The 72089-nt window shown below is 38.3% G+C and overlaps 1 long non-coding RNA gene across 1 annotated transcript; it reads left to right on the forward strand.

Annotated features, from left to right (window-relative positions):
• Positions 1-26775: 26775 nt before the first annotated feature.
• LOC125963453 (uncharacterized) lies at positions 26776-41360 on the forward strand. Its single transcript, XR_007475452.1, has 3 exons — positions 26776-26879; positions 30732-30813; positions 41283-41360. It is a non-coding gene; the product is annotated as an uncharacterized LOC125963453 (long non-coding RNA).
• Positions 41361-72089: the final 30729 nt, after the last annotated feature.

Consider the following 72089-nt stretch of genomic DNA (forward strand, 5'->3'; position numbering starts at 1 on the left):
TTCGCCGTTGTTGGTGCTGTGAATTCTCCCTTTGATGTAATCTGTGTCCTCGAGTATCTCGGGTTGGAGGTGGTCTAAACAAATACTGCTAATAACTTCAGAAACAAACTAGGAATCCAAAATATTCTGATTCAATGTTTTACTCAGAGCGGAATGTTTTGTATTGGAAAGTCGCCGCGATGTTCCTCTATTAGGGAGATAATTAAAATGTGGCATTTTTCTTTCAGGAGAATATTCAGTTAGGTGTTAGTACTGGTGCTTTGGCCAAACACTTCACAACGGATCTATATTCATGAAACCCAGTCTGTGAGCAATGATGATTTTAGGGTAACCATATTTAGCAAATAAAGATATGAGATGCCCATTTGAATTTGAGTTTAAGATAAAGAACAAATATATATTTTATTACAGGTGTGTCCCACAAAATATAAGGGGCATACTTATACTAAATTAATTATTGTATTTATCTGAAATTCAAATTTAAACAAGTGTCTTAAATTTAATCTGACAACCTTCAGTGGTTTTCAGCAGAAACATGAACCCTTTGAGCCTACTCTCAGTGGTGGCTTGGATTGCAATACGGAGAGAAACTCTGTTCCTAGGATACCTTTCACATTGTCTTATTTTACAAAAGAGCAGGAGGCCGACAAGTCCCCATAGGTTTGCAATTAAAGTACCAAGTGTGTGACCATGTGTGAACACGACCTCTGATCCAAAGTCATCGTTTTAAATAATTATTTCCAAACAAGGGGATGGTGTTTGTAAATTATAGAAAAGTTGCATAATTCTCATACTGTCACCTTTAAATTTGGGTTTAAATGAGTAGTATTGAATGACTTACTGATGCTTTGTTAACCACTGGAATTGTGGAATTGTATATTTTTTCCATCTCTGTTTTTTTCACTCTGTCCATCTTCAGGAGACACTGTGCATTGTTTCCCTGCGTGACGTGCTCCCTGCTCCAAGACTGCTTCGGTCATGGTCACAGCGAGGACTGCTCCCAGAGCCCCGAGGACCCAGTGTCGAATCCTGAAGGCAGCCATGTGCTCATGACTTGAACAACTTCGTTCTGAGTTTGCACCATCGGTAGAGCCTCTTAATAGATTAAATTGACTCATTACATTTCATTTCAGCAGCTCAAATCTTCCACCTTCTAAGCAAAATCTATGAATAAGGGAAAAATACTCAACTGGGAAATTAAAAAAGCATAAATCTTTCCTAAAGAGTCTTCCCCAGTCTCCCTGTTAGTCTCAGTAGATACCTTCCCTTTCAGTGGCAGAGAGAAGCGCCTTCAGGTGGGAATCACTCTCCACCTTACTCCCCGCCCACCTCCTCTGGCGCTTAGACAAATATAGAGTAAGTTTTTCTATATGAAGATTTACTTCGTTATAAACTTTTACATTTGGCTTCTCTGTAATACTTTTTGGTCTAAATTCATAAATGGTCAGTCCAATGTGGTAGAGATGACTCAGTGACAGACCTGATCATATACTTTATCAAACATCCAGTTAGCCATCATAGAAACAATTATTTATTGACTGTTTACTAGGTGTGAAGTGCTCTGTTAAACAGTTTACTTAAATTATCACATTTACTGAGTTACTCAGTAAATCTGAGTTACTCAGAGAGTAACTCTCTGAGGTAGGTAATATTATTTTTCAGGTTTTATAGATGAGGAAATGGGATTTAGCAAGTTTAAGGAACTTGCCCAAGGTCCACAGAGTATAAGCAGCAGAGGCAAAATCCAAACGTGCTTCAGTTATACCAGGATCTGAGCTGTCAGAGGAACTATTTTGTTATTATCACTAAGAGAACCTGCACTTCCTGAGGCCACATCAACATAATATTTTTAAGCAGCATTGGATTATTTCCTCAAGTAATTTCTCACATTTTCATTTCTGTTCAACACCTTTTTTTGGCCATCTGCGGTCTATAGGGCCCTATACATGCAACTGTAAGCAGGAGTTACTTGCTCAGAGAAGTGAAATTGGGTGGCCATTCCTGGCCCTTCGTAGCTTATTGCTAGAAGCTAGAGTGGGGAGGGGTTTGTGGTGGGTTGTCCTTCTTAGAGTCAGTTATCTTAATAACACGAGAAAATCATCTAAACCAACATTGTTCTTTAGACTCTACATGCATGTAACCCATAGACACCTTGGCTAAATGCTATTTGATGTTATTACAGAAAGAAGAGCAGAATGAAGTTAGTAGCCAGATCTAAATGCAATAGTAAAGTATTTCAAAGAGAAGTTCTCCAACTGCTTCACAAATTAACCATAATGGGTAGTTATTTTTCTGGAAGGCTTGGTCCATCAGTATATATTTTTTCTTTGGGCACTAGGAAAATTTCAGTTAAATTTACTTTTCAGTTGTCATAAGAATCTCAACCTTATGTTCCTAGACAGTTTATTTTTCCAAAATGGTTTCCAAACTCCATTTTTAATTAATTAAAATCTGCCTTGTTTTCCATATCCTTTCATGTTGAACAATGTTACAAACTAATTTTTAGTCACGCACAATTTCTAAATAAACAGACAAGCATGAACATCATCAGTAGACAATATTTACTTCTCTCTAAGGTGTTCCGTTTTCATCTTTTAAAAATTCCACTTTTTTAAAAAAATACCACATACACACACATCTAATCTGCAGTCACATAGTGTCTTTCTCTTTAACGTGTCTTAGTTGAGACCATGGCCCCTGCACTTGAATCACTTCAATCTCCTTCCACATGGTCCTCTCCCTCCCGCAGTCCTGTACTGTCAAGTCACTTCCTTGCTAAAAATACTTCCAGAATTTTCCAGATATTCTGAGTCTGATTTGATTCACAAAGCCCTGCCAGATCTGGTCTTCTCACCCCCAAATACCTCTTTCTATCCTAACACTTCATATTTGGGCTGTGTTACAACTTTTCATTTGTGGTGCTATATACACAAAGTATTTGGAAGATTGTGCTGATTCTTAGTAAGAGCTCTCTAAGGGTTATTCTTGGTGGTGTTATATATAGAAGTGGTTTTTAAATTATTATCCAGTATGTATCCATGATAATTCTTCTCCTCGATTGAAATATGTAGTTACTTTCTTTTATAATCAGTCACCAGAAATTCTTTCTGGATCAAAGTAAGAGATTCATTCCTTTAGACAAATGTTTAAATGTACATAACACTCTTAAAAGAGATGGGTAAAACACTTGATAAAGACCAAAAATAAGATCATTTTCTTATTTCTTTTTTTGTGCTTTTTGTCTTTCAAATTTGAGATTGGGAAAGAAGCTTAGAGAAAGTTGAAAGCAAGGAAGGAGAAGAGGCTCCAGCAGGGTTAGTTTGATTGATCTCTTAGTTTGAAGCAATTGTACACATTGTACATTTTATATGTGTGCTTAGTGCTTATGTACTCCAGTCAGTATATTCATACTGGTAAGAAAGTTCCTTACCTTCTACAGAGTCTCACATGATAGGAATACAAGCTTATTTTCAAATTAGAAAATAATCTTTCAGTGCATCCACCAGTATGTGCTGCCACGTAAGTGCTCAAAACTAGCAACAACAAAAAATGCAGGAAGGAATTAAGAAGTGTTTTCAGTTATACAACAGATTGTATATGTACTTGTGTCAAACTGCTTTCACTACTGAACAGTATTTTAACTTACAGGACATATATGTCATTGGTTAAATGTCCTGCAATAAGTCATCTCTGTGAAATCAAACTAGGTTTGCACTTAAAGCAAAATTTTCAAGTTTGTTAGATGCTGGTAATTGTATGTGTGTCAAAGATTTGTGTTGCTCTGGTGATAGGAACTCAATGTTAAACTAGATTTTAAAAAATCATTGTAAATTAATTACTTATTTTTAAGTGATAATAATCTCAAAAACTAAGTTTTTAAAAATGGAACTCCATGAACAGGAAAATATGTCTGCAGGTACTTGTCTCAGGATCCCAAGTCCTGGTTCGCCTTTCCTTTAGTTGAAAGGTTATTTACCTGTGGTTCATGGACCTTGTGAAGTGGTTTTCTTTTTCTTTTTGAGGTGAGGAGTGGAGAGAGGGAAAAAACATTTACATTGAGGCTCTTCCTTCTAATTGTCAGTTGATAAACATAATTTCTCCGTATTTTTGCTTCACTGATCGGAAAGGCTAGTAGTTAATGGCCTTTTATTACAAACTTCCTTTAGCACGCAGCCCAGCAGTTAGGCTTGAGCATGCTCCGTGACCCCTCACTGCCTCGCCACCCGCTTTGATCAGAATTTTGCTCAGTGACACACATCTAATAACCAGGAGTGGCATGAACTGAACCACCAAGACCCTGATTTATTCCTCAGCCCACATCCTCAGCCAAATAGGGGTGTAATTAGCTATTATGCCAACTGCCAATATAATCTGACCTTGTGTTCAGGCTGGGGCAAAAACAAAACAAAACGAAAAAAACGAGAAAGGCATGCCTCTGTACCGACAAAAGCATGAAGATAGCGCAGCAGGAATTCAGCCTCTGGGACTAGCCAGCACAGTAGCCCGGAAGCAAACAAATTTTGCAATCAGTTTTGTTGCTTTGTTTTGCATAACTTTTTTATCTAGTACAATAGCACGAAGAAAAAGAAAAGACGTGTTTGGAATGAAGACTTCAGATGACAAGCAAGATTCTTCTCTAACATTCCAAGCTGTATAATCCAAACTTATGAGCCTGTGATTGGGAAGAGCTCTTAATGTAGAAAAGAGTTGAGAAATGATCGCCAACACTTGTTTTTAACTCTTCACTAATGGACACAGAAAAACGAAATGGCTCTGATTTATACTACCTGCTCCAACTATGCAACCCCAAGGGCAACATAAAACAGGCCAACTAAAAGTCCTATAACTGAAAGTTCTGCATCAGTGGTCTAGGACTGTAATACTGTAATGTTTCACAAATCACCTAGGGATCTTGTTAAAATGCAGATTCTAATTTGGTAGGTCTAAGGCAGGACCGGAGTTCCAGCAGTTCTAACAGGCCCACAGGTGAAGCCAGTGATGCTGGTCCCTGAACCACACTTTGACTAGACTCTCAGAGAGTAACCATTTTGGGCCTGGTTAATCCTCAGCATGGTCTCAGTTTGTCACTTCATTTTGCATTTAAAATATTCTGGAATTCCCAGTCGCCTCCTGCCCACTGGATTAGAAGTATCATAAGCCATTTGAAATGAGCTCTTAGGAAGATAATTAAGTACGCTTCCATAGAGAATTTAAGAATAGGACTTTGTGAGATAATTTATAAAGATTTGTTTTTCTAATTATTGTGGAAAATTTGGAAGATATAAAACAGTAATCAAGATAACAAAAATCACCCATAATCTCATCTTTCAGAGATGGACTCAACATATTTTTGTATATTTCTCATTAGAATCCAAGATACTTACATATTTTGGACCTAATTCTTTTCGCTTAACGTTTTATTATATACATTTGCTGTTTCATCTGAAAATGAGATTTAGTATTCTGGTCTATGGAGGCACTATAACTTATTGAATGGTTTTCTTTCATTCAACATTTACGTTGCCTCCAAAATTTCCTTGTTTAAAATATTCAGAAATACAGTAATAGAATTTTAAAAATAGAGTCACTGTTACAACTTACTTTCTATAAGTCTTTTAATGGGGAGGATTTCTCTTCACCCATGAGGATGTTCTCTTATGCATTTTCTTTTCCACTCTCTAAAAGAATGTTCTCCAGAAGCCAAACCTACTGCTTTACTGTCTCTGTACTTCAAGTCAGAGAAAAAAAAAAAAAAGAAGTCACAACCGTTTTCCCACCTGTAGTAACCTAGGTGCATCTTAACTGAAAACCACTGATAATTCTTCCATTTCTTCTCAGTTTTAGTGATTACATTCTTTTTCTTCTGGAGGATATCTTTTAGCTGTTATTTTTCTCTAATTTATGTTTCAAAAATATCCCATTCTCAATTTATACACGTGGTGCTACATTATTAAGCCATTCTTTTAGGATAAAAATGATCATAATGAAAGAGTATGTTTTATCACGTATTCTTCCTGAGACTCAGAGTACTATCACATAATCGAATTTACTTTCTCTCCCATCTCCTCCTCCCCAGGCACACATAGCCTTCCCCTCCCAGCTCCTAGGAGAAGGGGGTTGGTAGTTTTGCCAAAAATACCACCTTAATGACCTGGTTATTCTATATGAACTACATCAAAATAGTTGGTATTAGATGGGATTCTGTTGGCCTCAAATGATAAAAAGCAACTCAAACTAGCTTTAAAAGGAGTGGTAGTGGAATTTATTGACTTGTGTAACTGGGATAATCAAAACGAGAATTAGCTTCAGCAACTGATGGATTTCGTGATTCGACTAATGTCATCAGGGCGTATAGCCACCAGAAAGTCAAGGTTTTATACTCAAAAGGGAGGGTTCCTTTCCTGGAAGTCCCAGCCAACCATTTCCCCAGGGGGAGGGATGATTGAAGCCCTGGCCTTTGTCACATTCCTACTTCTGAACCAGTAGTTCAGAACCAGTGGTGAAGGGATTCAGTAGTCTGGCCATCTCCTGTATCGTGTATCTGTCCCTGATGCCATTAAATAGGGTTGACACCACCTAATCCACATGGATTTAGAGTGAAAGAGTATGGTTCCCTGAAGAAAAAATTAAGACACTGCTATTAAAAGAAAAGGAAAAGGATAGCAGGGAAGCAAACTAACAGATGTCCACTGTAAGTATGGTGACCATATTTCTCAGTTTGTCCAGGACAGCCCTGGGTCACACCTGTTTGCATTTGTATTGGATATTTTCATTTTGAATGTGTTAGTATTGATAGTTGAAATAAAATAAGTCAGAATAGATTAGATAGACCTCTACTCTGTACAGATCTTCCTTGACTCAGGATGGGGTTATGTCCTAATAAACTTACAGTTAAGCTGAAAATATCACAAGTTGAAAATGCATATAATGCACCTAAGCTACCAATCATTATAGCTAAGCCTCACCTACCATAAACATGCTGAGAACACTTACATTAGTGTACAGCTGGGCAAAATCATCTAACACAAAGCTTAGTCTATAATAAAGTGTTCAATATCTCAAGTAATCTATTGAATACTGTACTGAAAGTGAAAAACAGAATGGTCGTCTGGGTACGGAATGGTTGTAAGTGTATCCGCTGTTTACCCTGGTGATTGCGTGGCTGCCTGGGAGCTGAGGCTCGCTGCTGCCCAGCATCACGAGAGAGCATCAAACCACAGATCACTAGCCCAGGGATCCGAAACCTGAAATACGGCTGCTACTGAATGCACAAGGCTTTTGCACCATCATAAAGTCGGAAAATCGTAAGCTGAACCGTGGTAAGTCGGAAACTGTCTATACTTCCAACTTATGCCATAACCTCATATAACAGTGTGTAAATCTACTACAAGTTATTCACTTTATTGTTGGTTCTATTTGTATATTTCATAACAAACCCTTTGGGTAACAGTGAAAAATAAGGGGCATACTTAATGTAAATTGAATGATTGCACTTCTGTTCCTCAAAAAAGTTGATGATGAATGTGTAAATGGCACAAAATGTTTCAATACATTTATGTTCCTCTGTGGAGGCTATTGTGATATCACTCTGGAAAAATAAATTCCATTGTCCCACAGGAAAAATGGAAGACATCACTCTGTGAAGGAAGAGTGAACAGGTCCTTCAAAATTTGGGAGTTATGTGAGAAAGACTGTGGATGAAGAGAGAAGCTTAACATTGCTCTTGCAAAAAGTATGTGTGTATATCCCTCTGAGAAACATGACTTTTCATTTAGATCAAATGACTACTTTTCTAAATTAATTTTGCTCATTTTGAATTCCAAGTTTTCTTGTACACATGCCAAAGTGATAACTATTAATATTTGGGCTGTTTGCAAAAAACTAAAAAGAAATTTGAAAAAAATTAAATGATGAAAGTTTTATATCGATGTCAGGTGTTCAAAATAAATTACTTAAAAAGTTGTCTCAATTTTTATGTCACTTATAGATGGAAGCTTATTTTATTTATTATAAACTTAGATATTATTATAAATGGTATCCTAAAGTCAGTTGAAAACTTCAGTCCTGAAGATCAAGTTTTTGTTTTTTTTTTTTTTAAGGTGATAATACAAATACAAATTTGGGAGAAGTACAGAATTATGCAAGAAGTAATGCCCTTACTAAATTAAGAGCTCTATAAAGTAGTGATATTCTACCAAATTAAGTATAAGCCGTGTTTCTTAAAATCTACAAATACTGGGCTTCCCTGGTGGCGCAGTGGTTGGGGGTCTGCCTGCCGATGCAGGGGACGCGGGTTCGTGTCCCGGTCTGGGAGGATCCCACGTGCCGCGGAGCGGCTGGCCCCGTGAGCCATGGCCGCCGTGCCTGTGCGTCTGGAGCCTGTGCTCCGCGGCGGGAGAGGCCACAGCAGTGACAGGCCCGCGTACCGCAAAAAAAAAAAAAGAAAACTACAAATACTTTTATCCTATAATATGCTTTTTTCTGATGAAGCTGATGTTGAATACACATACACAATTTAGGATGGCTATAAATGTCATCATCAAGGATTCTCAAAATGTTTGGGTGTTTGAAAAACCACTTTATAAATTAACATAGGTGTTCCACAATTATATTGAACTTTTTGAATGAGTCATCTAAATTTTACTTGCATTTTTTCAAAATCAGTTGGAAATCTAAACAATGGAACAATAAAATAATTCACCTCCTGAATGTTTTAGCACACGGCAATTATCCATAACAATATTCGTAAACAGGAGGAGATGATTGAGTATTGAGAACTAAACTGTGTGCACTACTTACACTTGAAGTTTTACAATTGTGCTCTGTATTGCCTCAGCTTAAAGGCTATATCTTTGGATGATTTCCCTTCTATGTACTGAATAAATATATATTCTATAACAGGATAGAATGAGATTGAGAAGTGCTAGATTTCCATAGCATCTAATTTATGTGAAATGTTCAAAAGAATCATTAATATGGTAAGTTTTGACTAATAAAAATATGATCCTTTTTATGTGTGTGGTGTTTGTGTGTGTTAGAAACATGAAAAGAGAGAGAGAAAAAGAGACCTTTATTTCTTCAAAGAAACACAAACTGTGTTGACCATGGCAGCCTCCAGATAGTGAGACGGAGGAGTCTGAAAGGTAAAGAACATAGTTTTTATTTTACATCTTACTATTTAAAAAAGTTATCTTGAGTATACATTGATTTTATAAGAATAAAATTATGTGTATGTATAACAGATTCACTTTGCTGTACACCTGAAACTAACACAACATTGTAAATCAACTATACCCCAATAACAATTTTTTTTAAATCTTGCAGAAAAAAAATAAAATTATTTCTGAATCTAAAGACATAGAGAAATAAAATATTTTGAAAATATTGTTCTACCGTCCTTCATGGGTATTAGAGAGAAATTTAGAAATCTTTAAAAATCCAAGTTAATCATTTTAATGGTAAGAATTTTGCAAACTGTTCCTAGCCTGAGAACGACATGCCTAGACATTGGTCCAGGTTTTAAGTATTGTCAAGGTGACCATTCATGTTAACAAACACGTCTTGCTCACAGGGCTGCGATTTTTGTTGGTAATTTATTTTGTTTCCATATCAGCCACACACAGTCACAAAATTCAGGTTCTTTTCCATGGAAAAGGAAAAATAATATGTTAATCTTGGAAGTAGGTAATTGACTATTTTAAGGCTGGAGAATTAATAGATATTACCTTCATATATTTCACTACCAGTGTAATCTCAAAGGAAAGAATGAGCAGAGTAGCTACATTTGTTGAACTTACCTTGGCAGCAAAGAGCACTTTTTCTGGCAGTGATCATGTACTTAGCTGATAAAGGAAAAAATACGTTTGGGAGACCACACGTGAGCATTAGAAGCCATTACTTTCCTTGAAATCTTCTTGGTCCCAAAGAAACTGCTAGTTGCCCTCCAAACTGCAACCCAGGTGATGCTTTGTCTATAAGAACTTTTATATCTATAACTAGATAAAGACATAGATGTAGATATAGATAAAGGTACCTTGCAATATTTAGGCATTTGATGCTAAGTAGATAAAATACTCAACAGACAATTGACTGATTTTTTTTTCCACACCAGATGGCTTTGCATCATGACACAACCATAATTTCTTTGAGGAGACAAACAGTTTTGTATCTGCAAGGGTATAACTCTAGATAAAGTGTTAGGTCTCAGAAGAAATTTAAAGTTAACCTCATCTATCCATACACTCAATTCTAAGAGAATGTTTTGTTTTCCCAGCTTTAAGAGGTATCAGTTCTCCCTGTGACACCATCCCAAACCATTTTAGTCAGAAACAGGTGAAGCAAAGAATGTTATAAAATAACCATACTGGATGAATTTCATGAGCCATTGACAGCCATGACACAATCCAAAACCATTTTACAAAACATTTACATTTCTCAAGAATTAGTTTCATGAGTTCAGAAGGTTTCTACTGGGAGACTTGCTGAGATTCGGTCATGAACTTTGAATAATGTCAAGAGCTTGACCTCTGAATGTGGTGACTAGGTTGACATTCTGCTGGTGCTCCCATGTGCTTAGTCACTGTGCAACTGAAAATGAGCAAATAAAGGTAAAATGTCATGACAGCTTAGCTCAAGGCAATCGTCCATGTGAAATAAAACGAGAGCCTATGCAAAATTATTTTATCCTGTGGTGTGCCTGGACTCAAGGAAGCTACAGTTTCTTCTTCCCTTTTGAATCTTGGTCAGGCATTTAGCTAAACATGGTCTCTTCTCTGTTCTCAGAACAAGTGTCTCCAAGTGCACTCCAAGTGTAGTGAAACACCTTCTCTCTTTTTCTCACATATCCCCTCTAGAATAGGGGATAGCCATGACCAAGAAAAGAATCAGCTCACAACTGAGCCTCCAAGAAGGAGTTTTCTTATACAACTGCTTCTACTGAGCCGTGGGTGGGGTGGATGTTGAGGAGAGGAACGTAAAGGACAGAATTAAAATGCCACCAGAAAGCACAGGACTTGGGGGCAGGAGGGTGGGGGGGGCGGATGGGGGAGTAAGCAGAATTCTAAGAGGGCCTTCAAGATTTCTGCTGCTGATAAACGAACACTGTATAATCTCCTCCCCTGAAGTATGGGCAAAAGTTACAGCAAGAATAATTTGAGAGTATTTTACACTTTAAAAAATCCTAAATTTTCTTTTAGTATCAAAGCTAAAGTTTATGCCATAAATGATAGATGTGGGAAATATATTTGGTGATAGAAGAGTCCATTTTTCTGCCCCAGACATGATCATTATCCCATGATCTGATACAGTCAGCAAGGAGCGTGCTGGTGAAGTCCTTGAGAAAGTTCCTTGACCTGCCCCCTCCCCCAGCAGGGGCTCAAGGCCAGAGAAGCAGATAACTAGCTTCCCAAGAGGCTTGAGAACAAGCTGAAATCCAGCTGTGCTTCAATTCCTACGAAGCTCTTTGCGGGGAGGGGTTGTGGAGGAGAAGACGTCACACAGAGACTCCTCATATATGTAGCATGGCAGAAGTGAACGGAAGCAAGTGTGGAGCTCCAGGAGGGTGCTGGAGAACTTCCAGAATTCCTCATGCACAGAGAAAGACAGGGAATGATTGCATTCAGAAGACCTACTGACCCCGTGTCACCAGGTGATCGCCCTGCCTCTTCCAAGTCTGATATTCCAGGACTCCATAACAGGTACCCTCAGCAAGGTTGAGGAGGGAAACTAAAGTTGAAGTCAAGTGACTGGAGCAAAGATTAGCTCATCCTCTTCAATTATATGGTATGTCTCACCCTGCTGTTGCTCTTAGCTGTTCATTCCCTGCCCTGAACACACGGTGGAAATTTGAGACAGCATAGATTTCTTTCTCCAAATGCCCTGTATTTTATTTTCCTTTGCCCTGTCATCCAATATATTACCACACTCCTTAATTGGTAGTTTGGGGCCTTCGCTTCTTTCTTTCCACACCTAGATTCTTCTAGGAAATCCACTGGTTCCCCATCCCTTTGGCAGTGCGGTGAGCCACAGAAAGACGACTTACAGGCACGTGGTACCTTCCCATTTTGATACAAATTACTAAAGTGCATATTTTTTCAGTGGTGTAGTGGGATTAGCACTCTGTGGCAGGGCTCTAGAAATGCAGATCAACTCAAACTTGTTAAAACAGTGGCCCAAATCCCAAAAGAGACAATTGGCCTTTTGTGAAGCAATTTGCAAGTATCAAGTTCCACCTTTAAAACTTACTATGCCCTGTTATTATGTGATTAGTAGAGTCAACAACAGCAGCCATGTTTTCACCTAGTTCGCATACTTTACAACATCACAAACCAGGCTTTGCATGTGGTTCTGAAATACAACAGTTCCTCAAGATCTATCAGTTAGTAACCGGCCCACTGTGGCAGTACCAGTGTGCTCTGACACAGAGCATAACCATGGGTGGTACAGACAACAGTCACCAGCACCCTAGATATGGTTTACACAACACGTGTTGATATTATGAATGATAAATATTAACTATATCTTACAGTAAACGCAGATTATAAAAATGTGCAAAGTTAGATTATTTCCCCGGCTATTATTTTCTTTTCAAATGCAGAATAGAATTCTCTGCAGTTTGGGAGTACACTCAGGTGGTTAGTGAATAAAAAGCTTGAGCAAAACTTTAGAGAGACGCTTTCCCAGATTTATGCAATGCAGTGAGGATGGAGGAAAGAAGGTATGTACATTGGTTATATCCTCTGTGCCCTTCAGTATTCTGTTAAGAATATCTTCAGTGTGTACATTATCAAACATTTATTTCCATATATACCAATCACCACCCTCAACTGGATGGTACCTCTTTTTTCTAAACCTCTTTAGCTCCTTTGTATACATATTTTATGGCCCTTAGAAATTCTGTTTAGTAGTAGAGATATTTCCTCTATGTGATTTGAAGCAAATTGTGGGCAGTGACATTGAACAGAACATAATTTATTGAATGTACTACTATTCGGTGTCTAGCAAAATTCATTGCATGTATTTCTTGCTCAATAAATATTTTTGAATGAGTGAGTGAGAGAGTGAATGAGTGAACGGGTGAATGAATTTAAATGTAAACCAAAATGACACAGTGAGCTCTACTCTGGCTGTCACTAGTCTTCACTCAGTGTGTCTTCGACCGGCTCCCATACACTGATAGCAAATACACTAAGGAAGCTGAAGACAAAAGTTCCCAGATGACTATCCAGTAGGTTGGATGCATGTTAGGTCCACCTCTGCCTTGTTCTGCATTTTATACCCATGACCCCTTTCAGCATGGAAGAATTACTACATTGCAAGGTCAGTGTGCTAGTAAAACAAACTTGGTGTGTGGTTAATGTCTTAGCAGAAGTAAGTAGATATCAATAAACTTAATTCAAAAGCAGAAGGTGAGTGGTAATTTCTGACAGCAAGCAACAACCTTGCACCTGCTACTGATGCCTTCCCAGCGAACTCTTGCAAAACTGCTCATTTCACACAATAAACCATGAATGGGAGATCAAGTCCCATTCATTCTCTTCAGACTTGAGGTTGCTTCTTCCTGTTTTTTCTCTTCAATATTTGGTTTACGCTCCCGTGTCTACAGAGAAAGTTGTGATCACAGGATGGTTTTTGTTTCTTGTTTTATATGTATATGTTATTGCACTTGGTCAAGAAGCTCTTTTTCAATGCCTTTCTGTGTGACACACATAAGTTAGGTGCTGAGGAACAGTAAACAGAGACAGAAAGCCCTCTCACAGTTCTGTGTAGAGGCACACAGGTTCAAGTAGACTACCAGTCTCCAGGATTCTTGAAACTAGCACTCCATTTTTCTTTAAAAACTGAAATTCTCATTTCAGACCCAAAAGATGAATGACAACATCTTCATTCCAACAGAGGATTTAAAACTTTTGAGCAAATCTGGAAATAAAAAGGACTCCATTCTTCGGTGCCACTGTTTGATGCCGATAGTGGAAATATTGCTTGCGAATGTGGTTTTACCTCTCAAAATTAATTAGAGTACATTCGTAGCAAAAAAAACTCAGGAGCAGTGAGATCCTCAGATAGTGTGTAAGAATTGAGGGTGTTTTGTTTTTTCTTCTGAATGTACGGTCACATTAGGACGTAAAATGAGTAGTGTCTTTAAAGGTGGCTATTGAAAAATGCTCTTATCTATCTTTTCATCTATCAACCAACAGGAAGCATTTCTCAAGCTGTGACTCAGGAACAAAGTTCACAAGAGCTTTCCGTACAGAATATTTTTGAATGAGTTATGTTTTTCTTGATAGACCTTTTAGGAAATTGTTGTTGTGTTTCTTCCCCTTGTTGTTATTCTATTTTTTCTTTTGTCTCCAGTCTGAAATCATTAGCGATCCTTTCTATAGCTCTGCAAGAGAATCACCAGATCTTATCCCAAAGGATGACACATGGGAAAAGTGCATGGATCTCATCTAGAAGAAGCACAGACCCTTTCCTCTAACATATGACTGTCTAGAACTTAGTCACATGACCTCACCTGAAGCAAAGGAGCCTGGGAAAACATATTCTAGCTTGCAGGACACTTCTATTTCACATGGAAAGAGGTAAGATGGATTTTAATAGATAACTGTAGTCCCCACCACAGCTTCATGTTTACAGTATCTTATGATACTTATGGCATCTTCCTTTGAGGAGCAGATAGGAAGATGAAAACAGACAGAAAATATTGTTTCAAATGATGCACAATAAAATAGATTTCACATGACAAATCTATTTCATTAACCTACTGGAAATTGTAATCTTATATGGAATTAGGATGAGAGACAGACCCAAAAGCAAATTATGTAAGAATTAACATAATCCATTTTCCTTTATTCCCTTAGACCTGGGTTGTGAAAAACCCTGAATGTTTATTTGAAACCAATAGCTATGTGATTTAAAATGTAGAAGAAAAAAATGTAAACTTCTAAAGTCAATGTTTTCTATTCTTCAATGCAGATTTTTACTTTCCACAAGTAATATTATGTCACTGAGCTCAATAGTCCTGAGAAAGGAACCAACTTCTTTTATGGTTGTACCTTCCTCCTTTAGACCACCTTCATCAAATATACAAAATGTTATGTGCACAGAAGAAGGATTGCTGTCATTTTCATGGCACAGTACATCAATTTTGTTTTCTAGGTAAACGCTATATGAACTTAACAGAAAAGAGCAGTTTTTTCAATGAAAATGCATGACAGAAGCCAAAAGGTTTTAAAGCAAACACACAAATGTGTCATCTAATAGTCCATCAACCAGCCCTTGTCACACTGATAAACCTTTTATCTCCCGTTCCCAGATTTTAATCAGTAGCTTGGTTTGCATGTTTCTTGTGTCACTGCAGCAACCAACCTAATGGGGATTCTTTATGCCTTGAGAAATCAACTCATTTGGGCCTAAATGAAACATTTCACTGCCTTGTTTTATCTCCTTCTCTATTCACATTAACATAATAGCTTTTAATTGGATTGTATTTGTGATTAGAGTCAGCAAAGGTGGCATTCTCTCAAAGGAAATTGACTGCAAGGCAAACTGCTGAGACTCCATCTGGGAACATGCTTTCAGCTCTTGCCACAAGGAGACATGGCCTCAGGAAATACAGCCTTGGGAGTCACCTGATAACTCATTTCTCCTAACAGTGGAGTCCACTACATTTATGATCAAAGCTTACACACCCCCATACCTGAAACATTTTGTTAACATTCAAATACATGCCCTCAAAAATAGAGCACTTACAAAAGGACATGAAAAAAAATGGGTGAATTCTTATATAATTTTAGAGGTAGAGGAGGCCTTCCTAGGTCTGATTTCCAAAGCAGAATCTAAAGAACAAATGACGGCCACGTATAATTACACAGACACATAATATATCTACATATCAAAAGACTATAAAATTACAGCAAACTGAGGAAATATATGTAATTGATATGAACACCAAAGGGTTATTGTTCTTAATATATAAATTCTTACAAACTATATAAAAAGTACAAATGGTATATGTGAATAAATGGTAGAAAAAGAAATTTGCTAAGGAAGTACAAATATCCAATAAACACATGACAAAAAATATTACTCTTCAGGTCTGGAAGATGTTTAAATTAAGATGACATTTCTTACCTGTTGAATAAATAAGTAAATAGCAAGGAGTTCAGTGTATCCAGAAAACAAAGTATGAATACCTTTGAATATTCAACATACTTTTAAAAATTATTGCTAGCAATTAGATAAGAAAATAAAATTAAGGGAATGTAGATTGGAAAGATAGAAGTAAAACTGTCTATTCACAAGTCTATGTATATATTTACATAGAGAGAAAATTCTGAGGATTCTACCAACAACTTTTTCTTTTTTTGACCACACTGTGTGGCATGCAGGATCTTAGTTCCCTGACCAGGGATTGAACCCATGTCCCCAGCAGTGGAAGTGCAGATTCTCAACCACTGGACCACCAGGGAAGTCCCTACCAACAACTATTAAAGCTCATAAATGAATTCAGCAAAATCTCAGAATGCCAGATCAATATACAAAGTCACCTGTAGGGCTTCCCTGGTGGCGCAGTGGTTGGGAGTCCACCTGCCGATGCAGGGGACACAGGTTCGTGCCCCGTTCCGGGAGGATCCCACATGCCGCGGAGCGGCTGGGCCCGTGAGCCATGGCCGCTGGGCCTGCGCGTCCGGAGCCTGTGCTCCGCAGCGAGAGGCCACAACAGTGAGAGACCCGTGTACCACACACACACACACACAAAAATCACCTGTATTTCTATACTCTGGCAAAGAACAATCTGAAAATGAAACGAAGACAATTCAATTTATAATAGTGTCACAAAAAATAAAATACTTAGAAAAATTTTAACAAAAGAAGTGCAAGATTCGTATATTGAAGGCTATAAAATCATGATGAAAAAAATTAAAGGAAACCAAAATAAGTAGACAGGTGTCCTGTGTTCATGGATTTAAAGACATAATATTGTTGAGATGGCAGTGCTGCCCCAAATCGATCTATTGGGTCAATGGAATCGGTGTCAAAATTCTAGCTGCCTCTTTTGTAGAAATTGGTGAGCGGATTCTAAAATTCATATGGAAATTCAAAGAACCCAGGAGGCAAAATAATAAAAATAATAATACTAATTTATAAAGAACATATTGAGGAACTCACACTTCCCTATTTCCAATTTACAGCAAAGCTACAATTATCAAGACAGTGGTCCTGGCATGAAGATAGGCCTATAGATGAATGGAGTAGAATTGAAAGTCCAGAAATAAACTCTTACATTGATGCTCCATTAGTATTTGACCAGGGAATGAACGCACAAGGGACCAGGTAGTATCAAAGCCCATTTAAAAAGTATTATTTCTATGTTCTCCCTAAATCCCAATGCAAGAAATTCTCCTCCCTTTTATCCAAATAACAACAACAGAAGTCCATCACGGAAATCAACTCAGGCATATAGATGTCTATCAGCCCCACCTCCCCCAACATTGCATCAGACACACAGGATAACCCATGTAGAGAATTGTCAGAAAAGGAAAACTTAGGAATATCTTAATCAATGCCTATCCCATTGAAAGATGAAAAGCCAGAATACAACAAAATTTAGATGTTGAATAGTTTCCAACAGTAATTACAACAATTGAATTAGATTTTTTTTTCTATTTTTTGAATGTATTCACTTATTTAAGCCAAATGCATTTTCTGGACCTACTATGTATCGCATGCTAGGCTAAACACTAGGAATATAAAGAGGATGCTATTCAGGCTCCATCTCTAAAATGCTCACAGTTTAGTCACGGCCAGAGAATTCATTCACTGAGCATGTGCTGATTTTGACCTAGATCAAGAACCAGACATTGTGCTTGTTTCTAAGGATATGAAAACATTTAGGACACAGTCACTGCCTTTAAAAAATAGTTGGTCCTCTGTAAGAGTGGATGAACAGATAGGTAGGTATATAGATGATAGGTGGTTAGATAGATAGGTAGATAACGAGATACAGATTGGTAGGTAGGTAGGTAAATAGAAATAGAGATGTTCAAATAAGTATAATAAAATTGCATAGATGTAGTATAAACATCTTTGCAGAGTTTGGTGTGGTAACAAAGGTGGTAATGGTCAATCCTATGGAGCAGAGAGAAGGTTCAAAGGACTTTGAACCTAATCCCATAGTCGATGGTAAGTCTCCAAACCAGAAAGGACACATTTTTGCTCTGGCCTGTGGTCCAGAGGAATTAAACACCACTGACCTGATGTCACTACAAGTGCAAGCGACGTTATTTCTACCCTGTAAAAAATAATAGCAGCCCTTAGAAAGATTTTTCCTAAGTTTCATTAGCGGTTGTAAACTAAACAGATACTTATAAAAAATGGCCACTTAAAATGTTAATTTTATGAATGTTTATAATAATCAAAGTAAAAAAGGGTTAACAAGCCTAAAAAGGACAGTGATAAAGGATGGTAAATTTATTCAGTGTCTTACAAAGTATGAACGAGTCATAAGTATTTACAAAATAATAATACTTTGTGTTTATTACATTTTACAAGAGAAATTCAAAAGTTAGGAAGTTTATTACTAAAAAAAGTGAGAGTCAGACTGTTTATTATTCAATATCTTTACTGGGGCCAATGCCAGCTGGAAGGTACTTGTGTCTCCTGGGCTGACGGTCCTCTCTGTTTCTCACCAAAGGCTGTGCAGTTTTCCCTTTTGACAACTGCATGAGACAATACCACTGATATTTCAAAAGAATGCCATTTCAAGTTTACTTTTAGCACAGTCTAACCTTTCTATGTGTTACTCGCAAATTGGCATACTCCCCAATAAGTATAATTTGTGATTTCTGATCAAGCATGCTGAATTTACAGACATCCTTTGGCTAAATACTGTGCGAGCAGGTTCAACAGCCATAGAAGTAACTTTGGTATTATCATACACGATCCGTCCATTCCGTAAGAGTGTCATGACAAGCTAATAACACAAAGTTATAGTCTCACCTTCTATGTGAGCGAATTCTTCATGTTCAAAATATTAAAAAATGGTGGCAGATTCTGTCATGATAGGATTTTCTTAATATTCTAAAAAAGACATCTCATTTTTCTTAAAACTTAATGGTATAATTAACGGAACAAGATTATGTTTTCTGAGACCCACAATCCAAGGACCATTTATATTAAGGAAAGGCTGCTGTCAAGGACATGGTGATAATTGCCACCATCTTTTTGAATGTCCATTGTATGCTTGGCACTAAGGCAAGCGCTTTCTATAAGCTCAAGTACATTTCATATGACCCTTAAAACAACTCTATAAGTATTACTTATAGAGTAAGTTATTATACTTATAGAGTAAGGTATTACTACCTTCATTTGACAGAAAAGAGAGCAGGCTTGGAGCTTGGAACAGTGTGACGTACCAAAAGTTGCACAAACAAGTGGCAGAGAAGAGATTCAAACCTAGACCCACCAAACTCCAAAGCAGGTTTTCAGAGAGTTCACATTAATTCCACATCACTGATGAGTTGGGTTTTGGTGTCAGTCATTTGTCTCTCTTGGCCTGAGTTGTATCATCTGGTAAATAGGTGAAGGGTGAGGAGACTCACTACACTCACTGATGCTCTTTTAAGTAGCAAGGAAGGAGCTGCAGGAGTCACCATATAATTGCTAAGTGGTGGCAAACACCGTAGCGCGGTAATTGTCACTTCCTCTTTTAACATTCAAACATCAAGAATTTTAAGCTCTGTCATAAACTGAAAGATAGAAGCTGTGTCTATGCATGCAAGGTTTAATAAGACCATATAATAGGTTCTATCCAATTTTTTCTGCATGTTTGTGAGATGACATAACTACAGAGTGAAGGATAGTGACACAATGCCTAGTTGCATCACCATTTTAAGTAGGCTCTTGACCAAGTCCACAAATATAAAAAGGTCTCTGATCAATGCAAATACGTGTCTTTCCAAGTTTTTCTCCCCACTGGTCCTAGTTCTACCTTCAAACGCAATTCCCTCTTCCATCTGACAGTGTAGCAAAACTTTCAAGACTGGTTTAAAGGTCACATCGGTTTGATGTTTTCTTTTCCTATAATGATTCCTCCTTCAGGAAAACAGCCTTTTGTCATCAATAATCAGTATCTATTAAAAAAAAAAATAGCAAGCTTAAAGTTTCCCTGCCGTTCTGCATTCCCTTCTCTTAGGTAAAAGCTGTCCCTAACACAGTGTCTGTTCTATTTCTAACAAACTTGTGTTTGCCTTTTTGACCCTACTTTTCATAGACAGATAAAGAAAAAAAAAAATGGGATGGGGAAAGTAAGAGTACTGCTAGAGGCATGAAATCGCTCTCAATACTGCATCTCAAAGATCCGTTTGGGTTTTTCTCCAAGGAATGCTTAGCATCTCCCTAAACCTCTCAATCTCTAGGTCTTGGAGGTTTTAGCAGTTGGTCCATCAGATGAAAATTGGACACATACGTACTCCTGTTCATTCATGAATTTTCCGCTGGAGAATAATTCCTTGAATAGGAAAAATAAAGCCAGTTGGAACCTTTTTCTAGTGCAAGCTTCTTGTGCGGTAAAGCAAAACGGAAAAACGGAAAATCCAAGTTTTGACCTCTAAATCTTTATTATCATGTGGACCCTAATTTTAAAAACTTACCTTTAGATATTCTTCTCATTTTTCTACCCCTTGTTTCTATCATTTTTGATAGCCAAAGCTTTTTGTAGCCTTTTCTGAAAATTCTTTTTTGTGTGATTAAAATACAATCTTGAACTTCCAAACTACCACTTGTTCTATCTTGTCAAAAATCCCTTCCACCTCCCCAAATCTCTGATAAATCAATAGGACCAGAAGCACTGTGGCTCTTTTCCTGTAAGGCTAGGAGGCTTTCCAGGTCACATTTAGGGCTTCTGTAGCTGCGGTGGGAATACCAACCTGAGAGGTATCCGTGCTAAGTGAGCTTTTAAAGTGGACCTGGATCTTGAATGGTACTTTGACAGCAGATGCAAAGAGTGGAAAACAGGATTTTCATGCCTAATAAATCTTTCCAGAACGTTTCATCAAAAGGGATCTTGGGGGCCTTCCCTGGTGGCGCAGCGGTTGAGAGTCCGCCTGCCGATGCAGGGGACACGGGTTCGTGCCCCGGTCCGGGAAGATCCCACGTGCTGTGGAGCGGCTGGGCCCGTGAGCCATGGCCGCTGAGCCTGCGCGTCCGGAGCCTGTGCTCCGCAACGGCAGAGGCCACAACAGTGAGAGGCCCGCATACCGCAAAAAAAAAAAAAAAAGGGGGATCTTCGTAAACAGGTTTAAGCCATAAATATCACCAGATTACAAAGTGAGTAAATACAGTATTACCAATGGTTGAAAAAAGGATGCCAGGAGAAATGCCAACAAGATGTTTTCCCCCAGTGAAAGACTGATCTCAAGTCTGCATCCAGCTTTGTTCCCAGGCAGGTGCTTTGATTGGAGGTGTGCATTCAGAGATGCTTTGATGCTTTTTGATTGAAAGTATGACCTATCTCCCCATTTTTCTGACTACAGATTACTACCGAGACCCTTAAAAGAATCATAGATTAGCGGGTCCAGGGTAGTAGTGCCCATTCTAAGGGTAAGAATGTAAATCCCAGGAAACACTATATCATCCTGTGCCCTTCATTTGTTCCTGACAGGACAGTAGTAACTGCTGATCCCACGGATCATATTTCCAGCTCACTGAGTAGACTAATCATCTCCAAAATGATGCTACATAATTCCAGACAAGCACAAGATTAAAACAGAACCAAAATTTATTGAGCACTTAATATCTGCAGGGCTCTGTGTTAAGCACTTTACATACAGTTTCTCATTTTATCCTTAGAATACTCAAGAGAGGGACGTATCACTAATCCCAGTGACAGATGAAAAGACAGAGTTAGGTCACTTGTGTTGAGCCATTAAGAATTAGAGCCATATCCCTTGTGTTCTCAATCACTACAATGTTCTGTCTTCAGTGGGTCTGCAATCTAGTTAAAGAAATAAGACATTGTCATGTGAAATGCTGGCCAACCACACACATACGCGTGCACGCACACACACATACAAAAACAAAACACACGCACACACATACACACACAGGAGAAAATAGCATAACTAAATAATTTATTGAGGGGAAAGTATAGAGTTACCGTTATTAAGAATTTTGCGGTACACCAGAAACTAACACAACATTGTAAGTCAACCATACTCCAATTAAAAATAAAGAAATAAAAATAAAAAGTTCATCTTTTCCCCACCAGAAAAAAAAAAGAATTCTGAGGAATTCAAGAGGAGAAAATTTTTAAACATCACTGACATACATCTTAAAAAGAGAGATGAAATTGAGTTGGTGTTTGTGTGGCAGGTAGAATTAGAAGATCAGAAGGGTTTCCAGTGTTGTACAGAGGATCTTGAGGCCGTGTTTATATTATAAACTGTCAATACTTCCACTTAATCAGCAGCTTCAGTAAGAATAAGTCACCCTTTCCATGGGTGCTAATACAAGTGGGAAATGCAGTTCCCTATACAGAGACTTATTAAACTTCTTTGACTTTGACCCTGTAATTCCATTTCTAGAAATCTTTCCCAGGGAGATAGGAAGAGATTCAGAGAAATATATTAATTAATGCAAAACGTTTTTATTGAGCATTAGTCCTGTGCTGGCTGGTGCACGTGACCCTGTGATATAGCTGTGAACCGGGCCAGGAAGTTCCCCTCAGAGTTTCCAAGCGTGTTCATTGAAGCATGACTTAAAACAACAACAAACTGTTTTCGAATTAAATGTCCAACAATGAGGGGATGCTTAAAAAAACTGTATTATGTCCATAGGACTAAACACTAAGCAGCCATGGAAAATCATGTTTTCAAGTATATTTAAGAGCACTGGGATCTCCCAGAATAATGCATAGGAAAAAAAAAAAAATCCCTCTAGGATTATGTGGCTTTCCAGGTCAAGATCTGAGCTTCTCTAATTGCAATGGGAATAAAAATCTGAGAGAGACTCAAAGAAAGTAAATTTTAAGTGGTCCTGCTTACATTACGATCCCAATTTTCAAAATATATGTGATAGTATTCCAATTTTAAACACATATTTGTAGATATGCCCAAATGAGTGTGATTATTTCCTGATGGCAGCATTATGCTCAATTTTTATTTTCTTTTTTATATGTCTTCATGTTTTCTAAAATGGGCATGTTTTACTTTTAACACCAGAAAAAAAAAATTGAAATAACATAAAAACGAAATATTTGGCTCCCCTTCTTTTAAGTGGTGTGAGAATAAATAATTGTTATATTTCTTTACATTGGAGGTCTATCCCAAGCATCTTCAGATTTTTTAGTTCCTGTTTGTGGAAATAAAGCCCATACTACAGAAACGCAGCAGAATGATTTTGGATGATGAGATGCAGTTAATTCCATTTCTCCTTCAATTGGTCCCACATCCAGGAACTGGAAACACCGGTTCTACCTCCAATATCACCTGCAAAGAATCAGGCCATCCTGCCTTTATGATTCCGTGTCCATCATGTTGGGGCAGTTCCAGCTCGAGAGACAAACAGCCCTGCAGCAAATTTACAAGGTGAATTGTGAGAACCTCACAAAGTTCAGGAAACCACAAGTCACATAAGACATGGGACTGAGAAAATAGTGCAGGATTTCTAAACCCTCTTCTTCAAAACAAAGTGACTAATAGCTAAGGTATCTCTATAAACACGCTTGACACACAGTAGGCATTAATAAACATTGCTTTCTATTCTCCTTCCTTATTTATTTTAATCAGACCTTAAAACAACATGTATCCATAAACTTTTACAGCTGAGTCAAATTGTCAGAAAAGTGGAAGGAATACGTGCATTGCCGCTGTGATAATATTGTTGGGGAAAGTTAAGGCTATGAAAGGTTGGAATTATTTCATTTTTAATAACCTAATAGTCAACACAGTAGTAATACATTACACGGAGAAAGGTGATCACTGGTAAGACTCAATATTTACAGTTAACGAGTGAATTTTTTTTTTCCAATAAAGTAAGAAAATCTAAGCTGACGATACATTTGTGGGGAGGAAGGGGTCGTATGATTAAATTAGGCTACTTCTTTAAAATTAAGGCTTGCTTCAAAAGGAATTTCATTATGCCTTGCTCGCCTTTTCATATTCAAACATTGGAGCCAGGATTGAAATCCTGCATTTTTCGGGCGCCTGCATTTTAAAAGATTTTGTTTATGTTAAGGCTTAGGTCACTTTAATAGGTATGTTTTAAGGAAAACATTACCTTTGGGTGACCTCTGGGATTTGAAGGTGAAAATTCAGTCACTGGGAAAAAAAAAGGCATCTGAGTTGTCATGGGTGAAATATCTAACCTTAAAGACAATTGTGTGTCATCCTGTGTCTTGCTCCAGCAATAAAAAACAGTTGAACCACAGCTGGCACAAAGTAGGTCCTGATGGATCATGATTCTTCACTAGAAAAACACTGGCGGTTAAAAATAAACATGTTAATGGAAAATAAACTAGCGGAATTTTATAGGAGCAGCAAAACATTTTCAGTGATCTTTCAGGAAGCAGGTTCCAAACCATTCCCCCCAATTCTTAAATTGTTATTATAAGCGAAGCATTTTACCTCTGGAGAGAAGAATAAAATCGTGCTGGTTATCATATATCAGAATTACACAGGACATCATCTGTTAATGATCATTTATTCCTAGCTACTTGAAGAATAATTCCCAGCAATTATAACAAATGTAAGTCAGAGTAATAGCATCCTTTACATAGTAGAGTAATTATAAGTTATGTCCATGCACCTGGGACAATGGTCTTTTATGCTCGGTATTAAATCTGTGCTGCAATTTATTCACAATGCCATCACTAGGACTGAAGAAAGGAAGCTTGCCTGTAGAAAGGAAACTTGTCCTCCTTTCACACTTGCAATAAGTCATTTGAAGAAAACTGCTCTTTGCATGCCTTGCTAAACCCAATTACCACCAAGACATCATAAACAAATACTCATTGCATTTACAGCTGGTTCTTTATTGCACAATGCAAAATGTATTGTTAAAATTTAAACCATTTAAAGGGAGTCAGCATCCAGATTTCTGCATCTATTTAACATTTAATTGAAAAAAACCTCAAGCATGTGTTGCAATATTTTCTTATTTAGAGACTGCTGCTAAACGAACAATCATATAACACTTTCAAGTCTAGCAAAAGCCAGACAAGAATGTAGGCAGGCGTCTCTGGCTTTGATATTTGTTAACACTGGAATCTACCAGTTTGCTTAAGTGCAAAGACACTAAATACAGGTTTTGTAAAATTTTAGGATGAAATGGAACCATTAAAAAGAACGTTATGGACCCCCTCTGAGTAGAATCAGTCACTGTCAATCTTCTGGAAGCTCAGTGCAGGCTTAGAAGGAAGTATTGAATGCCACTGATGGTGTCCTAACTCTCTGAGTTAATGGGTCCATTAATCATGCATGTGCATCATTCTCGTCTATAAGAGAAAAAATTAGACTAATAACTCAAGGGGAAATAACTCTCATTGAAAGAAAAGAAAAACAATTCTTCAAGGCTCTTCAGAATTTGGCCCTGCCAATCTCTGAGGCCTAACGACACTCTTAGGGGTAGCTCCAGCCATACTGAAAGAGTCTCCTTCCAGGCTTTCTGTCCTGCAAGCAAATCACTCTTTTGTAACAGATACCTCTCCTCTGGTTCTTCACCTGGTACACAGAAACCCATCAGTCAGGTTTTAGCTTAAATATCTCCTCCTCCAGAAAGCCTTCCATGCTCCCTCCCCAACTGTGTAAAGTTACTCGCCATTGATGTACTCTTATGAATAGGCTTTGCTTTTCCCTGCAGCTGCTTATTTATTTCTCTACTACTCTCTTCTCATCGTGGGCAGGCAGGAGACTGTGCTGGCTCAACATTAAGTGTCTAGTACCTACCACCATGGCTGGCACAGAGCAAGAGCCCAACAGATATGTATTTGTTAGTGGATGCCCCTAGACCTGGCTTGTCATAGTGCTGTCCAGAGGACAGCTTTGGGGATGGGGTGGGAGAGAAAGTCTGCAAGAAGGGGCTGAAGAATATCAGGAGATATGCTGGGAAAAAGTCTACCTTGGTGCAATGAAGTTTGATCATTTAATCTTAAAGCAGATTTCTTTCTTTTACCTTGTTTCCTTTATCCTTCCCTCATTTAATTTTGTATATTAGAGCTTCTCAGAGCATTTTAACATATGCTAATGTTTATTATTAAATTCTGTGAAGGACATTTTCCAAGTTTACTTGCTCATGGGACTTTTTGTTTGCAAGCAGCCACGAAGATATGAGACATGTGGTCTCAGGGAACACAATTGGAGAAGATCTGTCCTGGCTAAATCTTTCTGTAATGCTATATAATTTTTATCACTGTATCTATAAAACAGGAATAAAAATTATCTGCAGTAATCTGATAGGAACAATAAGTATGTTATGAATCAAAGCATCTATTGATCTCATAGATCTATTGCATAATAAAGATTTGTGGATGTCACACAGAGGGGAGGTATTCCTTGAATGAAGAAGGGAAAAGAATCCACATAGAAATGTCTGTGTATATTCATGAATTTCAATTCTACAAATTTCCAGACTCCCATTTGCTTATTATCAAATAGTATTGATTAAGCATGTGGTTCATATGTCTTTGTTTAAGTAAACAATCTTCAAATGAGTAGATAAATGAATACGTGATGACGATCTTCAACAATTTGTCTTTCTCTTTAAGACCAAACCTCACAATAGAAAGCATAACCCAGTGAAGAATGCATTTGGGAAGCAATCCATGCTTTCTACCCCTCCCCAGTCTTGCGGCCACCACGCCAGATATGCTCTATGCAATACAGGTAAGGATGAGATTTTGTTTGTTTCTTTGTTTTCCACTACATTTGTCCTTCTAGAATAATATGGATACTAGGACAGCTAAACCATTGCAAGTGGCCAGCTTCTTGCATTCTGAGCAGAAGAGAGAGAAGAAAGGGCCAGATGAGCAGATGCTATTATGTCCAGGAATAAAAAGCAGGAAATTAACTACAAGCCTGTAGTGTTATTAAGTAATTTTGGAGAATCACACTAAATTCTCACTGTTTATGCTGATATTTTGAATTTGAGTTTCACAATATTTTTATTATCCACTGTCTACGAGGGGACTGGGAAAGGTATTTAGGGGATTAGAATTATTGCTATTTACTCAATGGTGAGAATGCAAGCATTTTGAAATTGGGGTAAATTGTGTTCAAACTGAAATTTTAGAAAACTGGAGGAAAGATTCTGGGAAAAGAGAGAGAAAGGGCTACAGGACTCTCCATGAGTCTTATCCATGTCAATTACCAAAATTAATGAAATGAAGTGATGTTAAGTCAAAAGGGTACAGCCAATGCTTTGAATATGTTTACTTTTACATTTAGCCTATACACAACATCAAAACATCAGTTTCAAATGGAAAACATAAAGTTAGACTTTTAAACATTATAGTCAAATATACAGATACCTTGAAACAGCTAGCAGTTTTGGCTATATGACGCCATGATCAGACTTTTCAAAAATACAAAAGAGTAACAAATTCCCATAAACTTAGCAGCATAAAATAACATACAGTTACTATCTTACAGTCCCTGTGGTCAGAAGTCCAGGCACGGCTTACCTGGCTCCTCTGCTTAGGGTTTCATAGAATTGCAACAAAGCTATCGTCCAGGGCTTCGCTATCATTAGAGGCTCGACTAGGGCGGGGCCTGTTCCCACACTCCCCCTGGTTGTTGGTGGAATCCATTTCCTTGTGGTAGCAGGACTCATGGAACCTTGCTTTGAAACGTCAGCCCACAGTGGAGTCTCTATAATCAATGCGATCACAAGAGTGACATCCAACGCCTTTGCCCTACTCAGTGTGTTGGAAGCAAGCCCCAGGTGCTGCTCACTCTCAGAGGGAGGGGATTACACAAGCACATCTGCACCAGGACCAGGGATGTGGGGTCACCTTAAGTCCATCCACCACAGCCACCAACAGCCCGTGAGCTGTACACCTTTCAACTTCTACTCCTGGAAAAACATGGATTCTTTTCATTGGTATCAGTTTGAAAAATACTAGGGACGTATTCTAAGTGGCCTAGCTAAAGTCAGGGATCCGTCACTGGACCAGTCAACTGCAGCCAAGGATGTGTAGCCCCCAAGTTATTCAGGAAGACAAGCAGGGAAAAGGGCAGACCCCAAGAAATGGGGGAGAATGGTACAGGTTCCCAAATCCTACTTATTCCAAACCAGGTTTCCACTATGTTAGAAAACCTGAGTCATTATATTGCTTTATATGTTTTTGGCCTTGGAGTTCTGGCCATCTTCACAGTTTCAATCAGACTGAGGAAAGAAATCAAGAAATCTCCTTTTACTCACAAAGACTGACAGATACGTCACAGCCTCTAGCTTTGGGATATGGTCGTATACATTTTAAGTCTAACAAACAACATCTGAAATAATTCTTCCGTAGCAAAATTAAGTACCTTAAGGTAACTGCTCAGGGTGCATCTGTTCTAATGTTTGCAGTAGTTTAACAATATCTATTCACTCTCTTCTCAACAACCTACTAAGGTGTATCCACACTGCAATTACAAAACACTGCTTAATTTTCTCACATTTTTAACCACGTCAGATGCAAATTGCAAGATTAAAATTCAGAAATTTTTTACAGTGTTTTTTACCTCCCTGGCCTAATTGGACCTACACATAAGTAGATAAGTAATACTGTAAAGTTAGTAAACAGGGCTGGGGGGAACATTAATCATAAATATGAAGAAAATAGGACCCCACCACTTAGAAACCAGTCAAAACACCTTCCTGTATTTGGAAACAATCCCATCATCTTGACCTTTTAATGATTTTTAGTTAATAATATTTATTTTTAGAAATCCAAAGCAACTGAAGTCTTTATTCCTAACCTTAATATTTTCAATTTGCATATTGAACACTAAAACCGCTAAAACCGCTTGAAAACCGCTAAATCAAATATCACTGAACTTTTCACGATAACAGGAAATCCTGTCACTGCAGCATGTTCAAAATTAGGAAAGCATTTGATCATTTGATAAAGAAGTACAAGCTAGTTAGACCTGTGATGCAAACTTTAAGAAACAATATAAAATAAGGATAAAGAAGAATTTCCAGAAGAGCTGCTTTGGTTTGTTTGAGATGTACAACCAGGAAAGTAAATTGCCAAATAAGAACAGAGGCATAAATTAGTTCAAGAAACAGCTCAGACATCTTTACTGAAGAACATTGATGGGTCCAGCCTCAGAGCACGGAGGTGGAGCTAAAGGGCATGAGTTTGTCTTCTCTCAAGCAATCCTTGAAGGCAATGAAGAGTAATGTCTCTAAAAAATGTCACTTTTCAGGATATCCCTTTTTATATGCATTGACCAAGCAAGGGCAAAGTGGGAGGACAACCCTTTATTGGAGCGGCCAGTCTGTCAGCTAAAACTAGACTTCCTTGGGGGCTTCCCTGGTGGCGCAGCGGTTGAGAGTCCGCCTGCTGATGCAGGGGACGCAGGTTCGTGGCCCGGTCCTGGAAGATCCCACATGCCGCGGAGTGGCTGGGCCCGTGAGCCATGGCCGCTGAGCCTGCGCGTCCGGAGCCTGTGCTCCGCAACGGGAGAGGCCACAACAGTGAGAGGCCCGAGTACCACAAAAAAAAAACAAAAAAAACTAGACTTCCTGGAACCAGAATCTCAAATATTAGTATGATTGACCCAACCCCTAAGATTTCCAAGTTGACATTGCCCTGTAGTTAACATTCTGAGGTCTTTTTTTTTTTGGATAAGTTCTTAATAAACAAACCTTGTTCTGAATATGGTTACTCGGAGGAAAATGAATCCTTATTGATTTAAGGATATTATAAACATCTTTATGACACACAGAAACATAAATTCTTAGATTACAGACTTAGCAGGCAGTTTAAAAAATAGTACTCTAGACAAAAACAAAACAACCCTCTGATTTGTGTCTTGTGAAAAATGTGGTCGTTATGGACTTCACGAAGGAGATGGTCACATAGAGATCTTTACAAACTTTCGATTAGTAACAACTTTAACCATCTCTCAAACCCCGGTCCTCCAAATCCTATGAAGTTGATTATAGTCGAGAATAAATGGTGCTCTGCTGTGTCCTAAGTAAGATACTTAATACAGTGATGGTGACGGTAGTTGCTTCCAACCTCTGACCACGTTCTAAAGAGTCAGCAGGGCTTCCCTGGTGGCGCAGTGGTTGAGAGTCCGCCTGCCGATGCAGGGGACGCGGGTTCGTGCCCCGGTCCGGGAAGATCCCACATGCCGCGGAGCGGCTGGGCCCGTGCCGCTGAGCCTGCGCGTCCGGAGCCTGTGCTTGGCAGCGGGAGAGGCCACAACAGTGAGAGGCCCGCGTACCGCAAAAAAAATAAATAAAGAGTCAGCAAAGAGAAGTAGTGGTGAGCGTAGACTTTGCAATCCAATTACAGAAGCCTGGGTGAGGGTTGGAACTACTTAGAGTTGGCCAATAAACCCCTTTTTTAAAAAATATGTAAAATGAACCTAAAAATAGTATCTACCAGCTGTAGGCATGATCTGAAATAATGTATATAAAGTGCCTAACACATAAGGAAATCAGTAAGACTAAGTTATAATTACTACTCTCTACCAGGTATTATTTTACTAAAAATGTTTCATTTTTGTCTCATTTAGTTCTGGGAGCAGCCCATTCACTTCACAGTTGAAGGAGGCAGACCCAGCAAGGATCAGTAACTTGCAGGAGGCCACGTGGCTGGTAGGTGACAGAAGTAAAATTTAAACTCCAGTCTGTCTGCCGTCAGAGCCTGTTGTTTGCCAGGCAGCAAGGTGGGAGGAGGGCTGGAGTTTTGTTGTTGTTTCCCTGAAGGTCAAAGAACACAGTACTCCAAAGAAAAGAAGGAAAGGAATCCTACACTCTGTAGCTCTTCTGATGCTAAGTCTGATGTCTGGATCTACCAGAAAAATTCTGACCAGTGAAATAACTTCCTTTCTAGTCTTTTAAACACTATTTTGCTTTTTCTAAGAAATTTCATTATGCATTTGTTGATTCATTCATTCAACAATCGTAAACTACCTCTTATGCACTGGACACTGGGCTGGGCTCCATGTAAATGCCATCGATTGGAGAAGGTTGACTTGAGTATTAACTAAGGGCATAAATTCCATTTGGTGTGAGAAGCAGAGAAGCTTCAAAAGAAATACAATTAAATCAAGTTAGGGAGCAGAGTAGCAGTTCAATTAAGAGATGGGTCCCATCTCACACATTTTTTTTGGACAAGTTAGGTAGTGGATGAAAAATTCAAGACCTGTGAGGGAAATCATGTTAGAAATTTGAACAAAGTTTCTAAACCAGGATGAGTGTGTTGATACTAGAAATGCAAAAAAAAAAAAAAAAAAAGAAAAGAAAGAAAGAAAGAAAGAAAAAAGTGATGGGTTATTTGAAGAAACATTTCCTTCTTAAAGTCATATGCAAGACTGGTTTTCTAGTCAACAAATTGGCAAGACCATACCCTAAATATCTGCACATCAAAATGGATATTTCCAGGTTGTTCTACCAGGTGCCCAAGGATTAATTATATTTATAGAATCAGAAGCCTGTGCCTAAAATCGTAAATGTATATATACATCCTTTGTATTTGAGAAGAGGGGATTGTATTTCTCTCAGCATATGAAGTATTGGACAGTCATCAGTGTCGCATGTACATTGAATGATACTGACTTAGCTCCATTTTGGTGTAGCACCTTTTCCCAATAGACATTACATTGTGACTACGTGTAGAAGAGTCGTCTATCAGTCGAACAAATGATAAGGTCATACATAAAAGTCTGACTCTCTCCTCCACCTTCTCAATTCCCAGCAGCTCTGGTTGCTCCAAACTCTGAACTCTGGTTGCTCAAGCCAGAACATCTGCGGGTTTTCCATTGAGCTTTAACAGCTAAGCATGATGTAGCCTGGGGTCTGCCAACAGTCTCACAGCCGTAAAAAAAAGGAAACTCACATCAAGCAATTTCCTTCTCCCAGTGTCAAGTTGCCTCCTGGATCTTCCTGCTTTGGGCTTCCTTCCAATGCCCTCACATCGTTATTTTTAATGTTTTATCCAGAGTATACAGTTATCTGCAAGAGGATTAATTCCATTGGAGCTTACTCAGCTGTAAACAAGAGCAGCACTCCAGACTTGAAGGTCATAAAGTCAGAATTTCACTATTAATATCACTTTTTTAAAAAAGTGCTTCAAGACTATCACAAAGAAGACTCTTTCAATATCTTTTCTTTTTTTTTTTTTAACTAAATGTGAAAAATCTTTGTCTCCTACAGAGAATTTCCATACAGCATTCACAGGTCTAAAAAAACTAGAGAATTATTTTGTAATTTCAGACTGATTTGTTTCAAACACCCAGTCACTACTAACTTTGGGTGGTAATCAAAACGGCTAATTTAGGCAACTGTGAAATAGTTTTAGGCCACTTCTTTACAAATAACCTGTGAACATAAACTAAAATTCAGGGATTTCCAGCCATCTCATTTGCCTAATCAGCTTCCCAGTAAAGGTTAAGAAGTTGGACACGAAGAGGGGAAAGCGGGGGGTGAGGGTGGGATGAATTGGGAAATTGGGATTGACATATATACACTAATATTTTTAACTAATAAGTAAATAAATAAAATAAAAAGGTTAAGAAGTTAGCCATACAAAAATAACTATCAGAAAAAGGAGGTCTTGAAATAATGAAACATGCTGATACACATGTACATCATAGAATTTGTAATCTAAGATTGACGTGTTTGAGCTTGAGATTCAGAATTGGAAGACAGATCCTGAGAAGTAGATGAAAGAGGAAGAACCCATTAAAAACATTTGTCAGGCTATTTATTTTGTTGCTAGTTTAAGAGACTTCAACCAGTCTCAATTTAGTACAGGATTATAGCATCTAGAAATTTGCCATTTACTTTATTAGAAATATGAACTAGTAAATAAAATTGTATTTCTTTTTGAGAAACAAACCTACCTTTAAATTCTTTTTCATCATTCTTTTTCATTCACAAAGCCCTAGTATAACAGTATTTATTTATGCAATTCTGCTCAATTATTTTTTTATCACTACAACAATAGATATTTGGCCATAATAAAGATAGATGCACTAGTATTGTTTGCACATAGGAGATGCATTGAAACACCTATTTCTATCTCATAAGTAATAGGAAATGACATTTGAGAAACAAAGTTTAAAATTAAAATTTAATGAATCCAACCAAAAAATATGCAAAGTCAGCTTAGAAAGATAAAATGAATTCCAGGCCAGCAAGATTAGATAGTAAATGGATTGTACATATTAATATGTCCATAGAGAGATGGTGTGGACAGAAAGGGACTGCTCAGCTCTTGAAGAGAAGGAAAGGGAATCACAAAAGCAAACCTTAGCAATATCCGCTCATAAAGGGCAAGGTTTTAAGCAAAGAAAAGATAGGATTTAATTTCAGTGAGAGTTGCATTTTTAAAAAAATGCCTTCAGCAGCCCAAAGCCATAACCAGTAAGACTACCCCGATGTCAGTTATAACCCTACTGTAAAGACGGATATATCAGAAAATCTCATTCATTCACTCACTCATTCATTTATTTCACAACCTTCTACCGATGCCAACAAAATGCTGATGCAGGGCAAGAGGCTGACCATAGGATGACGAGCTGACAGACAGAATCCATATTCGCTAAGCTTTCACTCTAGTAAGAATGATAATCAGTAACTGAGTATTCACAGCTACAATATGATTACAGATAGTGATAAGTTCTATGTAGGAAATATTTAGGAGGTGACAAAAATATTAAGAAATGGGCTTAGGGAAATTTGGCAGTGTACCCCAAGATCACACTATATTAAAGCGATGGTGGGATGTGATCCCCAGCATTCTGTTTCCAGAACCCACCTTCATAAATTACATATGTGTCAGCAAAGCAGACATGCAGAGAAAGGACCTTTAACTTGTTTTCAGATGCATCTTTTATTATCAAATTTATTCTTGCTGTCAGGCCAGCTCTTACAGAGTTGCCTAGTCTCTGTCCTTTACCTTCCCCACTCATTTAGATTTCCTTTCCCACAAACTGATCCTGAAAGCCAGGGTCAGATTCTCCTTCTACGGACATGCCAGTTCATGACCCAGCCTTGACACTATAATACAGAAAGTGCATACTGAAGGGATCAGGTTCATGGTGTTTTCACCCCAGTGGTTTTACCTCTGTACTGATATCGACGTTATAAAGACCAGGGGGAGGCAGGCCCCATTGTACACGGGACATGAGTAAAACAGTGTATTCTGAAAACTGCAACAAAAAACCATTGCTTTTCATTCCACGTGTGGAATTTTGATACTAAAATAATTCTTTGAAAAACTCAAAGGGAGTGCAGCCCATTAAGTTTCTTAAAAAAAGGACAATCCTTTCTAGATTCCCTGGTCTGATGTATGACAAGCTTCATTGCAAACATGCTTTAAAAACAGGATGTAACTCTGACAAGTCAGACTTTGTAACTTGGCCGAGGCAAAGGTTTTGAAATGTACTTATGTGTGTGTTGGGTATAAACTGTTATTGTACTGGAAAACTTCTTGAAAGGGATTTTTATAAGTCTCATCTTGTCTCTCTCTAGTGGCTGTTAAAAATAAAGTTTATTGGTAACTATTTTTCCTTGTGTTAGAGAAGGATTAACTTAATCCTGGTGAAATATCTTAACATTTCACTGTATTCAATTTTATACAACTGAATTTTTATTAAGCGCAATACTAAAATAACTGCAGGTATCCTAAGTGATCCAAAAGTTATACATTTGTCAAGTTTGTTTTTATAGACTTATGAAACTTAAACACTGTTCTCTAAATGAGGTCGTTTTTGCTTTCCTATCTATATTTAAATTATTGTAATTCTGGATTAATGTTTATATCTTTTTTTTTCTATAAAATGTTCGAAGGTTCCTCTATGTATTTACACAGCATGGTAGAATTAGTCAAGGACCCATTCCAGTTTTCAGTATGGTGTGCAATTTACAGAGCTAGTTGAGATCTTTTTAAAAAAATCACTCTACTCAGATTTATAACATTTATGTGTACTATCGCTGTTCTCTTTTCCAATAATAAAAGCTCCAGTTATGACTCTGGTCCCTCACCTCCACATTCTGAGCCATCCAAAGGCAAGTGAAATAGGCAAATGTGTCCTAACACCCGATCAACCGTTTCGGCTTCTTTTTTTTCTTCTGTGGGGTTTCCTCTATTCATTTCTCCTCCTCATTTTAAAATATCCACTGACCTTCCAGGAGCAAAACCTGATATCAAGAAATAATCTGCCTTTGTCGCTGATGGAACAATTTGAATGTATCCTTACTCATTCTCTCTCACTGAAACACTCATCTTTTTTTTTTTAAGATGTTTTTTGATGTGGACTATTTTTAAAGTCTTTATCGCATTTGTTACAACATTGCTTTTGTTTTATGTTTTGGTTTTCTGGCTGCGAGACATGTGGGATCTTAGCTCTCCCACCAGGGTTTGAACCCACTCCCCCTGCATTGGAAGGCGAAGACTTAACCACTGGACCGCCAGGGAAGTCTCTCACCAAGATATTTGTCTTTTTTTTTTTGCAGTATGCGGGCCTCTCACTGTTGCGGCCTCCCCCTTTGCGGAGCACACGTTCCGGACGTGCAGGCTCAGCGGCCATGGCTCACGGGCCCAGCCGCTCCGCGGCATGTGGGATCTTCCCGGACCGGGGCACGAACCCGTGTCCCCTGCATCGGCAGGCGGACTCTCAACCACTGCGCCATCAGGGAAGCCCAAGATATTTGTCTTTTAAAGCTTATTTCTACTCTTGAAATGAAAGAACGTGTCCTTGTTAAAGGATTTCAAGGCATTTTTTGTCTCTCGTGTAAAGGTGTGCACCTTGTAGAGACATGCTCTGTACTTTGGAGCATCCCAGGTCAGTGACACAGGGAAAAAGAGGGATGGAGGAGTTGCCCTGGCTCTTTATTGCCTCCAAAGTCGTCCTGTCCCTTCCTGGTCCATTGGCCAGGACAACTCACGTGCCTCCATCCGATTAGGAGGGGAGTTGGGAGCTGCAAGCAGCGTGTGGCTGTTTGCTGAACAAAAATGACCTTGCTCCCTTCTTCCTGTACAGAAAACACACCCAACATCTCCCCAAGGAGAGAAACCCAAATTCTGGCTGGTCCCTGCACTCGACTCGAATTCCAGACAATGCTCCGTGGTGTCTTCATCAAGACTAGAGATGATCTACTTGACCTGGAGGTGTATGAACTGAAACAGACATTGTCCTCACACACTCACACCCCAAAAGCCACAGGGAAGCAACACCAGAGTGATCCTGATAGGCTCTTGCATTCAGAAAGGGGAAGGACAGAAATCAGAAAGCAGCCATGGTCCACGGCAGTTCTGAAACGCTGCTGGTAGATGTGGTGGGGCCTCCACCCTGAGGCCTGAAGGAGCCTCAGCTGGATCTCTTGCTGCATCCCAGGCTCCATTGGCTGGGGGTTCTGTCTTGTCCACTTTCCAACCTGACCTCATATTGGGGGGACAGGTCCTCTTTTAAGGACTGTTCAGCTTTTCAGCCCACTTCCAGCTTCTGGGATTTCGATGACACAAGAGGTGCTTTAAATTTCACTGAAGGTTATTTTTTCCAGGCGCGGTTTCTTTGGCAGTTCATTTCACCCCAAGACTAAATAGGTTTCCGAACTTCTTAATCTGGAGCGGGTAGCCTCTAGCAGAGGAGTTGGTGAACAGTTTCTTCATTTACACTGTTACATGTAAATTCAATCCTCCCAAAAGTCCTGCGATGAAAGTATTGCCATTTTGACCAGTTTAGAGATGGAGAGTGTGGGAGAATTTATTCTGAGAGGAAGAGTATCCTTCTTAGAACACCTTGAAATCTGCATGTAAGTAATGCTAACCTTGCCACTGTGCCCTTATTTCTGGCCTACTTTAGGCTTTTGGTTGGTTGGTTGGTTGCTTTTAAGCCAATCACTGAGATGTTAGATTTTGGTCAGGTAGAGGCCTCTCTCTATGATTTGGGGTTCACCAGGATAGGCTGGATACCCCTTATTTGTTACAACACTTGAAAACCTTGCCTGGCACATTAGAACTTGATAAGTACATTTTACTGATTATGAGAAACATAACATTTTTTTAAAAAAACGTATTTCTTTTTTGTCCCTGTGGCTTAATTCGTACAGGCACAACTGAAGGTGACAAATATCTACTTGTCCTGATTTCTCACCATGAGTTTTAAACAGCTCACGCTGTGGGGACTGACATTTCCAGGTCACAGTCAAAAGGCACAGCGAAGGCTTTTGGTTGTGTCTAATTCTACACTGCACAAGTGCTACCTTTCCTCAGAGCATAATGTCGTTTTAGAAATGAATTGCATTAGAGACACCTCACAAGCACTGATTTCAGTCCTGCCCTGCCAGCCCTCTTTGGGGGATTCAGTTACATCTCTGAATTCTCTAACTGAAACTTCGACTTGATTCCGGTAAGTTTGAAAGAAATACAAGCCCTTGAAAAGTTTTCCCATCTCCTCCTCTTCAATTTTTTAAAAACGCGATTGATAGAAAAGATCTCAGAACATTTCCAAATGCAGATTGTCCCTGACTCAGGGCCCCATCCCCATGTAAATTGTAGCAGGGCCAGGATTAGGACGAGGTGTCAGGGGAACTCTATTGGGGCACGTGATTTAAGAGGTGCCCAAAATAATCAGTATCCAGATTAGAGATATTTAAATTTATGTATTAAAAATTAACGTAAAAAAATCCGTGATGAACAAACTATCAAATTTTGGAATAAAGACACATTGTTCGTTCGTTTTACAAACAAATATTATGTGAAGGGAACAGTCATTTCCAATCAGCTTGACATCAGAGAGGTCCTGGCATTCCTAGCAGTGGGATTATAGAGGGTGACAAACGGCCAGCAGAGAGATAGGGCAGCACAGGGCTTTCTATATAGTCTTTTATTTTTTTCTGTAGAGCTTGTATTACTGTTTCTACTTGGTTCGAAATATGAGCGTATATTTTGATAAATGCATATAGGGGCTGCACCTTTTTCCTTTCTCCCCAGGCTCCTATATGGCTTGGCCAGCTCTGAATCATGGCCTCCTGGCCTCCTCCTGTCAGAGCTACTGGTGCCCACACAGCCCTCTCCCACCTTTAGCTTCTCAACCTTCAAAACTGCCCAGACTTCCTCCCCATCTAGTCTCCAGGTCCTTCCGGTCAAGGTTCAGGCAATTCCAGGCTTTGGATGCAAAAACACCTGGCAAGAGACTCAGAAGAATCTAGAACTTGGGATCAGAGGTATTCACGGCTGAAGCCAGACCAGAATTCGTGATTTTAGGGAAACTCAGGATTCCTGAATTTCCATTTCTATTTCAACACATCTCATGCTACACTGCCGTGGGCCACACTGAAGACCTGCTTTCTGGTTCTCACTCTCCTTCTCTGCGAGAGTGCATTCCTGATCCTACAGTCCTTACTGACTTACAAATGAACTTGAAGGGCACAGCTCTGTACCTCAAAGCCTGGCTGTGCTTCTTTAAGAAAGCTATCTGTTTGATGCCAACACAAACTAGAAAAATGCAAATAAATAAGTGTCTGGTTTACTATACAAGATAAAAAAATTTTTTGATTTTTGTATGTTGATCAGTTATTTGGATGTTTCCATAACCGATGATTCCTTTCTAACAGCATGTGTAAAGCGTATGTTGTTTAAGGTTGCTGTGAAGTTGTTGTATCTGAATGTTTTTCTCTGGTACATATGTATTTTCAATCCATAAAAATTTCCGAGTTCATTCTCTTTTGGAGCATTCTGTTTTGCTAGGTCTCATAAGTGATCTTTTTTTTTTTTTTGTAATTTCTGAAAGAAAGGTGCTTGCATACCCAGGGGTCTCAAGAATTCTTCCCATTTCACTGAGTGTGTATCAATCAAAATAAAGGAGGATGCAGTGAAATATGTTTCTACTACTCTGCAAAGCCCCCAATAAAGAGAAATGTTCATAGTAGATGTAGCCCTTGTTTCACACTTTCAGCTGGGTTTCGATTGATAAAAGTGACCTCTTTTGTCTTCACACGTGTCACCAGAGGCTGGTTCAATAGTTGCTTAACCAGGACAAGTCCCTTTTCCAGAGCCTAGCCTTTCCTCAGTGAGGAGGCTCTAAGCTACCAAGGAATCACAGTAATTGACCTGGGTCTATACATCACGTCTAAATAGACACGGAGTAAATTGCACAGCATTTGGTAAAACAAGTTACTCGGTGTTCCCCTTTCAACCCATAATGACAGTAATTCAGTTAGGCTTATTGCCTGTTATTTAATATGATCCTACTGTAAAATTGTTCCTTTTGCAATACAAAGTTTAAAGAGCCTGCTTTTCTTCTTAAAGCATGCAGGCTCTCTTGTATTGGAATAGGATTTCATTATATTTAAAAACTTTTTCCACTGTTTACTTTATCACTGGGGTCAGATAAAGGAGCCAGAGTCAAAATTAGTCTTTGCTCTGGGATAGGGGAAGTGAAGAGAGAGAAACCCCAGTGGAAATCAATGGTGGATTTATTTGTATTTCCATAGTGCGGAAACTACAGGAACATTAGTAATGTTGGAAGAAAAAGCACGGGGAAGCGGGGTGGGGGGGTGTCCATATTTTCATTATTATTATTATTCTTAAAATACACATAATCCTGGGATATTTTGCTACCAGGCATTGAAAATAGTCTCTGATTCATAAATAATTTCAGGCAATCTCAAAATTTTTCACTGTTTAAAAAAAAACTTCCCAGGCTGAGCCTACCGAAAGGAATTTATGAATAGTTCCCCTTATCTGGCCATGAAAAATGCCTGGATATAGAGTTGACTTTTACATTAAAAATTTTTTTTTACAGGTTCAATGAATTTTTATGCAGCTTAAAAAACATATCAGATCTGAGTAGATATGATCCAGAGGATGGACCTGATTTATCATCTCTGTGACGAGCTGCTAGTATTCTCTGTCTTTTGTGCCAAAGAGGATTTTTGTGAGGAGGAAATGAGTTCGTACATATAAAGTGCTTAGAAGAGTCCCTGGTGCACTGCAAGTACCCAAAACAAAACAGCTGCTTCACTCTCATCATCACTGTTATTATTATGTGGAATAACATTGCAAGTTTGTTCCTCCTACAAAGTCTATTTCGATTCGTACCTCCATAGAACTCATGATGATGTTGGATTCTTTTCAATGAATTTAGTGACCACATTATACAATTTAACACATAATTCTACAGCAGAAAGTCGGACTGTGAGCATCCTATTTGTGGATATCTCATACATATAAATAGACTGCTGCTTCTTCCACCGATCAATTGAAACTTTGAGGAAGCTTCTCGTGCTTCCCTAAATTAGACGTATACTCTTTTGGACACACACACACAAAGACACACGCGTATGTGAGGCCATGACTAATTTACATAATCTGGGTGAGCAAGGATGATAACTTATACAGTGCCTAGCACCCACCAGAAGCTTAGGAAATAGTTTACTAAGTTTTGATTTGACAACATTGGTCCATAATAACAATTCTATCAGACTGTATCAGTGCATGGTCTAGACATTCACACAGAAGACACAAATTTACACAAAATATTTAAAATATTAAAGAATATGTGTTATAAGCAAGTGTTTTTCTTCCTAAATTGCTTAGAACATGTCCAAATGTCCCGCCTGTCACTGTTATTCCTCAGTGATGGAAGCCAAAACTTGTTCTTTTGTTCAGATACCCTGCTATGCATAGTATTTACATTTCTCTGACACTGTATCCAGTTGACTTGGCTCAGGGTCACTTATTCCGAAATCACCATGAAGTCACAGGGAACGGAATTTTACTCTGAACAAGAGAGTCTAGACACTTGCACTTTGTATACAAGCATCTTTTAGTTTTATCATCATGGCCAAAGTCAGTCAACTTCACGTTGTCAAGTTTCTTAGCTGTCAGATGCCTTATTAAAGGTGATAAATTCAATTAGTTTGTTGAATTTATAGAATGCCAATCAATTTGACGTGTTTCTTTTTCTTTCACCACAGTAAATAAACTAACCAGTTTTCTTTTCTGCCTTCCCCCTCTGCCCCCCACCAACCGATAGAACCAGGCATAGGTGTCACTTTGGAAAGACTTGGGTTTAGTTTATTTATTACTCATTAACTTTGTTTCTTGAACACAGGACCTACACATTGGTTACTGAGTATTTGTGAGATCCAGAACATCAAGCCCGGAGCAGTGACCAGCACGTTGCAGGACCAAGAGACCAAGAAAAAAGATTGCTTCAAGGTCACAAGCATGAAAAAAGAAGCTAAGGTAGGTTATGGGTGGGTTGGGGGATGCTGGCAGTAGTTGTGAAGCACAGTGGCAAAGATCAGAGTGATGGAGAAAGGCAATTACAGAAAATAATGTAGAGAAATCCAGAAAACATTTTATAAAAAGATGGTGGAAAAAAAAAAAAAAGATGGTGGAGCACAAATTAAAGAGTCAAGAAAATGTAAAAACCAAAAAGTTTAATATGGACAAGTAACTGGAAGTTGTGAGTTCTGGGTGCATAACTGCTTTCTAGGGCTAACCCATGCAGGCCCACTTTGTGACACTGCTTAGCTAATGGAATACAGTTCTCCAAAGCAGTGTTTTCGATGTTTCCTACTCCTAATGGCAGAGAAAAAAATGAGCCTTTATTCACAGATATAAAACCCCTTCAGCTACCTCAAGCCAAGCTATGTCTTGGAAGTAACATATTTCATTTCAAAAATTCATGTATAATTTACATGCTATTCTATAAAATATCTGTGTTCATCTTAAAGATGTTTTTAGCCAAAATTTGAAGAAAATTGAAAGTTCCAGGAACCCCAGCATGTCTGTCCCTGAAGTTCTGCACACCCCTGGGCATGCTACCCTCTAATTCCCAGGAGTGTAGAATCATGGTCTTGAAGCAAAAGGTAAAGAGATACTTTCAATATTGCTGCAAAGCAGATGATAAAAGTATTCAGGGGAAAACAAGCCTTTATTTTAGGTCATTTGCAAGTTCCTTGAAGGCATGTGCTTTTTTTAAAAAAACGTTTTATTTTATATTGGAGTACAGTTGATTGGCAATGTTGTGATAGTTTCAGGTGTACAGCAAAGTGATTCAGTTATATATATACATGTATCCATTCTTTTTCAAATTCTTTTCCCATTTAAGTTGTTACATAACATTGAGCAGAGTTCCCTGCGCTATACAGCAGGTCCGTGTTGGTTGTCCATTTTAGATCTAGCAGTGTGTACGTGTGCTTTTTTAACGGTGGTTATAGAGTTCTTGATCTGTGCCGGACCGTTTGCATGAGCTCTTAAGTGTGTCCAAGGATTGGACAGAAGTTCGGGAAAGGGATGATGTGTTCACAAAATAAGCCCCCAAGTGTGTTAACTATTGATAATTATGTGCTACGAGCAACTGCAGTTCAACACGTCACTTTTGTCAGAACGTCTTCATTTGGACTGGTGGCAACATGGGACCAACTGTGCCCGACACCCGGAGTGGGTGACACTGACACACCTCCTGGCTGTACTTGTGCTCACTGCACCTCCTAGAAAATTAGGTTGTTCTTAGTTAACTAAGGAAAAAAATGTTTCTTTTTTGACAGTTGACAGACTTCCATACCCCCAAATACCAGTCAAAACGTATGCCTAATTATTTTATAAATTATGTTGTGCTGTCACAGACCCCTTCTGGGAGTCAAAACACTTCTACCTGTCTTCACTCCTCCCCTGCCTGGGGCTGAGGGAAACTCACCAACTGCTACCTGTCCTGTCTTGTTCATCTATCCTTGCTCCTGTGGGAGTTCTGTTTATCTTCCCATCAGCGGGTGGTCCCTCTCTAACTGCCTTGGATCGGTATAATGGGACACCCAGTTTACCTTCCATGATCTATGAAGGTATTTCTTAAAATGCCCTCTTCCTGGGAAGGTGTTCACCTTCATGGGTTTTCTGTTCTGCTCTCTTTCTGCCACAGCAACAGGGAAAATCATTCTTCAAACACCTGCAATTATTTTTTATTTTCAATATGAAATATTACAAGCAGTTTTGTGCACTGGCAATATGAGCTTCTGCTCGAGCCCTCGATGTAGAATTCATCCCTGAAAATTCTTAGCGCAGGGTAACACCTCTAGAACTGTCTGAAGAGCCCTCTACAAGTTCCACTCCACACACAGGGACACATACAGCCACTACACTGTCATCTTCCCTATTCTGTTCTGATGCTTCAAATTCCTACGTCAGAGCACATGTATTTCATTCACAGAAGATGTAAAATACAAATGCTCTTGAAAGAGTTAATAATTGCCCTAAAATCATGCTGGAAACTAAATAGAGACTAATAGATCCTTCCTCTGATCACGTGTAACAGTTATCATGCTTTTGGCTGCAATTAACAGAAAACCTGACTCAGGGAGATTAAACAATACGGAAAATGTCTCAGCTCACACAAGGAGACATCCAGAGACAGGGAGCTACCAGAGTTGGTAAAGCCGGTAGCTGAGCAGCGTTGATCAAGAGCACAATTCCCTCCACCCCGTTGCTCTGTGACCCTCACTTTGCCCCCTGTACCCTGGAGCTTGTCCTCTTGTCAACAAATAAATCCCTGCAGCCACTTACATGGTCAAACAACACTTTCAAATTCAAGAAAGGGATATGAGGGCATATCCAGTCAGATTCCCACTTTAGGAGTGAAAAGAATTGTAGAACAGCCCTCTAGAGAATTGCCTCCAGATTTTACTCGCCAGAATTGTGTCATATGGGCCTCCTACACCAATAGTGGACAGGGAGAATGGAGTTGTTGTGGTTTTCTTAGACCAGTGGTTCTCAGACTTTGACTCTCATCACGGTACCTGGAGGGCTCATTACAGCGCAGATCGCCAGACTTCACCTCCTCAGGTGACTTAGTGAGTCCAAGATGAGGCTCAAGAATTTCCATCATGAGATGCTGGTGTTGCTGGTCTTGGGACCCACAGTTTGAGAACAAGTATCTAAGCTTATTGAAATGATGAAAGTGGACCAGTTGAAATGGTATATAAGATAATAGATATTAAAATATACTGTGAATACTTAAATATAAACTATTAGCAACATTCTAATCAAAATTTGTTCCCATTTCTCTGGTTAAGATGCAAGAATTAGGGAATTCTGGATCAAATAAAAATTCAGGTTGGTAACATTGTCTCAAATTGTATTCTTGGTTACGATCCTTTAAATAATGAGTGTACTATGAAATATACAACTTTAAAACTATTTTACACATCTACTGTAAAGGTATTTTCTGTATACTATTTCTTAAAGCAGATCACTTTATAAGGTATGCATATTCATGAATGCTGTGTAATACTGCATTTCACTTTGTCATTGAATTTCACTTTCAGACATTCTTTTTAATTGCCATAGATAAGTATTCTTTTTTTTTTTTTTTTGTGGTACGCGGGCCTCTCACTGTTGTGGCCTCTCCCGTTGCGGAGCACAGGCTCTGGACGTGCAGGCTCAGCGGCCATGGCTCACGGGCCCAGCCGCTCCGCGGCATGTGGGATCTTCCCGGACCAGGGCACGAACCCGTGTCCCCTGCATCGGCAGGTGGACTCTCAACCACTGCGCCACCAGGGAAGCCCATAAGTATTCTTTTATATGTATAAATGCTCCTCATGCTTCAGAACCAAGTAAAAATGAGGAAATTATATAGGTTATTTTTTAAAGTCACATAAACTTGAATTTTAATAACTTCTATACTCCACAATCCTTTAAAAGAATTTTTCTTCTCAGATTCCCTCGAGAATTGTTTTGTAAGATGGGCAAATCCAGACTTGAGAAAAACATTACAAGTACAAAGGTTTGTGCATCTCATTAAATGTTGACACTTCATCAAGAGCTCTCTATGTTCGGCAGCTGGAGGTATAAGAAAGTGAAGTGGAGACACAAGGCAATTCGTGAAACAAATCACAGTTCCCCGCAAATCATTTTCCATTGAATCTTTCTTTTAAAAGCCAAAAAATGATATCTCTGACTAAACTACATGGACAATTGTGACAATTCTTAATTCTATTTTTAACATAAACAGACACAAGTTATTGAATGCTGCATAGTCATTGAATGACAAGGGTCTTTGAAGCCAGAGCACCTCAGCCACCTTCACAACCCCACCAAGAATGTTCAGGTTTTCCATTAACCAAAGACACATGGGAAAATGCCTCTAAACACAAAATAGGAAGAAAGAAGTGGCAAGTATATATATATTTTTACTTCCTTCTTCCCGCTACAAAGTTTAGCTCTCCACCCTCACCTTGTGAATTCACTACAGAGAAGCTAAGTGATTATTTTATTGCATCTCTAGATCTGAAAGACGACAATGTGGTTGCAAACAATATATTCATTAAAAAAAAAAAGCTTCGTTATAACAGCAAGTGTTTAACAGTGCTTCTCTGCATCAGTTACCCAAAAGGGATAGATTGCTCATGTTACATGGGGCACGCTCTCAGAATTACCTGCTTTTATTCTGGGGGTTTGGTATGTGGAGTATTTTAATATATTTTTTAAAAAATAACATATAGGCCAAAGATAAGAAAAATTTAACCAGAAAGGCCAAAATCGCTTACAAATATTTTTAAAAGATGCTAAAATAAAGTTTTCTTTTTAAAGGACTGGTTTTATACCAAGTGCTTTCTTTTACTATTTTATTTTGGGGATAAACTTTGGCGTTTTTGAGACACCTAAATATTGGAAAATCCTATCAACATACTCTAGCAACTGCCCTCACATTCATATAAAATAGTTAACTGAAGAAGTGTCTCCTTAATGGAAATATTTCCTGTAACAGCTACTAAAACAGAAAAGAAAAAAACATAAAAATTTGATCCTCAAGTCCAAGCTTTTTTCTGTGGCTTTCGAGACACTCTACTACATTAGAATAGTCTCTAAAACAAGTTTTATCTCCTACAAATCCTCTTCTGTTTCGGCCATACAATATCTTTAACATTCCTAATAAATTATCCTTCTTAAACAGCTGCTCTCTATTCTAACTGTACAGTCACCGGTGAATTTAGATACCGTACCACTTCCCTCCATAAATGCTTGCCTTTGATCACCTAGAAAAACAGAAATATAATGCAGGCCACATAGGTGATTTCAAATTTCTAGTAGCCACATTTTTTAAAGTTAAAAAAATAATAATAAAAATAATTTTCTATAATAGCTTTCTCAAGATATAATTTGCATACCATAACATTCACCATTTTAAAGTGCACGGTTTGATCGTTTTTGGTCCATACACCAAGGTTTGTAACCACCACCCTGAGCTAATTTTAAAACATTTTCATCTCCCAGAAGAAACCCTGTATTCATTAGTGGTCACAGCCCAGTTCCTCCTCCCCCGCAAACTCTGGTAACAACTAGACTCTACTTTCTATCTCTATGGATTTGTCTATTCCAAGATATTTCATATAAATCGAATCATAAAATATGTGGCCTTTTGTGTCTGGCTTTCCAACATAATGTTTTCAAGGTTCATCCATGTTTCAGCATGTATCAGTCTTTCTTTCTTTTGTATTGATGAATAACATTTCATTTTATAGATAGACCCATTTTGTTTATCCATTTATTAATCTATGGATATTTGGATTGTCTCCACTTTTGACTATTATGAACAATACTGCTATAAACATTTGTGTAGAAGTTTTTGTCTAGACATGCATATTAGTCAGCTTGGGCTACCATAACAAACTACCAAAGTCTGGGTGACTTAAATAGCAGAAATTGACTCTCACTGTTCTGGAGGCTAGAAGTTCAAAACCAAGGTGCCAGCATGGTTGGTTTCTGCCGAAAGGTCTCTTCCTGGCTTGTAGATGGCCACCTTCTTGGAGTAGTCCTCACATGGCTGGGAGAAAGAAAGCAAGCTCTCAGGTAGCTCTTCTTATAAAGGCACTAATCCCATCAGGAGGGCTCTACTTTCATGACCTCATCTAAACCTAATCATCTCAAAAAGACCTCATTCAAAATACCATCACATGGGAGTTAAGTCTTCAACATATGAATTTGGGCAGGGGGACACAAACACTCAGTCCATAGCAACATGCTTTCATTTGTCTTGAGTATATACCAAAGAGAAGAACTGCTGTGTCATATGGTAACTCTGTTTAACATTTGAAGACTGACAGATTCTTTTTCGAAGCAGCTGCGCCATTTTACATGTTCACTAGCAATGTATGAAGGTTCCAATTTCTCCATATTCTCAAAAACACTTGTAATTGTCTATGTTTTTTACTTTACCATCCTGGTGGGTGTGAAGTGGTATCAAATAGTGGTTTTGATTTGCTTTTCCCTAATATCTAACGGTATTGAGCATCTCCTCATGTGCTTGCCAGATATTTGCATGTCTTTTTTGGAGAAATACCTTTTTAAAACTTTGCCCACTTTTAGTTGGGTTATGTCTTTATCACTGGGTTGAGTTGTAAGAGTACCTTATATATTCAGGATACAAGTTACTTACCAGACATATGATTTGCAAATATTTTCTCCTAACCTGTGGCTTGTCTTATTACTTTCTTGGTGGTGTTTTTCGAAGCACAAACATTTTTGCTTCTGAAGATGTCCAGTTTATGTATCTATTTTTGGATGTTTGTGTTTTGGGTGTCACATCTAAGAACGCATTGGGTAAAATTAATTTTAATAACTATGTTATTTAACACAATTTAATCAAAATATCATCATTCAATGTAAAATGAATAATTATAAAATATATAAATTTTAATTCAATATAAAATATAAATCAATATAAAAATTATTAATGGATACTTTTCTTTCTTTTTTTCATGCTAAGTCTTTAAAATCTGCTGTGTATTTGAAAAAACAGAAGCCAGTGTTATGTGGTGGCAGAAAAATTAGTGAAACTGCCACCCATAGTAACACAGAAGATGGAAAAAGCACCTCAAAACTTGTAGATTTGGCCAAGGAGATTCCAGAAAGGAATGTTGGAGGTGTAAGTTATCTTCTTTCAACTGTGTATAAGGTAATTCTTATGTACTTCTTTTAACTGTATATACGAGAGAAATAAGATATGAACGATATAAAACTGTTTAGTTTTTAATGAGTTTAATGGAAATATAGAGTGCCCAGGGAAATGTCTCTAGTCAGCAAAATGTCCTCAAAATTAAAAATGTTCTTAAGGAAAAAAGCAATTACAAGGCTGCCAATAGATCTTGCCCTCAGAGTCAGACTAATTCAAGAATTCTTTCAGGGTCAAGGAAGTTTTCTGGTAAAGACCTCAGAATGACAGAAGTCAGTGAATCATAGGTTCTGCCATCTGAACAAAAGGGCTTCTAAGAGTCTTAAGGGCATTGTTTCATCCCATCCTACTCACAGGCCGAAGTAGAGAAAGACCTGTCTTGAAGAGGTCTGTAAGGATGGCTTTTCTTTAATGTATTTGACTATTATCTGATACACAGGAAACCCACAAAATTTTAAAGGAGATTTTAGCTGATAAACTAGGTAATTCCAAGATTCAATTAAAAAAAAAAAGAGTATAAGAGGATTAAAAATTTCATGTGTGAACATGTTAACTTACCAAATTATCATAAAAGATAAAATCACATAGCCAAATTTGGAAGCATATTACAAATATATTTGTCCTTATGTTTAAGTTTGTAAAGAGCCTTCTGGCTCTTTTAAGGAATTAAATTTACTGTGAACAGTCTATGCCCGTTTAACAGCTTTATGCACATGTCTGTATGTATTTCTATGTATGTGTGTGCATGTGTGTGTGATAGCTAAATTGGCCTGTCTTTTGTCATCATGAAGCTTCCCGTGCTTTGTATGATGGCAAGGAAAGTAACTGACCTAGTTAAAATGAAGATTTAATTTATCCAAAGCAACTGCTTTAGTAATCCCATGCTAGCAACTTAACTTCATTGTCCTGTTTTTCTCTCTGATTGCCATAACTTGCTCTATAAGAGACAAAGCATCATTTAGAAGAGTATAGGTTTATACCAAGTAAACAGAAAGTAAGAAGTTGATATAAAGGTCATCCATTATGAACATTACCTGTTGAGCCCTTTGTGGTTTATACTTGACATTGTCAAAACATAGCTGGAATGTTATGCCTATAACATGATCCCTTATCTGTCATCTAGTTCACATAGGCCCACTGATTTTAAATAATATCTTCAGCTTCACTAAAAAATAAATAAACCAAAAATTTCAATGACTGTGTCTAATTTTTTAAAAAATGGCATTTCTATTTTATTTGACAATTCCCTTAATCTCATTGCTGCAGCTACAAAACAGCATTTAAAATTTCCAAGATGCAGACATACCTCCTTTGCTTTCACTTGCTTGTACACTCACGCCCACATTAAATGACATTATAAAGTATTTCCTTTCAATTCTTGTTATACATAAATACACATGTTACACGGATGTGTTGGATTTTCTTTCGGATTCAATAACTGGAGGTTCATTTTTTGGTGACATCTTTAGGCATCCTTCCAAAAATAGCAGCACTGTTCAGCCTCTACAGATGTATGGCAGTCTGTGCATTGTGGTTGGGGGCACTGTGTGTAAGTGTGCACACATTTGTGGAAAGAGAAAAGTGGTTGGGGGAATGAAGAAGAGATATTTTCTATTAGATGGTCATTATACTTTACCGATTTTGTAAGCTATTCCACACCATATTGGAACCAAATCAGCCCCAACTTTAGAGGTTCATCTTCGTCACTCATCTCCTTAGGGCACATTAAAGTGTCCAAATCTGGTAAATTCCTTTCTGTACGAGGCCACTGTTGCTCCCTTATAAGAATCTTTTTTCTTGTCAGAAACATTCAGTCGCCTAACTGGAACACCCTCTCATTCTAAATCAACTAAAAATTCTCAGCTTATATTCCAATCCCACTTCTAGGCAAGCCTCTGCTAGCCCCTAGCTTCCTCCTCTTCTAGGAACACATGATTTTTTTTCTTTCTGAAGCATGTGGCTGCCATTATAGCTTGCCCCGCAGGGGAGGATAATTTGCTCATTGTGGATTAGTTGCCTTCAGCAGGTAAGTCTCACCTGGGTCACATCCTTTAAGGGTATATCCGTGGACAGGACTGCCTAAAAACTTTCACTGGAATGTGCAAAATTCTGCCCTGGCTTGTCTTGCTTTCTGTTGCACTATCCAGGGCTAACTTTTTCTCAAAAGTTAACACCATTATGACTGAATCAGTAACTTTTTCTGCATTTTATTGCATCCTTTTTTGGTTTTCCATGCTGCATGTCAGACAAGTTGTACCTGAAGGAATGCAAACTGGCATTCTGGAAATTTCTGACTCAGCTATTACACAAAACCTCTAAAGAAGTTTGCCTTAATCTATTCAGCCTAGTTTCTACATGAGTTGAATAAACTGATAGTTAGTAAATATATGTGTATGTTGGGGTAGGAGGAGCGTTCTTTTGCGGTACGCGGGCCTCTCACTGCTGTGGCCTCTCCCGTTGCGGAGCACAGGCTCCGGACGCGCAGGCTCAGCGGCCATGGCTCACGGGCCCAGCCGCTCCGCGGCATGTGGGATCTTCCCGGACCGGGGCACGAACCCGGGTCCCCTGCATCGGCAGGCGGACTCTCACCAGTGCACCACCAGGGAAGCCCAGGAGGAGTGTTCTTGATGTCACATACAGCATGTGCACCTAAAATAAGAAATTTGGACTGTCTGGCCAACAAAATATAAAATTCTTGATATCCCATAATCTGCTCTGTTTAATATCATGTATTTCATGTAAAGGCTAAATTTTGTTGTAAAGAATCTTATTGTATTCTTGCTCATTTTGACGCTGAAAAAATATCTCTCTGAACCAGCAACATCATTAAGAAATGGGTGTTACCATAAATGACCCTCCTTACACTCAATTAATAATTTTAATCCTGTAGCCTATGGTATATTGAAGTTCAATTTATTCTACTTACAGCTTCAGGAGATCCACAAATTTCATGAATTGCATATATATGCATTCAGGAGGGAAAGAGTGGTCGTAACTTTTATGATATTCTCAAAAGAAACTTACTCCTCCAAAAAAATGTTAGTAACTGGTGCTCTAGGTTAATTGATATTTTGGAAGATATTGAAAATACACGTGCAAGATGGTGGTTTAAATGATTAAAGATCATAGTGTTTTTAAAAATTATATTTACATGATTGTCTACAGCTTTCCCTCTGTATTAATTTCCCATACTCATTCATCATTCCATTATTCATCATCACATGGAACCCACATTCAACTGCATCTAATGTGCTGTGCTTTTTCAAGCACACTAAAAATGATGGTCATTGTCTTCTGGATGGAATCATTTGAAAGAGAATATGGAAGGGAAAAAAAATTGTGCAACTATAGACTTTTTGCTGCGTGAGTTGGGAGTAGTTTGTAAATGATGGGGGAGTAAAAATAGTTTCTGACAGGAAAATACTTTACAATAAATTAAAACTAAGGAGTATATGAAAGAAGGAAACTTCTTTCTTAATAAATTTATTTATTTTATTTTATTTATTTTTGGCTGTGTTGGGTCTTCGTTGCTGTGCACGGGTTTTCTCTAGCTGCGGTGAGCGAGGGCTACTCTTCCTTGCGATGCGCAGGCTTCTCATCGCAGTGGCTTCTCTTGTTGCGGAGCACGGGCTCTAGGCACGCAAGCTTCAGTAGTTGTGGCACCTGGCTCAGTAGTTGTGGCTTTCGTGCTCTAGAGCGCAGGCTCAACAGTTGTGGTGCACGGGCTTAGTTGCTTCGCGGCATGTGGGATCTTCCCGGACCAGGGCTCGAACCCGTGTTCCCTGCATTGGCAGGTGGATTCTTAACCACTGCGCCACCAGGGAGGCCCAAGAAGGAAACTTTTAAAACTCACAGCAATAAATTAGAAGCAACAAATATGTGTGTGTAAATGAGCCAGATTAACTAATTTCTGAAATTCATTAATACTTTTCTTGATAGTTTTATTTCATATAGTGCTTATAACTCCTAACATCACAATATGTCTTTCTTGTGCCAGCTGTATCATTATGTTTCTTGCGTAGTTATGAAATTCCCATTATAAATCATGTAAAAAATACTGCATATACACTTACAAAGCTTTTTTTTTTTCAAAATAGGAGGCAAACTCATTTCAGCTGTCATCTTGTGATTGCTGTTTCCTTGGATGAATATTCACAATTTCTTTAAAAATGATAAAGAGAAAAAAGGGTTTTTTCCAAGACACTCTATGATAGCCATAATCCAAGATGTCCTCTGATGATCTCTGTCTCCTTGGATGCAAACACTTGTAGAAAGGATTCAAAGGATGAGAAGAACTGAATGGATCATGGCTGACTTGGAAGATAGAAGAAGCGGAATGTGGGCCAAAGAATTTGGGCAGCCTGTAGAATTTGTGAAGGGTTACCTGATAGCTAACAAGGAATCAGGAACAGCAGTCCTATAACCACAAAGAACTGAATTTGCCAACAACTTGAATAAGCAAAGAAATGGATTCTCCCCTATAGTCTTCAAAGAGGAGCACAGCTCTGCTGCTGTCTTGATCTCAGCCTTGTGTGACCCATGTCAGACTCCTGACCTACAGAATTGTATGATGAATTTGTGATATCTCAGGCCCCTGAGTGTGCGGTAATTTATAATAGCAGTGACAGAAGACTAACACAGGTGCATTTTGCATGTGGGAGGGATGAGAATGATTGAGTACCAGAGGGTAGAGTGCGGTAACCAGCCTCCAAGATGGCTACCAATGACTACTGCCTCCTGAAATTCACATCCTGGTGTAATCCCCTCCCAGGGTGTGCCAGAGATAGCCCGTGTGACTGTTAAATATGGCAGAAGTGATGGTATATTACTGTGCTATTGCTTTATTGCCTCAACTTCACCTTTTTTGCCTGTTCAGTGAAGATGAGCCGTTCACATACTCTGCCTTTGCCACCTGACACTATGCTAAACTTTGTCAATAGAGGGTGCTGTAGAGGCTGCAGGAAGAAAAGGTTTTCCCTTCTGGTTCCAGTGGGCTCACCTGTCCAGCTCCTGAAGCACCTGCGGTTCTCTAGCTTCTGTTTCCTGCAATAACACCAGCTCCTCCAGCACAAGCTCCCAAGGAGCAGGTGGCTTCTAAGTGTCCTTAGTGAGACGCAACCCAGAACCTTCGAGGGCAGGTTTCCAGCAAGTTGCAGAAACCTGATTTCTGGCAAGGTCCACAGGTGCAACACCATGGAGATTCCTCCCACATTCAGTGAGTCACGGTCACACCTGCAACAGGGTGTGGCTCTCAGTCTTGGGGAGGGGTCTCTTCCTTGAGTGTTCTATCAGTCCTAGAGGTTCCTAATTTTTTCTATTCCTACATTCTTTAGAGTTCTTTTTACATATTAGCTAATCCTTCATTATTCCAACCCCCTGCTTGGTTAATGATTCTTTATATTAAACTTTCCCTATCCAAGTTGCCATGTAGTTTCTCTCTCCTGATTGGACTCAGACCCAGTCGCTTCTGGATTTGGTTATAAAAGGCACAGTAGATTCTGTCTTGTCACACATTCTCTGCCCATGTGCTTTGGGGGGAGATAGCGGCCATGACGTACTCAGCAACTGGCGAGGTCCACGCAGTGAGGCTCTGAAGCTACTGGCCGGCAGCCACGTGAGGGAGCTTGGACGTGGACACTCCCGCACCATCAGGCCTTCGGGCGAGTCTGCAGCCTTGGCTGACATCGTGATTGCAGCCTTGAGAAACCCAGACCCAGAGCCACCTGGCTAAGCTGCTCACAGATTCCCTGCCTCAGAAACTAAGTGAGATAATAAAAGTTTGTGGTTTTAAGCCACTAGGTTTTGAGATAATGTGTTAATGTAGCAATCAATAATGAATACACTTGGCTTAAAGTTTATTCTAAAAATTTGAATTATTTTTGTACAAAATCTTTACACTGAAACCTCTTTGTAATCAAGAATTTTGATCAGTCAATAGAACATTCTTATTCCACAAGATGCTAAAATCGATGCAGAAATCTTATGTAACATAGTGTGAAGATCACAGGTTCTGTCAGCTGCCAGAGTATGACCGGGGGAACTATTGTACCTGCTGAGCATGAGTCTCTCAGAATATGACTAATAGCACCTGCTTCAAACAGCCATTGGTGTGAATTAAATGGGTGAGTGAATGCAAAAGACTTAATAAGGTGCTTGGCGAAGAGTAGACTCTATTACAATTAATACAATAAAACTTAAATCCACATAGAGAATTAGAACAAGTCATAACAGTTTATTTAAAAATAATTTAATCTGAAACATATATTTTTATGGACTCAGCTTCCAAGCATGCTATGCCAGAACCTCATCACTGTATTGTACTAGCTGCTCATTTATTTCTCTACAATTTCCACTAGACTATAAGCTTCAGGAAGGCAGATATTATGTTCCTCTTTTTCATGATTGTAGCCACAATACCTGGGATAATATCTAACATTATAGTCAAATAATAGTATCTGTTAAATAAAGAAGGGCTCAATGTCATACAATAAGATTTCTGAAGAAATTTTAGCTGCAGCTAAATCTTTGGTAGTGTTGTACTGAATTTAAAATATCTTAGCTTTTAAAATGATATTACTATTAAATGTTTGTGATAACATCAGATTCTTTAATAGCAAATGCCACTACAATTATGCTTTATAATCTTTATGGAAATAAAATGCAAGAATACTACATCCTTTAACAATATTTCAAAGCTCTTCCCATAGTAATCAATAGTTTAAGAAAACTACACTGCTTATATTTTGTAATTCTTTAGCGCTTAATAACAAGATTGAAGTTTTTTACTAATAATTTTCATTGTAACAATTACTGATATTCTAGAACAATACTCTATTTTTGGTTGACAATTTCTCTCCTCACTACTAGCCAGTGATGTCACCTCTTTCATCATATGGAATTCAATACATTCCAAGTCAAGGACAACGTGTTCCATATTTACAATGAAATTATGGTTTCCTCATTAAAAGGCAAATCCTTCATTTCAAAAATTTGAATGATTCTTAAAATAGAATGCCAGATGGCTAAATTTAGGTTCTGAAGAAAGTCTAATTCAGGAACACTTTATGGCATCAGTCCCAAACATTTTCATTTGATTATGGATTGAATATATTTTCATTCATTTTAAACTCATGCGTCTCTGTATGTTGTTCTGAGATAGGAGAACGCATGTTGGTAGACAAATTGACCTAAAAAAAAAATGCCACTCTGCTTAAAGGACCTATTTCTGTTGACGTATTGGAAAGATGGACTTATGCTTGGTGACAGGTTTTTCAGGTATCCAGGTCATATAGGTTAATGGTCAAATGTACACAGGTAGCATTCTGCTTCATAATGAATGGACATCGCTGAAATACAACAGGTAAACTGCAATCCACAGAGTTTGCAAAGGCTGGAAAATACAGACCACATAGAACTCTCTACTATGCCTTGATATGTTCCACTATTTTCATCTGTATTTTTTGTTTATTTGTTTGTTTGTTTTTGCAGTACGCGGGCCTCTCACCGCTGTGGCCTCTCGCATTGCGGAGCACAGGCTCTGGACGCGCAGGCTCAGCGGCCATGGCTCACGGGCCTAGCCGTTCCGCGGCATGTGGGATCTTCCCGGACCGGGGCACGAACCCGCGTCCCCTGCATCGGCAGGCGGACTCTCAACCACTGCGCCACCAGGGAAGCCCTATTTGTTTTGTTTTTGTCACCTTTGTCTTACCTTTGTTAATCTTCCTTATGCAGCTTCATCCTAGCTTTAGGTTGAAAATAATTGTTAAAAGTGTATTTCTTTACTAATCATTATCATAAATTCATGAATTATTTCAGGTTGTATGCAGGCTTTTTAAAAAATTCATTGCTTCCCATTTTTGGATGAATTTTGGTTCCTTCGGTCATTCTTCCTGCAATGCTCTTCCTGTTTAGGCCAATGCACTGTGGCATTCCCCTTGCTATAACTTAGCTATTGTAGTAAGCCAGAGGAGGTCAAGTACATCTGTTTGAGGTTCAACACCAGCTCTTACGGTGAATTTCTGAGCTACACTTTGCACATCTGTAAAATTGTGTCATAACAACTGTCCCACTTATACCACTGTGTTGTGGTGAGAATTGTATGAGATAAGGCTTGTGAAAATGTTCCAGAAGCTGCAATGTCTTCTAAAGCCACGAGGGATACTCTGCTTATGTTTGCCCTCTTCCTTAGAATTGCATCTTTGTACATAAACATCCTCTCCCCAACCTGCTGCAACTGATTCATCCTTAAAGACCAACTCAGACTCAACTTTCTCCCAGGAACCCTCTCTCACCCCTCAAGTGAGTCTTCCAACTCTGAGCTTCTGTAACTTATTAATTGTATTCATTGATTTCAAATTTGTCATTATGTCCTACATTGTAGGATGTTTTTACTCACTGGGGTTCCTCATGGTAAACCCCATACCCTCCTGATGATTGCATCTCCGGTCCACTTTTCGCTGGTCTCCTGCACACACCTGTGTGAGGTACGTTATAAGTTACATTTCATCTCACACAGCCTCTCTCTTTACATTGTCACTCATAGCTCAGAATCCTCTTTCCTCTCTCCCTCTCCAAGCCTCTTGGCCTGAGATGCTTCCATGAAAATATTGCAAAATGACTTCAGAAATTTAAACTTTTAATTTAAATTTTATATTAAAATATTTACATTAAATTTTTCACTTTAGATTTTTAAGTTACAGTTTTGATTTTTATTTCTCAGATTTTGTCTATAGCCACTCAGGATGGATACCTCCCTCTAGCCAATGAACAGAAAAGAATAAAATTTGCCATACAATTGATTAACTGAATCATCTCTTTAAAAGATGCCATTCAACTTGAACAGCAAACCCCAACCCAAATTTGGATGCTGATTCTGCTTAGAACGATGCTTGTCAACAAATGCAATTAATTTTCCCCCAGGTACTTGTAAACATTTTTCAGGCCAAATATTTTGATTGACAGTGAAAGGGTATCTGGCTTACTCTGTCCTGTCTTCAGCGTCATCGAGAGCTCCACTGAGACAAAAAGTAGATTGAGAAATTTGACAATGTTTTCCTAGGACTCATCTTCATTTATTGGCTTTTCAAAAATTACCTGGGAATGAGCCTAGGCACACAGCATCATGAAAATTCAAGAACCTGTTGTTGAACTATTCATTATCTTCCAAGAATATATTTTGTAGCCAAAGAAAAATATGTTACAATATTTTTTATTCCCCTCGTAAATAGCTTATGAACAAGTATGTTGATTTTGACATTTAAGAATTGAATAGGCATCCTGTACCTCACCTTCCCATAATAAGACTTTTTGCTAAACAGAATATAATGCTAGGAGTTTTCTCATGGTAATTTATCTATCTGCTCTCCAAGTGATATGTTCTCAAAATATTCCATTAAACGTAAGTTTTTTAAATGTGCCTTGTCTAAGTTTGTACAATCCAAGCAAAGTTCACAAAACACTTTGCAAACTTTGTTTAATTAAACACAATACCACACCTTTGCTTTAAATGTAATGATCATAATTTCTTACAGACAATTTTTAATGAGTTTGCTCTTTGCTATACCCCTCATATATTTTCTTCTCCTTCCAGGCACAGGTGATGAAATTGTGATCAACATTATGAAATTGGATCACAATTATTTCTTTAATCAAAACGAACCAAGCCTTTTGCCATAGGTGTGGAAAACCATATTGCTATGCTATCTAATTGCAGTCATATTTTGTAATCAGCACTTTTGGCCAAACACATGGTGTAAATTATGTGGAAAATGAGAAGGCATGTTCTGTCTCATGCCGTTGCCAGGTATGTTTCATATTTAGATATAAACAATGAGAGACATTCAAATTTCACAACAGTTGAGTCATTTCTGCCACTGTGGATGCTTGTAGCTTATTAATAGCAAAGCTGTTTTCTTGTTTGAGATTTTTTTTGCACTTAAATTAGTATGTTCCCACCATGCTACTCATGCTTATTTCATTAATTGCTAAGCAATAATTCAATAAAAGCTTCTCTCAGAGAGAAACTCAAACCTCAGATACTTATCAAATGCCCTTCATGCCTGAAGCAAGGAGTGGGCTGAGGAAAAAAATACACTATAAGACATAATCACAAGGTTGCTAATATCTCACGCACATCACATCTAAAATCTAGGATTCCTCTGAGTTAATACCCATGAAGTATACTTTAAATACCCCCAACAGAAACATCGTTTATAGCTTTTTTGCAGAGGTGTCTATGAAAAAAATCAGAAACAAGCCAAATTGTTTCTCCTTCCCTTATAATTATATTAAGGGGTTGAGATCTTTAAGATGGCCTTAGGATGGCACCTAGCTGAGTGGAAGAATTGCCTTACAGTCCAATAGAATTTTCTGATTTCCACGTAAAGTACTAGAACACATTGCAGAAAAGTCTCCACTTCCATACAATGAGAACAATATAGAGAAACTGCTTTAAGAATATATTCACCTTGGCCATTCCCAGTTTTTTAGCCTTTGTTTCAAACACTAATTTATTGCTCTCCAAATCTTTGAGAAAGACGAGTTCCATGAGATTAAATGATTGAATATCATAAAATAATGATCAACATTTTTATTCTGCATTTGCAGTTGAAATTCCAGTGTGAGTAAATACATACTCTGGACACCATTATAAAAGCAATGAATCAGGGGTACTCATAAAAAAGGCAGAAATTTTTTATGAGTATCTCTCCTGCCTTTTTCTCTAGCTCTTTTCTAGTCTAGAAAATATATCTATTACTGTACAATCTTTCAAATTACATTCTGATTTTAATAATAATCACAAATTAATGATGTGTAGTCACGTGTCCATTTTCTCAGAGGAAAATAGCCATATGCTTCAATAGCTAAAACTTCTATTTCCACAAACTAATTAAAAGGCCTTTTGGTACAGTAATCAGAAAAACAGGTGTTTCATTTAGTTTCTCTCCCTTCAAGGTTGAATAGTTGCAATTCAAACTTCCCTGCGATTCCTTCAAAGTCAAGGGATGTCACATAGCCCCACATTGCCTGTCACACAACAATATCCTTCTGTCCCACCCCAGGATTTTGACAGAATGCAAATCAAAGGAAGAAAACTGTGTTTAGAGTACAACATGCTAAATTATGAGTGGGATTTTTCACAATAGATTTTGGAGATTTTAATTCAGCAAAAGGAAAAAAGACTCGAATCCTGTTTACTTTTCTCTTTGATAGATTGAGTACATACACATATTTTTTCATCTTTGAAAAGATGAGACCCGCTATAGGAGAGATGTTCCATTCTTCTTTCTCCAAATGTAATCATCGTATCAAACCACATCTCTAGGACATGTTCTTGTGAGTACAGGGTGCATTACGTACGATTTTATAACACACACAGTAACTTTGGAAAGCTTCGGCCTTATTCCTGTTGTTAATTATTTAGACTCTGACATATTGCAATAAAACATTTCATCAAGCACTCCAGTCCAGGGAACGATAGGCATCAAAACTGTATTGGTAATGCAAAATAAATGGATCGGGGTTGAAAATAATGAGTTTGGTGGATTACATCTGTCACTGTGAATTATTATTGTTGAACATAATAGGGCAAAGCACTACAAAAATAAAGCTTGTCTTCTCTAGTTAAAGGTGAGACAACTACCTCTAATGAGATACAGAAATTCAAGTGTGAGTTATTAATGATACACACAAAAGGTGTATCTGCTTACCCAATCTTACATTTCTGTATGTATATCACTATAGAACAAAAAGTCCCCATTGCTAAAGCTGGTGATAGCTCACAGTGGCTCTTGCCAGAAAGTGGAGAAGACATTCCATTTGGCCACATCTGACCATGCAAGAGGGAAAAAACAAAACAAAACTAGAACGCTTGACTGAGCCATAGCAGATCCAGATTCTGGCACTGATGCTTCTAATTTGCTCTGTGATACACGTGACCTACCTCTGGAACTCAGGTTCATCATCTGTAAAAGTAGGGCCTTGAATGAAACGGTCTTTAAATTCAATTCTAGCTTCAAAACATTCCTTGATTCTTTATACATAAAATGGAATTTGTAAAAATTAAGTGAACCTGGTAGCTTTTTGCTTCTAGAGGCAGAAAGCTTGGCAGAGAACTTACTGGAAGAATAATCCAAGTTGCCTCTCTTGGAATGCAAACATGAGGGAAGTGGATGCCCATTATTCAGGAGAAAGTGTGTAATAGAACACTTTATTACACTAGGCAATGTTGCCCAACCAGAGTAGGAGGAGAGAAAAGTTGGGATTGCGTCCATTTGCACAGAGGTTTCTGGAAAGGGAAGAATAATAACCCACAGGTTTCAATCCCACAGATTTTGAAATCATCCCAAGCTGGTTGAGTAGAGTTTAAGGATACCCTCTCCTAAGTTCCCCCGATGGAAATGGACACCAAAGTCCCTGGAGGGAGGGGGAGTCTGGGCGGCTGATCTGGGCTCAACATGCGTAAGTCTGTGGGGAGCTGGCTCCCTCAGACTGTCTTGACAGTGGTGGAGAGGAAGCCTCTCTGGACCTCTTCCTCCTGACTCCTTGCTGTGCTCTCGTCCACAGTCACCACCAGGAGAGGGGGAACTGCAAGAGGGCTTTCTGTACTACTGGGAGGAACGGAGACTGTGGAAGCATCACCTCAGCTGCTGTACAACATCTCCCTGAGGGAGCTGGGTGAGTCTCAGAGTTGCATTCAAAAAATGGTCCCAGAGGACCACCCAGAACTTTCAGTTCTCTCCTCCACCAGACATGTGAAAGTGCACCAGCCTTTTTGAACGCAGTTGGGGTTTTAGAAGAGGCTGAGATAATGAACTTCCTGTTGGTAAGCTCAAGTGGCATTTCAAAAAGTTAATTGGAAAAAAAAATTTAATGTGAAGAATTTGTAACCAAAGTTGGTGAACGAAGTCAATTGGTTTCATTTTTTATTAACTTTTTTAGAAATACAAAGCAATGTATTTTCAGTGCATAAAACTTAGAGACCCTAGATAAATATTGAATAAAAAGAAAAATCAACAGTAATGTCTCCATTCAGAAATAATGACTACTAGTTAGAGAAAACAAACTTGTGGTTACTAAAGGGGAGAGGGACAAATTAGGGGTAAGGGATTAACAGATATAAACTACTATATATAAAATAGATAAGCAACAAGGATTTACTGTATAGCACAGGGAATTATACCTAATACCTTGTAATAACCTATAATGGGATATAATCTGTAAAGATATTGAATCACTATCCTGTAGTGCCTGAAACTAACACAACATTGTAAAGCAACTACACTTCAGTTTTACAAAAAGTCAGAGCTTAAATCTCCCATCAACAAGAAATAATGACTGCTAAAATTTTGAGTCATCCGTGCTAGACACAGCTATATCTTTTATAAAAATGGAATCAAATAGCTTTGTTTCCTTAGCAAAATATTGTAAACATTTTACCATGTACTTAACAATTCTGTGATATGACTTTAATGGGTATATGATTGGGTGAGCACTTTTTATTGTTGAAATTCAAATGATTTCCAGTTTTTAAAATAATTCTAAAGTGAATATCCTTAAGCATGCCTCTTTATCGATATCTCTGATTATAAATACATAGGTGATAGATCTCTGAAATATCTCAATTTCATTAATATGGAACTGTCGGATTAACACATAATATTTTATAACTTTTGACACAAAAATGTAGTCAATATTTTCTCTCTACTAATACGAGGCCCTGTGGCATAATGAATTTGCATTTTGAACCTACTCAAAGGGGCACTAGAAAAGTACAACAGCAATTGAAAAAAGAATATGGTCCCTTTGAAAGAAACCAGGGTGTGAAGCTTACAAGGAAAGCAGAGAGTATTTGAAGAGTTTATATATGAACCACAAATAATATCGAGGAGCTGTCAGCATGATAGAAGAAAATTTTTATAGGAAATAAGCATGGAGGTAAAAGAAGAGGTGATCATGCAGAAAGTAGAAATATTCACACCTTAGTAGAAAACGTCAAATGATGGAGATTTACATTGCTTACGTCTAATCTAAGAATGTAATATTTCTCTTTCTGCTTCTTCTCACAGAAGAAAAAGCATGAAAACAATTAAATTTAAGGAGTTAGAATGAAGGTCAATGTCATCATTTTTAAAAAACCTCAGACATCAAGCCTGGAAAGAGATTGCTGGTGATTGATATGAAGAGAAATTATTGGCATGTGAGAAAAGCTTTGGGGGAGAGTTTTTGATGCCACGGTTCTCTGAAGGAGCAAGGCCCTGTATGGCCTTATCCATTTCCCAATATGATGTGATACCAGATAACACGTGGTGTAATTTTTCTCAAATCACAGAGAAAAGCTGGACTCTATTAAGAATTAGTGGGCAAGTATAAAGTAGCAAGTAAACAATGTATCAATAATTGTATAATACCTCTGTCTACAATACCTCTGTCTACCTCTGTCTCTTTTCACGGTAAATTCCTTTTCTTCTTGGTGTACTTCTCAAAGTGCCTTTTCTATCCCTTTTACCTTGAGACTCTTTTCCTCTTGTCACCTGGAAAAAGTGACACATAGTATCTTTATTGTGTCTCCCAGGAGACCTATAGGGTCCTCAGACATATAGAGTCTCCCATGGCCTCACCTAATTTCCCAGAGTTCCTGAGTGGTATGCAAATTAGCACCCCTGCATGAAACTAATTATAACCCTTACCATATTTTGTTTTATGTCTTATTTCTCCCTCTCTCCAAACCAAATTATAAGTTACTTGAGGACAAGGCTATTTTCTTCCTTATAGCATCTATGCCCCTATGGGTTCTAAGTAAATGTTTGTTACTTGACTTTCAAGACTGAGGCAAAAAAATATCCAATATGTCAGTTTTTCACTATAAGGAATTTATAGATCTTTTGATATTACTTGCAGGTACTACCATATTTATTTTAACTGTTTATTTCAAAACATAAATAGTATTTTTTTTTTGTGGTAAACATCCTTAAATGTTAATGAAATCAGGAGGTAAATAACGGCTGTAGGCTTTTCATCAGACACATTTTTCTCTTGAATAATATATATTTTGCTGAAGCTGTGGAAACAGAACTACGGGGACTCCTATGAGGCCAGGCTGAGATTCTTGGTTTTACACAGTGTTAGCAGACAGTGTCATCTACTTCCTGATATAGCAATATGCAGTATCATACTGCCTTGTATCTAGAGAAATTGTTATTTGATTGCCAGGAATAGGTGTAATTTAAGGTACTTCTTATTCATAGGGGAAGACTGGTAAGTTCTCTTAGAACTCTGCCTTCTCAAGTGGCATGTCTAATTTCAACACTAATTTAATAACAAGCTATCCCCATTAATCACCTCTTTAGTTCTTGTAAAGTATCTTTTTCTAGATTTGGGCCAACGATTACATTAAATTTGCTACAATCTACTCAGTGTACAACTGAAGACTAGAGAAGGAAAGAAGCCAATGCTTTTCTAGAAAGATTTATCACAAGAAAGATCAGCTCAGGGGTTTGACGTTAGGAACGTGCTGTGTTCTCTAGTGGGAAGGTTGCAATCATCAGTGAGGTCATGCATTTATTTAGAACTGCATACTTACCAAACGGTTTTCACATAGAGGATTTCATTCCATTAATTTGTGGAAAGGCCAAATGGAATCCAAATAGTCCTCCGGCTATGTGCATCTCACGTTCTTTATGTTCTGCATACGCACAAGACAGCTTTCCTGAGCCCCGCCTGCCGAAAAAGGGAAGTGAGCTGGCAGGTAAGAAACACAAAATTGACTTCAAGCCAGTTTCTCCTTAAAGATATCATTTCCCTCAAGTCATTATGTAAAATACCCCCAATAGGCCAGGCAACCCAATTATTCCCTTGGAATAAAGAGATCAATTATTGATTAATAAATGTATCTTTTCTCTTGACTACAAGGTGTTTGAATTAGAGACTCTATGGAATGATTCCACTTGGACACTCAACTCCACCAAAGGGCTTAACATTTATATTTTAAACAATTTTTATTAGGTTGTGTTTATGTAATTGTAGACACAGTACTTCACAAAGACTATTCCAGTCTTCAAGGAGCTTAGCTGCCATCGTTCTCAGAATAAATCTCTGTATTTCTTCACATATAATCATATATTTTAAAAAGATATGAAATTATTTATGTGTGTTTAACCTGTTAAATTCCAAGACTTTGGGAGGAGAAGTTTCCTGAATGACAAGATCTTTTTCAGAAAGTACTTATTTGCACTCCATGTTGAATGGAAAGTACCATCGAGAGAAATGCCACCAAGAATGTTCAGGCCAATTATTTATGCTATGAAGGAACACTATTTGGCGTACTGCATATTTACAGGGAGTTCTTCACTGGTGATGTAAAGGTGGGATTGCAAAATCGACCCCCAGATGCTGGGCTCGGGCTTCAGGTCTGATGGAGGGGGAATATTATGTCAAATCCCTGTACTGAACATAGTCGTGAAACCACACATATGTGGCACAGTTGAGGTATTCTTTAAAAACAAAACAAAAAACTCTGAACACCAAGCCCCGTGGCACCTGGACAGTCTTCAGGTGCTCTGAGCCCCTCCCCTGGGTGTGCACCCCTGGCTTCATGCCTCTCTGAGCTATCTCTTCATCTCCAGCTCATCTTTCATCAGCGCCTGTCAGTGGAATATCACAATTCCAGGTTGGGAAAACAATTCTGACGGGGTTAGGGAAATGAAAAAAGTTTCTGGTAATGGAAATCCCCTCCACTTTAAACCAGTATTTTATTCATGTTTGGGAAATACCACTTTGTTGCTGTTTCCATTTTAATCTGCTTCAGCATTTCCTGTTTTAATTCAGAAACCAAATGTGTGACACGCCAGGAGGGTCTTGGGCCAATTCCAGATCAATGAAATCAGAGAGGAATAGCCAACTCACCAAAGCTGCTGTTCTTGCCAGATTCTATGCAAAATTTTTAAAAGCGGATACAAGTTGCATAAGGTTATGGAACTCAGAGTTTCAGATATGATTGGTATAAAAATCAAGCAAAGAGAATCAGTGGTCAGCCACATTTCTTTTTGTAATGGTCAGCCACATTTAAATGTGATCTGAGGAAGAAACATGAGTGAAGCATAGAAAAATATCTCGTTGATTTTGTCACTTAAAAGATGAATTGCCTTTTGACTTACACATCCGATTTTCCTTTCCTTATTTCTTTCCCCTGCTTTGATTGTCAGCCTTTCATTAGTATACCCCGAAATTCATTCTGTACTTCAGATTCTGTATTTCTGTAATAATGATCATCACAGAGGATTTTGGAGATAGAAGGAAACTGAATCTAGCATTCGTTTATTCGGCACTTATTCTGAGGCACTAGGATAACCCCATCTTACATACACATGACGTCAACGTGTAGATTTAATGACTGTCTGAACCGAGGTCACTCAGTCAATTAGTATCAGAACCCGGCTTACAGGTATCTGGGACTCTTGAATCCAAAGCAATTCTTTCCCTCTGGGCCATGCTGGTTATTCCCCACACTTGCTGAGCCATATTGCACCCCCAGACAATGTGCCAACGAGACCACACGTTGTCTCCACTCGATACACAATTTGATATTCATTTCGGGAAAGTTTGTAAATAAATGAACAAATTGCCTAATTGCTAACCTGGACTAGGGACTAAACGAAATCTTAAAAAGAAAATTATGAACCACAAGCAATAAAAATGTTTTTTAAATGAAAACAAGGAAACATGACCCATTGAACTGTTAATCAAAGAAAAAAAATCATCACATCAAGTGACAAGATCTTTGTCTGCAAGCCACTATGGGGAAAAGGATGGAAGAGAAATTCTGATAAGTTTGTGGTCTTAAGGCAATTGATAAGTAGGCCCTCAAGTGATGAGAATTTTCAAAGGCTCTTTAAGGGAAATAGAATGCCCTTTTCATACCCTTCTTTAGATTCGTAAAGACCCCCAGCTTCTGATGAAGAGTCACAATATCACCAGAAATACACCAAATGCATTTCTGCAGAATGAATGTGTCAATAATTGCATTTAACTTTCCGGGAGGGGTACTGAATTTTGTTATTAAACATCTTAAGCATTTCTTATATTTCTATTTATAAATTACTTTCCCAAATAACATATCATGTTTCTCTTATTATTTTTTTCAAAACTCAGCATTACCATCTCATTTTTTCTCATTTTCAACAGTTAAAATTAAGAAAAGTTCATCAGTGGCAGAGGTTCTGCAATCTGTAGCAACCCACAGAGCAGTCCGCTGAGACAAATTGCCCCCCTTTAGTATCCTGGTGTGCACAGCAAGAAAAATAGAGTCAACATCCACTTCTCTCAATGGCTTAAATAATTTATCAATCACCTAAAAGCTAGTTTTTAACCCAAACCATATCTTCTACCATGCCTACTTTCCTTCTATCAGTTATATCTATTCAGAAATGCAAGCTCATGTTAATGTGTGTCCAATTATGAAAGGTAAATGAGTTACTAAAATCATCCTAATACATTTAAAGTCTAAGCGGAAAGTCTTTCTCTTTAATCATCCACAAAGATATTCCATTGATAGGCGTGGCTATTGAAGAATTTATTGAAGCATCAGAATACTCAGAACAAACTCATTGAATGCATCACAAATTACAGCAGTTTGGTAAAACATGGAGAATGGCAGTCAGATTTTGCCAATACAGATTTACCGTGGGGTTCCACATCTATATCTAATGACAGGGCAAGTTTCCGCAGATTAGTTTGAGGCATAGAAATGGGGAAAGAGAAGATGATGGTAATTAAATTATTTATGTGACTGCTTTCTGTATGTCTTTGTCTTCAGCTGTCTTCAAACCCTTGAGCTGGTGACTGAACCATCCAATCTGGACACCAGGAACACTGCTGTTGTGGATCCCTACAACCACATCTTGAATTACGCCAACTAGCCTACAAGTGGCATAGCATAATCCTTTAGTCATAATAAAAATGCTGTTCTACCTTCAACTTTAGTAAAGTTAATTAACTCATTTTAATAATAATGTCTTGGCAAGCCCAGATGAAAAAATCTTATATTAATGCAGTCAACTACTTTTCTCCAGATAATTGCCATTTGGGCTGAGAAATTGAAAGCATGCCAACCTAAAATGCTTTTAAAGACTTCAATCAACATTCTCTCCAAAAAGGAAGAAATAAAAAGCCAGAGGGCAGAACCATGGGTCTCACACTCCATTCTTAACATTGCCCAGCAACACATATTTATATTCCTGGGACTTGTCCTCCAAATTTGACCTGGGGTTGGCCTCTGAATTTGTACAGCAAAACGAAAGGACAGGGGCTGTATAGTCCTGGAAACTAGAAACAAACTGTCTTATTAAATTACCCATATTTGTGACCAAGCTTAAAATAACACAGATCTGCCAGTCTTCAGACCTAAGGTCTGCAGCTTTCTTTCAAATATAACAAAAGGACGCTATCGTTTTTGCCCCCATTTATTTTATTTCTCTGACTCTTTATGAACTTCCCAACAAATGGATAAAAGGTTTTAGTTCCTCTCTTAATTTGTTATAAAATCTTGTTTTAAAGCTAATGGATACTTCCCAGATAACAACGGGTAAAGATTTTCTTTTTAGAAGCAGTATTTGAATAGGTTCTACTCACTCATAGAAGAATTTTTAGTTATTAAAAAAAAAAAAAACTAAGCATATATTTATTTTCAGGAATGAATTTTGAGGAAATTTTAAGTCTTTTGAATTATAAAATACAAAAGAGGTGTGGAGAGGTGAGGTTTCTCCATTTTCACCATAAGTAGCTTTAGTCTGTATTACTGCATCACTCAAGACCTGGGTATATGAATAGTCTAACTGAATTGGGTCATTCAGTTAAACAACATATAAAATATACATAGCTCGACAAATCTGTTCATTCCATATAAATATATGTTTATTCTGATTATTTTTGTTGAATCCATTACATCAATCTTGTTAATATCTCTTATTACAAGGAGAGTGAGATCAAAGCTACATTACACTGGAGGCTTTGTATTATGCTGTCCAGGGTGCTTGGTGACCTTAAGTGGTAGAGAGTACACCTTTACACCTTAGACAGTAAAGAGTACATTTAATGACACCATTTTTGTACTTGAGAACTAAATCCCCTTGGATGAGGTCCAACAGAGATGAACCTTAAGACAAGTTCCATTTTATGAAAAGTATAATAAAAAATATATTAGAAAAAAACTAGGGCTAAAAATGTTACTAGTAGATGCTATATAATAAAACCTTTTAACTGAATCACTTAATAATCACACATTATCTTTATTATCTTGTAATAATTGAATACTTCATAGAAATAAATATTTTGAACTGTGATTATGCTATTTGGCTCATATGTAGGAAATTACCCTCAAGTTAAAAAAAATCATCCTAAAGCTATGTTATAACAAAATTCATGAAGAATTTTTTGGTTTGTAAAAAATGTGATCTCCTATTAAGAAGCCTAGGAGGGGAGAATTTTTCCCATTTTACAATCCCTGTGTTTAAGTAAACTTCTCAAGCTCACACAGCTAGCAAGAAAGTCTTTCCCAAGTTGTAGCTGTGTCTCTGTACTTTTGAGATCTGTTCTCATGATTATTTTTAAGTTTGGGGATAACTTTTAATGATCCTAAATGGTTTTCATTTCCATCTTTAGACATGCAAACACTTCGGTGATAGACACCCCTCAGAGGGGCTCACCCCCATCCCCACCCCCTGCCCAAGGCCAGCTCCCCAGCTTGCTTACCTGGGGAAATTACCTACTTTATCTGTGTTTCAGATTCCTCCTCTATAAACTGAAGATAATAATAAAGCCTACTTTCTATGATAGATGCAAAAATTAAACCGGATAACATATATTAAGAACATAGTAAGTCAGTAAGGATTTTCTCCATTAGTAATGGAGTAAATAGTCAACTTCAAATTTTTCCAACTTCATCCAATTTATTCCTGGGCTAAGTAAGTCCCTTACAAAATGTGCTTTGCTTGCAGCACCTGCTAAGAGAAGTTACCCAAGGTTGACTTTGAGGTGTCCATTAGTTGATCCAGAAGTGGTAACTTTATTTAGGGACAGCCAATCCTTGAGGTGGGTTGGTGTCCAATGATGTAGTTTTGCTAGATCATAATGACATACTCTTTAGACCAACTGGACGCTGCAATTTTAATGACGAAATGGGGGTGAATAAGACAATGGAAGAGTGGACTATTGGAGATAAAATCATGGGTTTTCAAGTCAAAGAGACCCGCAATCAAATCTGGTTCTGCCCACCTGAGATCTTTGGGGAAATTGCTTCATTCAACTGAGACTCAGTTTCCTCTTTCATTCCCACATCCCCTGCCCTCGTTCAAACCATTCATTGCACACCCAACTGGTTTCCATGCCTCTTGCCTAAGTTCCCCCAAACCCACCATCCACGTGGTCACCAGGCTGGGGTTGCCAGCTAAAACAAACAAAAAAAACAGTTAAGTTTGGGCTTCCCTGGTGGTGCAGTGGTTGAGAGTCCGCCTGCCGATGCAGGGGACACGGGTTCGTGCCCCGGTCCGGGAAGATCCCACATGCTGCGGAGCAACTAAGGCCCGTGAGCTATGACCGCTGAGCCTGCGGGTCCGGAGCCTGTGCTCCGCAACGGGAGAGGCCACAGCAGTGAGAGGTCCGCGTACAACAACAACAACAACAAAAAAAAAAAACAGTTAAATTTGAATTTCAGATAAACAACAAATAATGTTTTAGTATAGTTATGTTCCATGCCAAAACACTATTCTCTGTTACCTAAAATTCAGGATTAACTGGGCTTCCTGCTCTTTTGTTTTTTCTCTAAGTTCGGCAACTGTACATCAGAGTCACTACCAAAACCATAAATCCCACCATGGTATCCCTGTCTTTAAATGGTCAAATGGCACCCTAAAGTGAAGTGTTTGGTTACAATGTTAATCCATTTTTAAATGTTTTCACAAGTCTTTTCATAATATAACTACTTTCGATCTCTCCAACATCATTTTCTACCACCTCCCACTGGGTTTCCTCTTCTTTTGTTTTTGTTTTTTTTTTTCCCTAAGTCTGGCAACCATCTACCAGAGTTACTTACCAAAAACACAATCATATACACATACATATGTATCTAATAATGATAGAAATTTTCCGGAAAATGTTTTAGCAACGTTCAGCAAACAGTTGCCGTGTATTCATGCACAAAAGTCCTTCTGCGTTTAGAAATCTCTTTGTGTTATTCAGTCGTTCCTTCAAAAATCAGTTATTCAGTGACTATAAGGCATTATATAACATGTGGGTGAGACAGAGTATGAACGTACAGCAGAGATGAAGCCATTTCTGTGTTCAGCTGGGCCAACAGTCAAAGTACCCAGAGCGTACTTGCTTCTCTACCCAATTCCCCTTTTTTCCAACACATGAGGTACTTTGGAGGAATCGCCCCTAGAAATGCCACAGCAACATGCTGGTAGGAGATTGTCACTGAATTAAATTGTATTATAGTGACTACTATTTATCATTTGAGACTCATCAAAAAGGAGCATCATAAAGAAAGTTCTTGTTGAATTGGGACTCTCAGTGGGAACAGCTGGTAGAGAAGCATCAGTAAAGGATTCCTCAAGCTTTAATGCACACAAGGGACTGAGCCCAAGGTAACAGATGTGTACTGACCTACACCGAAAAGAGTGGGGGGCAGCACGAGTTACTGGAGAGCTCTTGGTTTAGACCCTAGGAAGATTCCTGCAGGTCCAAAGCTGATAGAATGAGAGTTAAAGTCGCATGATCCCCGTCCTTGGGCAGAATGTATTCATTGGGCAGGAGTATCAATCTCCCCACCCCAGTGTCACCAGCATTTATTTTTAGAGAAGTAAAGCCGTCTGTGCTTACAGAGGGCCCCCCATTTTGAACCCTATTCTGAAGTACTCCTCCCCGGAGTGGTCTGTTATGAAATTTCATTATTCCTAGACACTGGTAGGTAGAGCTTCCTCTTCCATGGAGATTTGCATGATGACCAGGACACTTTGGACAAATCAAGAGAACTGGTCATGGCTATGCGTTTGTATTTCTCAATGAATGTGCAATTCATATGTGTCCTAGAGTTAGTGCCCTCCTACGCCCCCAGCCTTACTTACAACGTGACTAAGTTCGCTGCGGTGCTTCATCCCACATGACTTCATTTTTGCTGCCCTGTCTTTCAATGCTGCTGCCTGTTTCTGTCGTCGTCCGCAGACACTCCTGTCACTAGGCCAATTACCAGCATCTATTGAGCTTTTCCTCCTAATCCAATGGACTTCTTGTTCTCCACCGATGACAGTCTTAGAAGGTGACAGCCAAACTGGCCGTTAGCTTCTGACCTCTCTGTAGTCGATCTTATTATGGTAATTGCCAGGCTGGAAGGAGCAGACACTAGGCCAATTACACCTGTCCCTGTCCCAGTTCAGCCTGGGCTTAAATTACTCCGCGAAAGCATGGTTTGCCTTTACTGAACAACAACTTTTTCTCTATTCTTGTGAAATTTGGAGACAGACATTCCTAATTATGCTTGTCAGTGGGACATAATGACCCAGTATTTCTTTAAATGGCATCATTCTTTATCAGGGAAGCCGATGCACTCCATTAATAGATAACTTGACTGGGGTATTTTTAAGCAAACAAATCTTTAAAATGTGACTCTTTGATATACAAGCAAGCGTAAACTGAAAACCACACAGCCGACCCTTCGCGGTTATTTTAATATTAATGCTATACATAGATGTATGTGCGTGTTGAATATTAATTAGTCTATAAATATTTTATTTGTATGGACTTAAATCTATAAAACTATACATAGGTAATTCTATAAATGGATACCCGTGTGGCATATATACATAATTATATTAGAATATGTGCACATTATGGCTACATGAATTAGTTTTTTAACTGCATTATATAAAACATTAGGAGGAGGAACCTTTTACATTCATTTGAAAATTAAACATTGTT

This window comes from Orcinus orca, chromosome 2 (assembly GCF_937001465.1).
Source record: "Orcinus orca chromosome 2, mOrcOrc1.1, whole genome shotgun sequence".
Classification (NCBI taxonomy): Eukaryota; Metazoa; Chordata; class Mammalia; order Artiodactyla; family Delphinidae; genus Orcinus; species Orcinus orca.